The 71,633-nt window shown below is 47.3% G+C and overlaps 2 protein-coding genes and 1 long non-coding RNA gene across 3 annotated transcripts; 2 read left to right on the top strand and 1 right to left on the bottom strand.

Moving 5' to 3' along the window:
- Nucleotides 1-32,992: 32,992 nt before the first annotated feature.
- LOC103630684 (uncharacterized) lies at nucleotides 32,993-35,427 on the top strand. Its single transcript, XR_555189.3, has 4 exons — nucleotides 32,993-33,118; nucleotides 33,202-33,242; nucleotides 34,619-34,686; nucleotides 35,001-35,427. It is a non-coding gene; the product is annotated as an uncharacterized lncRNA (long non-coding RNA).
- A 6,491-nt stretch (nucleotides 35,428-41,918) lies between these two features.
- On the top strand, nucleotides 41,919-55,213 carry LOC100281683 (uncharacterized). Its single transcript, NM_001368077.1, has 10 exons — nucleotides 41,919-42,320; nucleotides 42,403-42,492; nucleotides 43,148-43,267; nucleotides 43,705-43,809; nucleotides 44,645-44,813; nucleotides 44,893-44,986; nucleotides 45,136-45,229; nucleotides 45,324-45,380; nucleotides 46,329-46,742; nucleotides 54,843-55,213. The coding sequence occupies exons 1-10, from the start codon at nucleotides 41,934-41,936 to the stop codon at nucleotides 54,999-55,001; spliced, it is 1,689 nt and encodes a 562-aa protein (NP_001355006.1). The 5' UTR covers nucleotides 41,919-41,933; the 3' UTR covers nucleotides 55,002-55,213.
- Nucleotides 55,214-57,996: 2,783 nt separating this feature from the next.
- On the bottom strand, nucleotides 57,997-61,093 carry LOC118472272 (uncharacterized). Its single transcript, XM_035960240.1, has 3 exons — nucleotides 61,073-61,093; nucleotides 60,547-60,709; nucleotides 57,997-58,028 (listed from the first exon to the last, which is right to left on the bottom strand). Exons 1-3 carry the CDS (start codon nucleotides 61,091-61,093, stop codon nucleotides 57,997-57,999), a joined length of 216 nt encoding a protein of 71 aa, XP_035816133.1.
- Nucleotides 61,094-71,633: the final 10,540 nt, after the last annotated feature.

Below are 71,633 nucleotides of genomic sequence, written 5' to 3'. Positions count from 1 at the left end.
CACTGGCATTCAAAGTGCCCTTACAAACGGAACTCCGGTTCTGTCCCCGTGGGTATGAGCGACCTCAAGCCTGCGGGACAGCGAACATCGGGAGGCTCGCCAGCGACCTCTGCAGCAGCAACCATGGTCCCGGGTGGACGCGGCCACCGGAGGGCTCTCGTTCGCGGTCCCGCTCAAGGGACGCGAACCAACCATCAAAGCCAAAGAGCGGGCCGCTCCCAAGCGCCCCGGCAGATCCTCGCTGCCGTCCTCACCGCGAATGCGAGGGAAAGGACGGAATGTTGCATCCTAGCTGGGCAGCAACAGTTCGCCTTCCCCGGCATGACTGGAGGACGTCTCCGTCGCAGCGCGGGAGGACGATTGCCACCACCAGAAGCTGGAAGAGGAGGTGGTCCGCCGACTCGCGCAGGAGGTAGAGCCCCGGCTCGCCTCGCTCCCCGCCCCAGCGAGGATGACGAACACCCCCGATGCTGAGGGCGGGATCACAGCCCGGTTTGCCTCTCCCCATCCAGGAGCTGGAGGTCACCGTCTTGGGTGACCACCAGCGGAGGGGAGCAACCGGGCTGTGTGATGAAAATCCTTGAAGCCGAACGATGGCTAAAAGGTACCAACTCCCACGGAGTTGCGTTCCTCCAACGATGAGGCGAAAAGACGGCGGATACCCCCATCCGGGGGCTGGGAAGGTGGAAAGACGCGACGCATAAGGGAGGAAGAAGACATGGTTGCCTTCCGAAAGGGGTCTCCCTCCTTTTAAAGGCAACTCTCCCTACGTGCGCCCCCAAACGCCACGGGCTGAGTCTCCTCCAACACGCTCCAAGGCCCTCCCCTGCGGCGCGGGGGCTGGGTCCCACATGTCATGCAAACCGGCTCAGAGCAGAAGAAGCCAAAGCGCCGCGCGTGGTGCACACAACCGCCCAGCGGTTACAAGCGACCCCCCACTTTTGCCCAGACCAACGGGCGGAAGGAGTGGGCAGCCATGCAGGCGGCATGCAATCGCGCCAAGTGGACACGCTTCTCCGACTCCCAACGCGCCAGCATAGAGGCCCCGGCCCACGCGTCACGCAACCGGCGCGCCGGATGCTGCATGCAGGCAATTGCACCGCCACTTGCTCCACCGTCGCGCCTCTTCGGTTGCGGAACCAATGCCGCGACTCGAAGCGACCCAGCGGCGCCAGCCTGGCGCGACGGTCAACGCGGCCGAAAGTGGGCCGGCAGTAATGACGGTGGCAGGCGGGCGGGAGCAGCGGTCACGTCGTCAGCCAGGCTCACGTCCCATCCAGGGGCAGCAAGAGAGCCTCCTCTCACGGCGTGAAGACGGCGCACCCATGATCCGTCCCTCGAACGGCTCGCGCACGCGCAACGGCCACCCCACCAACCACTCGCCCCGTCGCATTAACTCCGCAGTGGGACAGGCGGTGCTTCTGGCAGGAGAAGCGGGCGACGCTTCGCCGTAATAACCGCGCCAAAAAAAGGTACGCCACGTCGTTCGATTTCGTATCCTTTCCCTTTTTTCCTCTTTCTCTATCTCTTGCAACAGGGACCGGGAAAGGGGGATACCCCGAAAAGGATCCTTCCCTGTGAAGGAACCGGGCTCCGAGCCCCCCTACTGATCAGAGGTTCGAAGACTGGCCCTCCGAGGGGTTCAACAGTCGCCTCAGATCGCGTGGGCCCTACACCCACTACTGGTCAGAGGTTCGAAGGCCGGCCCCCCGAAGGGCTCCACGGCCGCCTCAGGCTACTCGGGCTCCGCGCCCATTACTGATCAGGGGTTCGAAGGCTGGCCCCCGAAGGGTTCACAGTCGCCTCAGACGCCGAGCGAGGGATGACCAGGGGTACGTTCGATACATAACCAAGGCTCGGGCTGCGCTCCCGAGGTACCCTAGGACATTTTCGAGACCAGCGGGAGCGATCTTGTAACGGAATCCCATCGGAGGGAGGCATCGAGCCCTCGGACCCTGTCGCCAGGGGACCGGGTCCGGCAGATCACCCGCAGGTACTTTTGGGCGTGCCTCTGGGCCCCTAGCCGACCCCAACGAACGGGGCACGGACGTCCACTCGGATTACCCGCTTGCAGCTCACCGGAGACACCATGTTCGGTGCCCATCGAGGGTAACATGGCGCCCTCCCCCCTCCTCCTTGCGGAAAGGCGACGTAGGGGTGTATGTAAAAAAGCCGAGTCTGTCCCTGATCGCCCTCTCGCCCTGTGCAGAGGCTCGGGGGCTGCTCTCGCAAACCCGGCTCCGGCCAAACCGTTGACAGCGTCAACATACCAGCCCGAGAACTTGGACCCCGACCGTGCACCCGGGCTACGGCCTGCTCGCATGAGGGAACAACCAGACCAGCCGAAGCATTACGCAAGGCATTAAGACCTCGAAGGAGTGAAACCACTCCTCCGAGGCCTCGGGGGCTACACCCGGCGGGTGCGCTCGCGCGCACCCACCGGAACAAAATGCAACCGAGAAAGGCTGGTCCCCTTGCAAAAAAGTGCGACGAAAGCCTCCAAGTGTCGGTGTTTTGGGTCTGACCGCACACCTGGGGTTGCCCCTCAAGGTGTTTTTAGGAGTAGGACGGTGTCAACGACTGTAGCAAAATGGTTCGTGTCGATCGCACGAGAGACAGTGGACAAGATTTACAGGTTCGGGCCGCTTAGAGATGCGTAACACCCTACGTCCTGGTGAATATGCGAATGTGGTTACAAAAAGCTTTCTGGGTTGAAGGCACAGAGAGTTTACGTGGGTGGCTAAGTAAGATAGGGTCGATCGTTCTGAAGGGGTGCCCCCTAGGCCTTATATACTCGACCGTGGGGCAATACACGTGGATATGATAACAACAAGTAACTAAAAGATAGTGAACCCCTCGAGTTTATCCTGCGTGATCCTCGCCGACTTATCCTCGCACGGCTCTGCTGCATGGGGGCTCCCGCGCGGGAAAGTCGGGTCTCTGTTGCAATCATTCGCTCGACGATGTGGGCCGTTCGGGTTTGCACCAATCCGGTCTCATGTCGTTCTCCCTCGCTGGTTGTTCCATCCCAGGCCCACGAAAGAATGACCTTACGAGTTATTGGGCCCTTGGGCCTTTCGTGAGGTCTTTTACTCCTTTAGTGGACCTAGGGGATATCTATCCCCCACAAGCCCCCGATCTTTGGGTTAATTTAGAGGTAATCAACCCGAAGATCCCAGGTCCAGCTTGCAGATGATTCGAAGAAAAATGACTTCCTGTTGTCTCCTTCTGCCTCGATCACTCGTTAACCGAAGCTTAGTTTCGTGCCCGTGCCTTAGAGGTCGGCATTTCAAGTTGTAAGATTCTGAACTTCATTGGGCGCACCGAAGGTGCACCCAATGGGTGTAGCCCCCTAGCTTCGAGTAGTTTTTAGAAAATAATCTACTCGAAGGTCTTCCTCAAAGATTATCTCCGTTGGTGCTCCTGCGTTTTGGTTGAGGGTTGGCCTTTTAATCTTGTCTCACGCCTTAGAAGTCGGCACTGTCTCGGTTTGAAATGATAATCCATGGGGTGCACCGGAGGTGCACCCAATGGGTGTAGCCCCCGACCTTCAAATGGATTTTTTAAGGATAATACATTCGAAGGTCTTCCTTTTGCTTGTAAAAATTGGCATGAAGCTATTCGCATTATGCTTTGGAGGTCAGCATTATGTCATCAATATTTTGCTGCAGAGGTCAGCATATATTTTGTCTTTAGCAGCCGAGTTTGCAATCCATTCATATCTTGCTAGGTGATGCAATTTATTTGCTTCTGCGACTTGATTGGACGTTTGATGGACGTTTTCTGTCTAGTCATTGCGTCGCTTCTGTCGGCCACAACTTGTACTTTGCTGGCTATATTTGGCTTTCCTCTGATCCTTACTAGTATCTCATTTTTGTCTTAAGGTATTCACTGCGTGCCCTGCACGGATGTGACCGTTTTGAAAAATATACTGATAATTCCTGGGCGTCCCCCCCCCAATGGGTGTGGGCAAGGGACGGCTTGGTGCGCTGAGTGTTTTAGCCGGCTGCTTCTGAGTAGTAATGTGATGGGACGGCTAGTGTAATCATATCCTTTGCGCTGTTGACTGGAGTCCCAATGGGTGTAGTGTTGCATGAAACGGCGTCAGCCGTCTGACGTGTCTTCATATGGGTGGGAGTGCTTATTGAATGCTTTGCGACTGTTCAATGACCGCGGTTGGAAGTGAGCGGTTGCCTTTCCCTTCTATAAATAACGCCCTTGCTCCTCTGGTTTTTTCACATCTCTTCGCTGTTCTTTACTGCATCCTTCTCCTTCCTTCCATCTGTTTTCGCCATGGGCAAGGGTCACAAACGCAAGCGTGAGCCGACTCCTCCGTCGGAGGATTTCGGCGACTCGGAATACTCGGAGGAGGAGTTCTCCTCCGAGTCCGAGGGTTCTCCGGCTCCCGTCTCTCCCCCGGCGTCGTCTGATGATTCAGACGACTCCCAGGGGATTGCCGCGGAGGTCTGGACGTACATCCGGGCCGTCGAGCGCTCTGGGCTCGAGGGCTCGGATGAGTCTGAGTTCTCCTCGGACGAGGAGGACTCGGACGGCGGCGGGGACGAAGATGACGACGACGACGACGGCGGCGACGACGACGACGATGGCGACGGCGACGGTGACGGCAGCAACGGCGGCGGGGGCAGCGGCGGCAAGGATAGTGAGAGCACCTAGAGGGGGGGTGAATAGGTGATCCTGTAAAAACTTAACTTATAGCCACAAAAACTTGTTAGAGGTTAGCACAATAATTGCCAAGTGGCTAAAGAGAAGATCTTGCACAATACGATAATCACAGAGAATTCAACACAGAGGAGACACGGTGATTTATCCCGTGGTTCGGCCAAGTACAAAACTTGCCTACTCCACGTTGTGGCGTCCCAACGGACGAGGGTTGCAATCAACCCCTCTCAAGCGGTCCAAAGACCCACTTGAATACCACAGTATTTTGCCTTGCTTATCTTTATCCCACTTGCGAGGAATCTCCACAAATTGGAGTCTCTCGCCCTTACACTTAAGATTCACAAAGAAGCACGGAGTAAGGGAGGGAAGCAACACACACAAATCCACAGCGAAACGCGCACACACACGGCCAAGATTCGAGCTCAAAGACTATCTCACAGTTTCTCACAAGAACAGAGCTCGAATCACTTAGAATCACAAACGGATGCGCAAAGACTGAGTGTGGATGATCAAGAATGCTCAAGAGTTGCTTGGTGCTCTCCTCCATGCGCCTAGGGGTCCCTTTTATAGCCCCGAGGCAGCTAGGAGCCGTTGAGAGCAAATCTGGAAGGCTGTTCTTGCCTTCTGTCGTCGGGCGCACCGGACAGTCCGGTGCACACCGGACACTGTCCGGTGCCCGATTCCTTTCCTTAAATGGCGAAGCCGACCGTTGCAGATGCGGGAGCCGTTGGCGCACCGGACATGTCCGGTGCACACCGGACAGTCCGGTGCCCCCTTCCGACCGTTGCCTTGGCCACGTGTCGCGCGCAGAATCCGCGGCCGACCGTTGGCCCTAGCCGACCGTTGGCTCACCGGACAGTCCGGTGCACACCGGACAGTCCGGTGAATTTTAGCCGTACGCCGTCAGCAAATTCCCGAGAGCGGCCTCTTCGGCCGAGATAGCCTGGCGCACCGGACACTGTCCGGTGCACCACCGGACACTGTCCGGTGCACCACCGGACAGTCCGGTGCCCCTGACCGAAACAGCCAGTTGGCTGTACATAGCCAACTTTCTTCTCTTCTTCTTCTTCCTGTTTCTAATACTTAGACAAGTATATTAGTACACAAAACCAATGTACTAAGACTTAGAAACATACCTTTGCTCTAGATTTGCACTTTGTTCATCCATGGGTATTGATTCACATTTAAGCACTTGTGTTGACACTCAATCACCAAAATACTTAGAAATAACCCAAGGGCACATTTCCCTTTCAATCTCCCCCTTTTTGGTGATTTATGCCAACACAACATAAAGCAACTAGAACAAGTGCAAAATCACTTCAAATAAAAACTCAAATTGGTTTTGATTCAATTTTGGCATATATGGATCATCCTTTGCCACCACTTGGTTTGTTTTTGCAAATCAAACTCAAATCTCTATTTCTATGTCAAACACACATGTTGAGGCATAAAGAGAGTCATTCCAAATGAGATTGATCAAAAATTTCAAAAACTCCCCCTATTTCCCATAATCAACACCTCTCCCCACAAGAAGCCGACTTTTGACAATAGAGATAATACGAGATAATAAAAGCCTTTTGACACAACAAAAAACTCTATTCTACTATTTTCAAAAATCTCTCAAGTGGTAGCTGATCCATTTATCACTTTGGCCTTTATTTTCTCCCCCTTTGGCATGAAGCACCAAAACGGGATCAATCTTGGCCTTTTAACCCCATTGCCTCACCAAAGTCTTCAATTAAGAGCAAATGGCAATAAGATTTCATGAGATGAACTTGGAATTAGTTACCCTCTCATCGGAGTGCAGTGGAAGTCTGTCATGGTCCAAGTCCACCTTTTCCCTTTCAATCCTCCTTTGAGACTAAATTATCAAACTTAAGCACATGGTTAGTCTCAAAGGGTCAAGTTGTAACACATCTCCCCCTAAACATGTGCATCACTTTGCAACGGACTTGTGAGGTCCAGGGAGTGTTTGTACAACTTGAGCACCATAATAAGCAACAAAATGCAAAAAGGAACATGATCAAAAGCATAAGTACATGTATGCTACAATTCAATCTAGGTTCCGCGAATCTATGACATTTAGCTCACTACGCAACCTGCAAAAGGTCTTCTCATCTAGAGGCTTAGTGAAGATATCGGCTAGCTGGTTCTCGGTGCTAACATGAAACACTTCGATATCTCCCTTTTGCTGGTGGTCTCTCAAAAAGTGATGCCGGATGTCTATGTGCTTTGTGCGGCTGTGCTCAACAGGATTCTCTGCCATGCGGATAGCACTCTCATTGTCACATAGGAGTGGGACTTTGCTCAGATTGTAGCCAAAGTCCCGGAGGGTTTGCCTCATCCAAAGTAGTTGCGCGCAACACTAACCTGCGGCAACGTACTCGGCCTCGGCGGTGGATAGGGCAACGGATGTTTGTTTCTTAGAGTTCCATGACACCAGGGACCTTCCTAAGAATTGGCACGTCCCCGATGTACTCTTCCTATCGACCTTACATCCAGCATAGTCGGAGTCTGAGTATCCAACTAAGTCAAAGGTAGACCCCTTTGGATACCAGAGCCCGAAGCAAGGCGTAGCAACCAAATATCTAAGAATTCGCTTCACCGCCACTAAGTGACACTCCTTAGGATCGGATTGAAATCTAGCACACATGCATATGCTAAGCATAATATCCGGTCTACTAGCACATAAGTAAAGCAAAGAACCTATCATTGACCGGTATGCTTTTTGATCAACGGACTTACCTCCTTTGTTGAGGTCGGTGTGTCCGTCGGTCCCCATCGGAGTCTTTGCGGGCTTGGCGTCCTTCATCCCAAACCGCTTTAGCAGATCTTGCGTGTACTTCGTTTGGGAGATGAAGGTGCCGTCCTTGAGTTGCTTCACTTGGAACCCAAGGAAGTAGTTCAACTCGCCCATCATCGACATCTCGAATTTCTGCGTCATCACCCTGCTAAACTCTTCACAAGACTTTTGGTTAGTAGAACCAAATATTATGTCATCGACATAAATTTGGCACACAAACAAATCACCATCACATGTCTTTGTAAAGAGAGTTGGATCGGCTTTCCCAACCTTGAAATCATTAGCAATTAGAAAGTCTCTAAGGCATTCATACCATGCTCTTGGGGCTTGCTTAAGTCCATAGAGCGCCTTAGAGAGCTTACACACGTGGTCGGGGTACCGTTCATCCTCGAAGCCAGGGGGTTGCTCCACGTACACCTCCTCCTTGATTGGCCCGTTGAGGAAAGCGCTCTTCACATCCATTTGGTACAACCTGAAAGAATGGTGAGCGGCATATGCTAGCAAGATACGAATGGACTCTAGCCTAGCCACAGGAGCGAAAGTCTCCTCAAAGTCCAAACCTGCGACTTGGGCATAACCTTTTGCCACAAGTCGAGCCTTGTTCCTCATCACCACCCCGTGCTCGTCCTGTTTGTTGCGGAATACCCACTTGGTTCCCACAACATTTTGCTTCGGACGAGGCACCAGTGTCCAAACTTCATTGCGCTTGAAGTTGTTAAGCTCCTCCTGCATGGCCAACACCCAGTCCGGATCTAGCAAGGCCTCCTCTACCCTGAAAGGCTCAATAGAAGAGACAAAGGAGTAATGCTCACAAAAATTAACTAATCGAGATCGAGTAGTTACTCCCTTGCTAATATCACCCAGAATTTGGTCAGCGGGATGATCCCTTTGAATCATCGCTCGAACTTGGGTTGGAGGTGCCGGTTGCGCTTCTTCCTCCATTACTTGATCATCTTGTGCTCCCCCTTGTTCAAGCGCCTCCACTTGAGGTACCTGTACGTCATCTTCGGTTGGGGGATGCACCATAGTTGAGGAAGAAGGTTGTTCATCTTTTTCCTGTGGCCGCACTTCTCCAATCGCCATGGTTCGTATAGCGGCCGCCGGAACATCTTCTTCATCTACATCATCACAAACAACTTGCTCTCTTGGAGAGCCATTAGTCTCATCAAATACGACGTCGCTAGAGACTTCAACTAAACCCGATGATTTGTTGAAGACTCTATACGCCTTTGTATTTGAGTCATAACCTAACAAAAACCCTTCTACAGCTTTGGGAGCAAACTTAGAATTTCTACCTTTCTTCACTAGAATGTAGCACTTGCTCCCAAATACACGAAAGTAAGATACATTGGGTTTGTTACCGGTTAGTAGCTCATACGAAGTCTTCTTGAGGAGGCGATGAAGATAGACCCTGTTGATGGCGTGGCAAGCCGTGTTCACGGCTTCCGACCAGAAACACTCGGGGGTCTTGAATTCTCCAAGCATTGTCCTCGCCATATCGATTAGCGTCCTGTTCTTCCTCTCTACCACACCATTTTGTTGTGGTGTGTAGGGAGCGGAGAACTCGTGCTTGATCCCTTCCTCCTCAAGAAATTCCTCCACTTGAAGGTTCTTGAATTCGGACCCGTTGTCGCTCCTTATCTTCTTCACCTTGAGCTCAAACTCATTTTGAGCTCTCCTGAGGAAGCGCTTGAGGGTCCCTTGGGTTTCAGACTTATCCTGCAAAAAGAACACCCAAGTGAAGCGGGAAAAGTCATCAACAATAACTAAACCATACTTACTCCCTCCTATGCTCAGATAGGCGACAGGTCCGAAGAGGTCCATATGCAGCAGCTCCAGGGGTCTTGAAGTGGTCATCACGTTCTTGCCGTGATGCGCTCCTCCCACTTGTTTACCTGCTTGACAAGCTGCACAAGGTCTATCTTTTTCGAAATGCACGTTAGTCAAACCTATCACGTGTTCTCCCTTTAGAAGCTTGTGAAGGTTCTTCATCCCCACATGTGCTAAGCGGCGATGCCACAGCCAGCCCATGCTAGTCTTAGCTATTAAGCATGCATCTAGACCGGCCTCTTCTTTTGCAAAATCAACTAAATAAAGTTTGCCGTCTAATACACCCTTAAAAGCTAATGAACCATCGCTTCTTCTAAAGACAGACACATCTACATTTGTAAATAGACAGTTATACCCCATATGACATAATTGACTAACAGATAGTAAATTATATCCAAGACTCTCTACTAAAAATACATTAGAGATAGAATGCTCATTAGAAATTGCAATTTTACCTAATCCTTTTACCTTGCCTTGATTCCCATCACCGAAAATAATTGAATCCTGGGAATCCTTATTCTTGACGTAGGAGGTGAACATCTTCTTCTCCCCCGTCATATGGTTTGTGCATCCGCTGTCGATAATCCAGCTTGATCCCCCGGATGCATAAACCTGCAAGGCAAATTTAGGCTTGGGACTTAGGTACCCAACTCTTGTTGGGTCCTACAAGGTTAGTGCAAATTTCCTTAGGGACCCAAATGCAAGTTTTGTCACCCTTGCATTTTGCCCCTAATTTCCTAGCAATTACCTTCTTACCCTTTCTACAAATGGCAAAGGGAGCATTGCAAGCATAATAAATGGTAGAAGGTTTGTTCACAACTTTTCTAGGAGCATGAGCAAAATTTCTCCTAGGCATATGCACAACATGAGAACTAGAAGCAGTCATAGCATAAGAATCATAAGCATGTGAATCAAAATCATTATAAGCATTTCTAGCATGTCTCCTATCATAGTACAAGAAAGCATGGTTCCTTTTAGCACTACTAGCCATAGGGGCCTTCCCTTTCTCCTTGACGAAGATGGAAGCTGTAACACCCTGAATTTGGGGGTATAAAATTTCTTTTCTAATATCCACCAAATTCAGGTGTTACTCTCTCAGTTCTTCGCTTTCCTTTCTCTTTTCCCTAAAAATGGAGAATTATTTTGTTTTATATTAGCGTAAACCAAGTGGAATGAGCCCTAGAGGCACTTTGGTTGTTGCATTCATGCCGTTGCATGGTGTTTCTAAGTGCAAAATGTGTTTGAAACATGTTAACATATCTTATAGAAGCGCTCGGTAAATTTTCATATTTTTCGGAATATTTTTCTATTTTCCAGAAACCAAAATCTATTTATTTGTGGAACTTAAAAATGTTTTTAGAAATTCTAATTATGTTTTTTGAGTTCATTAGGTCCCAAAACATTTATAGGAATTTTTCTGGAATTTTTGAAAGTATCTATAATATTTTGAGCACAAAATATGGATTTCTAGGCTTTTTCGAATTTTAAAAATAGTAAAATCCGAATTTTAACTGAATTTTTATCTCATCCAAACCCTAGGTATAAATATATGTCCGGCTTCATCTCGTCGAGCCCGTTCCAGAACACGAGACGTTTTCCCCAAATCCAATCCCTAGCTCCCGGTATTGCTCGCCGAAGTTCGGGGCGGTTCCAACTCCGGCGACAACTCCGGCGAGCAATTACTCCCAATCCGTGCATCGTCTGCGGAATCCGAGGGTACCACTGCGTTCGTCTCGTCGAAGGCTTCGTCGCAGCGCGTTCGGTTCATCGATTGGATCCCCGAATCTCCGGCAATCGACGGATTTCTCCTCGGCTCCGGCGAGGGTCTTCTTCCCCGGTGAGAAACCTCCATTGTTGCACCTAGGGTTTCTTCGTTTCTTCGTTTTCCCGTCCGTGCAGAGCCTCTCCCACTCTTCCCTCACCTTCCCCGGTGGCGGCGCCCCTCCCCCCTCCGTTTCCCCTCCTCGACGGCGCCCCTTTCTCCCTCCCCGGCGGCGGCGGCGGTGGCCGGCGGTGGCGCCCGCGTCCCGTGCTCCCGCGCCCACGCGCACCCCTCCCCGGCGGTTGTGGCCGCGCCCCGCGCGCCCGGTGCGGCCGCGCCCGCCCCCGGCCGGCCCGGCCTCGTCCTCCCCTGCGCAGCCCCCTCCCCTTCCTCTCTTCTCTCTTCCATGGATGGGAGGAAGAAGATGAAGAGAGGAAGAAGATGGCAATTCTGTAAATCTAGTCCGCGCGAATTACAGTATGGTTTAAAACATTCATAACTTTTGCGTTTTAAACCCGATTCGATCCATTCAAGTTGCGTTAGATTCGTATTAAAATTATCTTAATTTAGAAATATTTATCCTAATTTTTGCACATTTTATTTAATTTAGTTAAACGTTTGTTTAACCAGTGACTACTAGAACGACGTTTCAATTTAAAAAACCTAATTTAGGAATTCGATTTGCGCATTTATAATTAGTCACCAATATGATTAACCTTAACTGAAATGTTATTTATTAATAATTATTTAGTTTAATTACGTTGTTTATTTATTAGTTTCGCATGTCGGTCCGCGTGTGCTGCGGTGCTGTTTCGCGCACGTCGTCGCGTGTCGTTTGCGAGTGTCGCGCGTGTTGTTCGCACGCGTTGTAGTGTGCCGTTCGCGTGTGTCGCGCGCCTTGCCGCGTGCCGTTCGCGCGTATCGCGCGTTGTCCACGCGCTAAGTCGTTTGTGTCCACGCGTTGCGCACATCGTGTTTGCACGTCGTGCGTCGTTAATTCGTCTCGCTTAGAATCGCTCGTATTCATTAAGTTACTTGCTTAACTGTCAACTATTAAAATAGTAAGTTAGTCAAAACTAAGTAGTAGTATTAATTTACATTTGATTAATATCAATTAATATAATTATGTTGAATTAGATGTTCTAATTAGTACTTGTTTAACGTAAACGTACTAACCCCTCGACCATAGCTTCGTCTATCATGGTTCTTTTTCTCGCGTAACCGTAGAAGCGCTCTCTATTTTATATTGCTCGCTTTTATAACATTTTATCTTGTATGGTGTAATGTTCTTATGCATATATATGTTTGTTTGCTTGTGTCTGTTTGTCTTCGCTTCGCGTTGCGATTGGATCGCGTTTCGTTTCCGAACTTCGAGGAATCGACGGTCAAGCTTCGGCGACCAAGTGATCTAGCTCTTTGGGTTCCACGAAGTTGAAGACTCTGAGCATCTGTTTTGGTGAAGGCAAGTGTCCTCTGACCCATTATGTCCTATTTACTTATAATTCACTGTCCCGCATACAATGATCAACCTAAGGATTGACTAGCTTTCTATTTACTTATCCTTGTTTACCCTTTTGGGTTATCATGGTTAGCTTTATGCTATTGCTTTACTTTAATCAATGAACATGATGTGAATATTATGATACGATGATGTTATCCCAATGATGATATTATGATACTCTAGGGGGCTCGGGCCTTTTCCCTGAGTACCTCTCCGTAAGGACCTGTTCGTGGAGTGACCACCCGAGATAACAGTGCAACCATGAGGGTGAAATGGGATGCCCTTAGCTAATTAATTAGAGGAACTAGAGGTGTAGTTGCTTCGCCGTCGTGCCGTCAATGGGGTCCAGGCACAGTGCTTGCTCTGCCGAGGCTGAGTGCCGAGGTTCTTTTGTTTTGCTTTTGTTAGTCACCCTCCTGCGGGGAGAGGTACTGTGTTTATCAAACTGGAGAAACCTAACGGGTGGCTATGACCTCTAGGGAATCTTTGTAAAAGCTACATAGTGATACCCGGCCGGACCACCTAGGAAGTGATCAATGGGGAGTCATGATCCCCGGGCAAAACGGGAATCACGGCTCATGGGTAAAGTGTGCGACCTCTGCAGAGGGTAATGAAACTGATATATCAGCCGTGCTCACGGTTAAGAGCGGCCTTGGGATCCTCTTTGATTAGAGATACAGATGGTTCAATATACAATGGTTCTATTTATGGTCTTGGCTCGATGATGATAATGAGGTTCCTCGAGGAGGAAATGGTTCACGGGTTGGCTATTACTAAAACTTGGCTTCCACTAATAATAAATATCTGACCAACTAAAAGCAACTACTTGAGCTTAACCCCACATAAAGCTAGTCCACTACAGCCAAACGGGACATTTGCTGAATACGTTGATGTGTACTCACCCTTGCTTTCACAAAACACCAGGTTGCCTTTGGTGTAATCTATGCTCAGGTAAAGAAGTCGTCGAGGCGGATCTCCAGGAGTTCTAGGACTTCGATGAGTTCGAGGATTAGGCTAGCGACCTCCCCCAGTCAGCTGCCTGTGGTGGGTTGTTTACGTTGGCTACGTTTCGATTCTGTGTACTTTGATTTATATTATGTAAATGGCTCTAGTCTGTAATATTATTACTTACTCTTTATTGTAATTCGAAGCATTGTGCTATGATGAGTCATTTATGTAATCGCTGTGTACGTGAATTACTGATCCTGGCACGTACATGGTTCGCATTCGGTTTACCTTCAAAACCGGGTGTGACAGAAGCCTTATGGCTTGTTAAGTTCTTGGCTTCTCTCTTGAAGCCAAGACCATCCTTAATTGAGGGGTGTCTACCCACTGTGTAGGCATCCCTTGCAAATTTTATTTTATCAACTTCACTCTTGCTAGTCTTAAGTTGAGCATTAAGACTAGCCACTTCATCATTTAGTTTTGAAATTGAAACTAAGTGTTCACTACAAGCATTAACATCAAAATCCTTACACCTAGTGCAAATTGTAATATTTTCAACATACGAGTTACTTGCTACTTCTAGTTTAGCAGTTAAATCGTTAATTTCACTTTTTAAAGAAGAAATGGTTTCATTACAAGTAGAAAGTTCACAAGAAAGTATTCCATTTCTTTTAACTTCTAGAGCAAGTGAATTTTGTGCACTAACAAATTTATCATGTTCTTCATATAAAAGGTCTTCTTGTTTCTCTAAGATTCTATCCTTTTCATTTAAGGCATCGATCAACTCATTAATCTTAGCTATCTTAGTTCTATCCAATCCCTTGAATAAACTAGAGTAATCAATTTCATCCTCACTAGATTCATCATTACTAGAAGAATCATAAGTATTAGCATTACGAGTGATTACCTTCTTTTCCCTTGCCATGAGGCAAGTGTGATGCTCGTTGGGGAAGAGAGCCGATTTGTTGAAGGCAGTGGCGGCGAGTCCTTCGTCGTCGGAGTCGGACGAAGAGCAATCCGAATCCCACTCCTTTCCAAGGTGTGCTTCGCCTTTGGCCTTCTTGTAAACCTTCTTGTTCTCTCTCTTCCCATTTTTCCCTTGCTCCTGGTCACTATCATTTTCGGGACAGTTAGCAATAAAATGACCAAGCTTACCGCATTTGAAGCATGATCGCTTTCCCTTGGTCTTGGCCTTGCTTGGCTGTCCCTTTCGACCTTTTAGCGCCGTCTTGAATCTCTTGATGATGAGAGCCATCTCTTCATCATTGAGCCCGGCCGCCTCAACTTGCGCCACCTTGCTAGGTAGCGACTCCTTGCTCCTCGTTGCCTTTAGAGCAATGGGTTGAGGCTCGTGGAGTGGACCGTTCAATGCGTCGTCGACGTATCTTGCCTCCTTGATCATCATCCGCCCGCTCACGAATTTTCCAAGTACTTCCTCGGGCGTCATCATCGTGTACCTGGGATTCTCACGAATATTGTTCACGAGATGAGGATCAAGAACGGTAAAGGACCTGAGCATTAGGCGGACGACGTCGTGATCCGTCCAACGCGTGCTTCCGTAGCTCCTTATTTTGTTGATAAGGGTCTTGAGCCGGTTGTAAGTTTGAGTTGGCTCCTCTCCCCTTATCATGGCGAATCGTCCAAGCTCGCCCTCCACCAACTCCATCTTGGTGAGTATGGTGATGTCGTTCCCCTCGTGAGAGATCTTGAGGGTGTCCCATATCTGCTTGGCATTGTCCAAGCCGCTCACCTTATTGTACTCTTCCCTGCACAAAGACGCTAAGAGAACAGTAGTAGCTTGTGCATTTCTATGAATTTGTTCATTTATAAGCATAGGGCTATCCGAGCTATCAAATTTCATTCCATTCTCCACAATCTCCCATATGCTTGGATGGAGAGAGAATAAGTGACTACGCATTTTGTGACTCCAAAATCCGTAGTCCTCCCCATCGAAGTGTGGAGGTTTGCCAAGAGGAATGGAAAGCAAGTGCGAATTCGAACTATGTTGAATACGAGAATAATCAAATGAAAAGTTTGAATTGACCGTCTTTTTGTAGTCGTTGTCATCATCCTTTTGGGAAGAAGTAGACTCATCACTATCGTCGTAGTAGATGATCTCCTTGATGCGCCTTGTCTTCTTCTTCTTTCCTTCCTTTCGTCTATGTCCCGAGCCGGAGTCGATAGGCTTGTCGTCCTTTGGCTCGTTGACGAAGGATTCCTTCTCTTTGTCGTTGATCACGATTCCCTTCCCCTTAGGATCCATCTCTTCGGGCGGTAAGTCCCTTTGTGAAGAGAACGGCTCTGATACCAATTGAGAGCACCTAGAGGGGGGGTGAATAGGTGATCCTGTAAAAACTTAACTTATAGCCACAAAAACTTGTTAGAGGTTAGCACAATAATTGCCAAGTGGCTAAAGAGAAGATCTTGCACAATACGATAATCACAGAGAATTCAACACAGAGGAGACACGGTGATTTATCCCGTGGTTCGGCCAAGTACAAAACTTGCCTACTCCACGTTGTGGCGTCCCAACGGACGAGGGTTGCAATCAACCCCTCTCAAGCGGTCCAAAGACCCACTTGAATACCACAGTATTTTGCCTTGCTTATCTTTATCCCACTTGCGAGGAATCTCCACAAATTGGAGTCTCTCGCCCTTACACTTAAGATTCACAAAGAAGCACGGAGTAAGGGAGGGAAGCAACACACACAAATCCACAGCGAAACGCGCACACACACGGCCAAGATTCGAGCTCAAAGACTATCTCACAGTTTCTCACAAGAACAGAGCTCGAATCACTTAGAATCACAAACGGATGCGCAAAGACTGAGTGTGGATGATCAAGAATGCTCAAGAGTTGCTTGGTGCTCTCCTCCATGCGCCTAGGGGTCCCTTTTATAGCCCCGAGGCAGCTAGGAGCCGTTGAGAGCAAATCTGGAAGGCTGTTCTTGCCTTCTGTCGTCGGGCGCACCGGACAGTCCGGTGCACACCGGACACTGTCCGGTGCCCGATTCCTTTCCTTAAATGGCGAAGCCGACCGTTGCAGATGCGGGAGCCGTTGGCGCACCGGACATGTCCGGTGCACACCGGACAGTCCGGTGCCCCCTTCCGACCGTTGCCTTGGCCACGTGTCGCGCGCAGAATCCGCGGCCGACCGTTGGCCCTAGCCGACCGTTGGCTCACCGGACAGTCCGGTGCACACCGGACAGTCCGGTGAATTTTAGCCGTACGCCGTCAGCAAATTCCCGAGAGCGGCCTCTTCAGCCGAGATAGCCTGGCGCACCGGACACTGTCCGGTGCACCACCGGACAGTCCGGTGCACCTGACCGAAACAGCCAGTTGGCTGTACATAGCCAACTTTCTTCTCTTCTTCTTCTTCCTGTTTCTAATACTTAGACAAGTATATTAGTACACAAAACCAATGTACTAAGACTTAGAAACATACCTTTGCTCTAGATTTGCACTTTGTTCATCCATGGGTATTGATTCACATTTAAGCACTTGTGTTGACACTCAATCACCAAAATACTTAGAAATGGCCCAAGGGCACATTTCCCTTTCAGATAGCACCAGAGGCGGCAGCAGCACGGGCAGCACCAGGGGCGGCGGCGGCAAGGGCAGCAGCAGCAAGGCCAGTGGCTAAACGCCACTGGTCTTTAGATATTAGTATAGTGTAGTTAGAATAATGTAGTAGTAATGTAGAGTAGTGTAGTGTAGTTTAGTAGTAGTAGTAATGTAGAGTAGTGTAGTGTAGTTTAGTAGTAGTAGTAATGTAGAGTAGTAGTAGGGAAGCACCAACTCGCAAAGAGTTGGTTTGTAAGCTTATTATCTTCCCTTTAATGAAAGAATGACGTTGATCTCTTCTGAATGACTCATTGAGTTTGTTTATAAGTCTAATTCCTTCAAAGCAGTGAATGGAATACTTAGGAGTCATACTGATGCTTCCTGAGGTGGCTGCCGAGTAATTTTATAGACGGTGTCAGCGTTTTTTTTAGAGGTTGCACCGAGCGACTGATCATTATGTCGGCGTTTTAGAGGCAACGCCGAGTGATTGGAGGGCGACATCGGCATTTTAGAAGTAATGCCGAGTGGCTGAACTTGAAAATGGCATTTTAGAGGCAATGCCGAGTGACTGGAGGGCGGCGTCGGCATTTTAGAAGTAATGCCGAGCGACTGAACCGGAAAACAGCATTTTAGTGGCAACGCCGAGTGACTGGAGGACGACGTCGGCATTTTAGAGGTAATGCCGAGCGACTGAACCTGAAAACAGACTTTTAGAGGCCACGCCGAGTGATTGGAGGACGACGTCGGCATTTTAGAAGTAATGCCGAGCGACTGAACCTGAAAACAGCATTTTAGAGGCAACGCCGAGTGACTGGAGGACGACGTCGGCATTTTAGAAGTAATGCCGAGTGATAGCAGGCCGTGCGAGCCACCTTTGAAGAAGATGTCCGAGTGATGAGGTGGTGCGTCGGTTTTTTTGAAATATCCGCCGGATGACCATGTGGCATGCTGGAGTTTTGGAAATAACCGCCGGGTGATGACTGGACACTTTTTGAAACGGTATCTGGCCCGAGAATATCCATAAGAGCCGCGCTTTTAGCCGCCTTTGCTTTCCGTGCCCTAGTTTTTGCATTCCTGCACCCGAATCCTCTCTGCTGCTCGCCTCCACTCTGCCTGCTAGTAGAATCGATATGGCGCCCAAGAGAAAAACCGCGAATTCATCTGCTGCGGTGATCCCACCAATCGACCCCAACAGCCACCTGCCTTTCGCAGGTAATCATATGTCCATAATTTCTGAAGCTGAGCTCCTTCACCTTGTTTCTATCGGGGTTCTTCCTCCGCGGGAACTCTGTTCTTGGCGGATTTGCCACGGGACCACTGTTCCGACATAGGATACCCATGAATCTGTAGTTTATGCCCCTTTTCTTCTCCGCGGCCTTGGCCTTCCCATCTCTCCCTTTTTCCGAGGCCTTCTTGATTTCTACCACATAAACCTGACCCATCTGAACCCTAACTCAATTCTACAAATCTCCATTTTCGTTCACTTGTGCGAAGCCTTCCTTGGCGTGCTGCCGCATTTCGGTTTGTGGAAATATCTGTATCATTGCCGCCCTGGGATGGCTGGAGGACAGCATTAGTTGGTTGGAGGTGCCAGTTTGGAGATGCGCCGCGGGCGGAAGACTGAGTACCTTGAGATTCCTCTTAAGGATAGTATCAAGGGATGGCGCCTAGAGTGGTTCATAGTTGACAATTATGGAAATTCTCTCCCTTCCCGGTCGGGAAGACAGCCAGACGTTCGCACTCCAAGTTGGACCGAGTCTCCCACGGACGAGGAGGTAGCTGAGGCAAGTGTATTGCTAGCTGAAGTTGGACTGCTGAAAGAGAGAGGTCTAACTGCTGAAGTTGTGGTCACTGACTTTGTTTTCAAGAACATTCAGCCACTGAAAGACAGGGCCTACCCAGCTTATCTGTATCGGGGGCTAGCCGACTCAACTCGGGTTGCCAACAGGAGAATCCCTTCAGCAGACTTGGTGAGCCGTCTAGAAGTGATCCTTAGGGGCAAGGTGTCCAATGTTGGTGCTCCAGTGGCATACTCGGCCTGGAACCTGCCTCCTCCCAAAGCCTTCACCCTATTTGTATCAAATCCACCTGTTACTGATGGCAGTCTGGGCCTTAGAGTGCGACCCTCTGCTGAAGAAGTAAATGTTTTGGTTGCTTCGCTTGGGGAGATTCCTGCTGATGAACGAGAGGTCCATTTCGAGGTGCCCTTGAACCCTAGTGATGCAGATATAAATGCCATGCTTGATCTGCTAGCTGAGGATTCTTCCGACGCTGCTCCTGCTGGTACGTTGGCAGTGGTGCCTCTCCCAGAAGTTGATACAATTTTGGATGTTCAGAAACCTGTCAGCACTCGCCCGAGGCGCCCTAACTGAACCAATCAGCCTGAGCCTTCTGCTGATGAGCAGAAGAAGAAGAGAAGACGCCTCTGGCGAGTATCCAGTTTTGATGAAGATGCTGGTACCTCAGTTCCTGCCGCTGAAGAAGTGCCTGCGACTGGACCTATTGACGCTGATCCCAATGGGTGTGCCCAGACTGCTACTGATCCCAATGGGGGTGCTGCTTGCGTTGTCACTGTGGAGGATGAGGAGGAAGAGGATGAAGTTCCTTTGTCTCGGAAAAACAGTCGGCAGCTCATCGCTGGCGGTGAGAGTAGTGGAGTTCCTTCTCCTGCTCTGTCTGCCCTCATTGGTCTGCAAGAACTGTCTCTGGCCAATTTCGATCAAACTCTTGAGGATATGGTCCCAGAAGACTTGCTATCAGAGCCAGTGGGTGATGATGCAACAGAGGCTTGTGCTGTCGTGTCTGATGCTGGGTTGAGGTCATCCCGCGCCTCGTCGACCTTAGAGCGCGATCTCGAGGGTCGGGAGACTGACTTGGATCGTCCTGGTCCCATGGAAGTAGTTGAGGGCTCGTCAACCTTAGAAGTGGTTACTGCAGAGAGCCTGGACCTCAAGAACGGTGATGGCACATGCCCAGCCCCCGAGGATGTCGCCGGGGATGACTTAGCTCGGGTGAAAAGTATAAGCCACTGCCCAGCCCCCGAGGGTGCTGCCGGGGATGGTCCGGCTCAAGTGGGCGGCGCCAACTATGACCCAGCCCCCGGGGGTGCCCGAGCAGGGTCTCCTTCCTGTACTTCCATGGACGTTCACGCAGGATCTCCTCCACACTCTGGCTGCATGGTGGTAGCCCAAACTTTGGGTCAGGAGGTCGCTTTAGAGGGCAGCGTCCCTGCCAACCGAGTGCTGGGCTCTGTTGAAGGCGTTGAGCTGATTTCTGTTGGTTCATTGCAAGCTGCTCCGGGTGGCGGTCTTACATCTGCCTATCAGCTGATTTCTCCTGACTTGGGAATACCTTCGTTCTTTTCCAACCTCCAGGTACTGTGATGCGTTTTAGCTTGATTTTTACGTTGTATGAACTTCTGTCATTATACTCACTTGTTCTCCTTATCAGGCTTTGGTGGATGGAATGGCTAGCCAGCTAAGATTGCAGGGTGCTTCCGTCCCAGAAGTGGCCTCGTCTCTTGCGTGCTGGAGCCCAGTGTCACTCCAGCGCCGTGTATCCGAATTGGAGACAACCAACGCTGGTTAGTGCCCCTTTTTTTTCTTTCTCTTTGCCTTGGTTGTGGACTATTTTACCTTTTGACCTCGTTTTGTTTGATTACCTCTTGCTAGGAGTGACTCGGCAAATTGCAATTCTTGAGGAAAGACATTTCCGAGATCAGGCTGAAATGGCTCGATGGTGCGCTGACTTCGAGGAGAAGTACTTTCAGAGCCAAACTGAGTTGAATCAGGTCTCTGCTGCCTTGGATGATGCCAATGCCCTGAGTTCTTCTCTCCATGCTCGGCTCGACTCTGAAAAGGTGACTTACAAGACTGTGCCTTGCCTTGCTGTGTTCCTATCACTTGTTTAGTTTCTGAAGGGGTTGATTTTTGTTTGCAGGAAGAAAAGCGTATCCTTGCTGCTTCTCGTGACAATCTTGACAAATTGTATCGTGATTCCAGTAACTCGCTAACCATCTTGGAGAGGAGTCATCGCTTCACAATGGAGGAGTTGGACAATCAGCGTGGTAAGCTGCAGGAATCTTCAGATGAGGTGACTCGCCTCAAGCAATTGATATCAGCAAAGGATGCTACTACCAAAGAACTTCGAACTTCCAAGAAATCCATCGCCCAGGAGTTAGAGACCGCTCGACTGGCTGCTAAAGTTGCCGAGGAGACTGCTGTTACTCTCAAAGCCTAGCGCGACAAAGCCATGGACAAGGCTATTCGGGCGGGACGAATCTTGATGAGGAGACCCGGCGTGGTTGTTCCTGAGGACATAAGGGCTGACGTGATCGCTGCCCCTGATTCCTCGAGTCGCCCTTCTTCGTCGGTCGCTCCTGAGAAAGACATTGCCAAATAGAAAACATTTTGCGTGCTTTGAGCGCGCAGTTAGTATGATCAAGTTGGAGGACCTCAGTTTAGTGTTCGGATGATATAACTGCCCTTTTATTGTATCAGAATTCATTAGTTCGTAATTTCGTAGTAATGAAACGACACACGATGATTATGAGATTTGTTTGCGGGATATAGAAGTCATCCCCTTAATTGCATGGGCATGAGCATGTTGCGCTGGCTTTTAGTCGCCACTGACTTTAGCCGATTAATCCGTTAGCAGGGCATAGTGGTCACCCCGAGTTAAGTAAGCGTGAGCATGTTGCACCGCCTTAAGTTGTCGCCGACTTAAGTCGATTGCTCCGTTAGCAGGGCATAGTGGTCACCCCGAGTTAAGTAAGCGTGAGCATGTTGCACCGCCTTAAGTCGTCGCCGACTTAAGTCGATTGCTCCGTTAGCAGGGCATAGTGGTCACCCCGAGTTAAGTAAGCGTGAGCATGTTGCACCGCCTTAAGTCGTCGCCGACTTAAGTCGATTGCTCCGTTAGCAGGGCATAGTGGTCACCCCGAGTTAAGTAAGCGTGAGCATGTTGCACCGCCTTAAGTTGTCACCGACTTAAGTCGATTGCTCCGTTAGCAGGGCATAGTGGTCACCCCGAGTTAAGTAAGCGTGAGCATGTTGCACCGCCTTAAGTCGTCGCCGACTTAAGTCGATTGCTCCGTTAGCAGGGCATAGTGGTCACCCCGAGTTAAGTAAGCGTGAGCATGTTGCACCGCCTTAAGTCGTCGCCAACTTAAGTCGATTGCTCCGTTAGCAGGGCATAGTGGTCACCCCGAGTTAAGTAAGAATGCAAGTCAATCGTAAACGAGCCGAGTATCTTTGAAATCTCTCTTTATTGATGACGTATTTCCATCTTACAGAATACATGGTCGCCCCAGCTGTTTTGAAATACAGCTAGGGGTAAAACTTTCTGAGGTGCTCTATGTTCCAGGAGTTCCCAACTTCTGTGCCATCCATCTGGGTGAGGCGATACGATCCGGGTCGAGTGGCTTCTGCTATTATGAAAGGTCCTTCCCATAAGGGTGATAATTTGTGTCGTCCCTCCCCCGTTAGAATTCGGCGGAGGACGAGATCCCCTACTGAGAAGAATTGTTGCCGCACGGCCTTGTCGTGATAGCGTCTTAGAGTCTGCTGGTACCGTGCTGATTGGATCACTGCATTTAGCCGTTCCTCCTCGAGTACATCAATATCCTCTAGTCGGGTGGCCTCAGCTTCTGCTATACTGTCGAAGATCAGCCTTGGCGCCCCAAACTTGAGATCAGCAGGTAGCACTGCCTCCGACCCATAGACCATGAAGAAAGGGGTGTTCCCATGCAGGGCTCGGCTAGGTTGGGTTCTTAGGCTCCAAACAACATAAGGCAATTCCCTTATCCATTTTCCTGCGAATTTTTCATTCTTATCGAAGACTTTTTTCCTGAGTGCTTCCAATATCATTCCGTTGGCTCGCTCAACCTGCCCGTTGGCTCTCGGATGTGCTACAGATGCGTACTTGATCTGAATGCTCTTTTGCTCGCAGAAATCGAAGAATTCTGAACTGGTGAAGTTGGATCATAAGTCAGTGATGATGTTGTTTGGTATCCCGAATCTGAATATTATGTCCTGTATGAATTCCACGACTTTAGCAGAGGTTAAAGAAGCAATGGGCTTGAACTCTATCCATTTAGTGAATTTGTCAATCGCCACCAATATATGAGTATATCCCCCTTGAGCTTTCTTGAAAGGTCCAATCATATCCAGTCCCCAGCATGCGAAAGGCCAGGTTACTGGTATGGTCTGTAGTTGCTGTGCGGGCATGTGTTGTTGCTTTGACAAGTATTGGCAAGCTTCACACCTCTGAACTAACTCGGCTGCATCATTCTTTGCTGTTGGCCAATAGAATCCTGACCTGAAGACCTTCCCAACTAGTGTTCTGGAGGCTGCATGTATTCCACATTGCCCAGCATGGACCTCCTCCAGAAGTTGCTTCCCAGTGGACGGGAGAATGCACTTCATGAGAACACCTGACGCACCCCTTCTGTATAATATCTCCCCAATGAGTGTGTAGTGAGCCGATTGTCTGGCAATGCGCTCTGCCGAGTTCTTGTCATCTGGTTCTTCTTCATTCTTTATATACTTAATGATCGGCTTTCTCCAGTCGTCAGAGTCTGACTCAGGTTGATTTATGATGTTGCACTCTTCTGTTTGATCCATTGAGATACTCGACTGTAGAATTTCTTGTATGAAGATACCAGGTGGGACCTGAGTTCGACTGGATCCGAGCTTGGATAGTACATCGGCTGCTGTGTTACGATCCCTTTCCACATGATGAAATTCCAGACCCTCGAACTTGTCTTCCAGTTTTCGGACGGCGGCGCAATATTTTCCCATTGAATCACTTGAGCAATCCCACTCTTTGTTTATCTGGCTGATAACTACCAGAGAATCTCCGTATACCATCAATCTCTTGACGCCCAGTGATATGGCAATGTTTAATCCATGGATCAGGGCTTCATACTCGGCTGCATTGTTGGAGGCCGGGGATAGTAACTGGAGGGCGTACTTGAGGTGTTCGCCTCCAGGTGCAGTGAAGAGAATCCCTGCTCCTGCTCCCTGCAGCTTCAGCGAGCCATCAAAATACATTCGCCATACTTCTGCAGTCTCTGGATTATCTGGTACTTGATGTTCGGTCCATTCTGATACGAAATCAACCAGTGCTTGGGTTTTGATGGCGGTGCGAGGTCGGAACTCGATGTCATGGGATCCCAACTCGCAAGCCCACTTGGCTATTCGGCCAATGGCTTCCTTGTTGTGAAGAATGTCCCCTATTGGAAAACCAGTAACTACTATGACTTTGTGGTCGTCAAAGTAGTGACGCAGCTTGCGGGCAGTTAGAAGTACTGCGTATAATAGCTTCTGAACTTGAGGATACTTTTTCTTTGAGGGGCCTAGAACTTCACTGATGAAGTAAACAGGATGTTGTACCGGGTAGGCATGTCCTCCTTCTACTCGCTCGACTACCAACGCGGTGCTTACCACGTGAGTCGTGCAAGAGATGTATAATAGCAAATCTTCAGCCGGTTGAGTTGATGTAGCTCGCCGGGGTGGTTTCAGTACTGGTGGTGTTGTCAAGAATTTTTTCAATGCATCTAGAGCTTCTTGTGCTTCTGAAGTCCATTGAAACTTATCCACCTTCTTGAGCAGTTTGTAAAACGGCAAGCCTTTCTCCCCCAGCCTGGATATAAATCTGCTTAGGGCCGCCATACATCCAGTGAGTCGCTGAACCTTCTTTTGTGATCGAGGAGCTTCCATTTTCATGATGGCTTCAATCTTATCTGGATTAGCTTCAATTCCCCGGTGGCTGACGATAAACCCGAGCAACTTTTCGGCTGGTACCCCGAAAACACATTTTTCGGGATTGAGCTTCCATCTATATCGTCTCAGGCTATTGAAAACCAGTTGCAAGTCTTCGATGAAGTTTTCCGAATTCTCTGTTTTGATTACCACATCATCTACGTAGGCCTCCACACGCTTGCCCCAGTGATCGGCTAAGCATGTTTGAATGGCTCTCTGATAAGTCGCTCCAGCGTTTTTGAGGCCGAACGGCATGGAGGTATAACAGAAAGCACCAAACGGAGTAATGAACGCCGTTTTTTCCTCATCTTCTTTTGCCAGACTAATCTGGTGATACCCGGAATAGCAATCTAAGAAAGACAACACAGAACATCTAGCGGTGGAATCCACCACCTGATCTATCCTCGGGAGCCCGAAGGGATCCTTCGGACAGTGTTTGTTGAGATCGGTATAGTCGACGCACATGCGCCAATCCACTTTATTCTTTTTGAGTACAAGAACAGGATTGGCTAACCACTCAGGGTGTAATACTTCTCTAATAAATCCAGCCGCGACCAGGCGAGCTAATTCGGCACGAATAGCCTCTCTCTTGTCGGGCGTGAAGCGACGTAGCTTTTGTCGAATCGGCCTCGCCTGGGGGTAGACTTTCAGTTTGTGCTCGGCCAGTTCTCTTGGGACTCCCGGCATATCCGCAGGTTGCCATGCGAATACGTCTCGGTTATCTTGCAGAAACTGGACGAGCGCGCTTTCCTATTTGTCGTCCAAGCTGGAGCTGATGATGGCCGTCTTGCACTCGTCAGCGAACCCCAGGTTGATTCTTTTGGTTTCTTCAGTCGGCCGCATAGAGGTCGCGGCCTGAGCTTCATTCGCCGGTACCGTGAGGTCCTCCTCAGGCTTAGAGTTCGCCGGTGTAGAAGGAACCGTCGACGGCTTGGTGGTGAGGGCTGCTTGAATGGCCACTCGGAAACACTCTGCGGCGCCTTGGAAGTCGGCGCACACAGTTATGATTCCTCGCGGTCCTGGCATCTTCAGTATCATATATGTGTAGTGTGGAATGGCCATGAACTTGGCCAACCCCGGCCTTCCGATGATGGCGTTGTACCCGCAGTCGAAGTTCGCCACTTCAAACCTCAGGAACTCGGTTCTGTAGTTCTCCGGAGTTCCAAAGGTGACCGGCATGTAAATGTGGCCCAGCGGGTATTCCCCTTCAGTCGGCACGATGCCGAAGAAAGGGGTGTCTGACTTGTGAAGCTCTTTGAGGTGAGCTCCCAAGCCTTGGAGTGTCCGGGGGAAGGTGACGTTGATGCTGCTCCCCCCGTCCACTAGCACCTTCTTCACCCGGCTCTCTCGGATCACCGGATCGACGAGGAGTGGGTATTTGCCGGGGTGGTCGAAGTTGAGCCATTGATCTTCCCGAGTGAAAGTGATCGGATGTTCTGACCACCGGTATGGGGCGGGAGGACCGGTGGTCGCCACCAGTATCTGGCGGTCGTTGAGCTTTTGTTGTCTTTTGTTCTCCTGCGACCCATGTCCGCCGAAGATGACGTTGACCTCCCTGTCAACGCGCGGAAAAGCTCCTCCCTCTCCCTCCTCCTGCCGATGAGGTTGTCGTGGTTCGTCTGGTCCTCCTCTCGGCGGAGGAGGAGGTAGAGGTTGGAAGGGTCGGCCATGCCCGACGGAGTGCTTGAAGTCCCGGCAGTGGCGAAGAGTGTGGCGCATGTCCTTGTGGTATGGGCACTGGGCGTCGAGGATGTCGTCCAGCGTGCGTTCGCCTCCGCGAGGCCCTCCTCGGGCGCGAGAGGCAGGTGGTCCGGCGGCGTGTACTTCTTCGCGGGGTCTTTTCTCCCAGCGTTTGTCGGTCGGCTGGTTCGTGTCGCGTCGTGGTGCTGTCGGTACGGGCTTCGCTCCTCCGATGAGGTCCTGAGCTCGCTCGTCGGCGATGATGTAGAGGTCGGCTTCCCGGAACAGCTCCTCGGAGGTATTCGGCGCCTTCTGTAGTATGGCTCGGACAAAAGCCGAGTCGTTTGATCCTCTATAGAAATCCTCGATCACGGCCGCCTCCGTGACCTCGGGGATGCGATTTCTCATGGTCTGAACCTTTTGAGGTACGACCGGAGAGCCTCATCCCCTCGGCGCTTGATGGATTTGAGGTCCCATGGTTGCGCCGGTTTGTCGGAGAGGGACTGGAAGTTGGCGGTGAAGCGTCGGCTGAAGTCTCCCCAGTCGTCGATGCAGTGTCGGGGTAAGTGTCGTAGCCACTGCAGCGCATGTTGCCCAAGGACGATGGGCAAATACGCGGTCATAACGTCCTCAGATGCCCCGGCAGCTCGAGCAGCGGTGGTGTAGACGGCCAGCCAACCCCCTGGATCCTGCTTAGGTTCATATTTGTCAACGTTGGATACCTTGAAGTTTGGAGGCCACTGAATGGCCCTAAGGCGCGGAGTAAGGGCGGACACTCCGCACGTGTCCTCCTATCGTCGGGGACGATGACTGTCCCGGGGAGGGAAGTGGTGGTTGTGGTTCCTCGACCGTCCCCGGGTGGTACCGCCAGTTGAAGCTGTTGCCGACTCAGTCCTGGTGGCCTGGCTTTGAGTCGGGATGCCATGATCCCTGTCATACTCCTCCCGACGGCGAATCTCATTCTCATGCCGCCGTTCGCGCGAAGCATTGATGGAGCTTCGCGCGTCCCGGCGGCTGTTGATGGCGTGTCGCAGATCGTTCGGCGGATGAGCAAGTGGTAGGAGATGGTTGGCTGCTTGGGTGAACAAGCGTCGGTAGCCCTCAGCGTCGGGAGTCCGTGGAAGTCCATCTGCTATCCGAGCTAGTACCCCTCCGACTTCGCTTGGCGTGTTCATAGCTCGGGCGAAGTCGGGATTCAGGTTGCGTCCGAAGAGTGGATTGTCCCGGCGTTGCCTTGCATCTTGCTCGGCTTGTTCCTGAGCTCGCCGGCGATCACGTTGTCGAGAGTTCCTTCACTCTCTGAAGACGCGTTCTTCCGGAGTTTCTCCTATCTCTGAGACCTCGTCTCGCGAGACAGGCTGCTCCGGATCTCGCTCTCCGGCTGCGTGATGTCGTCGAACGTTCCTGCGCCGGTTCCTCCGTCGGCGGGATTCTCGTTGAGGTGGTTCTTCTCCGGGTGTGGTTGGTTCGTCGTCGGAGACGGCAGGCGACTCTACTCTCCCGATGAAGAGGACGTCGGGGTAGAATGGCGTTGCTGTCGTGGCGGCGTTCCTTCCGTTCTCCTTTGAGGTCGGAGGAACAGGAGGAACGACTTGCTTCTCCCCAGTCTTCTTCTTCCTCGCAATCCGTGTCCATTCTGTTGTCGGAGAGGTAGACAGTGGAGTCCTCCGGTTCAGCGGGCCCTCGGCTCCTGACCTTCCGGAGGCGATCTTTTTCCGAAGAGCAGGAGGTTGCGTTTTTTCGGCATTTTCGGGGTTCGTTGGAGGAGACTTCTTTTCCGGTGGATCCGCGATACGGCGTAGAATTCCCTCTTCATCCGCTACAGACAAGATCGTCCCGAAGCGGAACACGGATCCGGGACGCATGGTGATCTTGCTGTAGAAGGTGACGGCCATTGAGCTAGCTTGGATCGTCGACACCCCCCCTACCTGGCGCGCCAGCTGTCGGTGTTTTGGGTCCGACCGCACACCTGGGGTTGCCCCTCAAGGTGTTTTTAGGAGTAGGACGGTGTCAACGACTGTAGCAAAATGGTTCGTGCCGATCGCACGAGAGACAGTGGACAAGATTTACAGGTTCGGGCCGCTTAGAGATGCGTAACACCCTACGTCCTGGTGAATATGCGAATGTGGTTACAAAAAGCTTTCTGGGTTGAAGGCACAGAGAGTTTACGTGGGTGGCTAAGTAAGATAGGGTCGATCGTTCTGAAGGGGTGCCCCCTAGGCCTTATATACTCGACCGTGGGGCAATACACGTGGATATGATAACAACAAGTAACTAAAAGATAGTGAACCCCTCGAGTTTATCCTGCGTGATCCTCGCCGACTTATCCTCGCACGGCTCTGCTGCATGGGGGCTCCCGCGCGGGAAAGTCGGGTCTCTGTTGCAATCATTCGCTCGACGATGTGGGCCGTTCGGGTTTGCACCAATCCGGCCTCATGTCGTTCTCCCTCGCTGGTTGTTCCATCCCAGGCCCACGAAAGAATGACCTTACGAGTTATTGGGCCCTTGGGCCTTTCGTGAGGTCTTTTACTCCTTTAGTGGACCTAGGGGATATCTATCCCCCACACCAAGCGAGTGCTAACACTCCCTTCGAGGCTCGGGGGCTACTGTTGGGGACCATAATTAGGGGTACCCTCAAGACGCCTAATTCTCAGCTGGTAACCCCCATCAGCATAAAGCTGCAGAGGCCTGATGGGTGCGATTAAGTCAGGGATCAGTCCGTACGAGCGACTCGATCACGCCTCGCCCGAGCCTAACCTCGGGCAAGGGCAGCCGACCCCGAGGGGTTTCCGTCTCGCCCGAGCCCCCCCTTTTTAACGGCGGACACATCTCCGGCTCGCCCGAGGCCTTGCCTTCGCTAAGAAGCAACCCTGACTAAATCGCCGCACCAACCGACCAAGTTGCAGGAACATTTAACGCGAAGGCCCTGTCAAAGGCGCCATAAGGAACTCCGCTCCGCCCGACCCGGGGCTCGGACTCGGGCTAAGCCCCGGAAGACGGGGAACTCCGCTCCGCCCGACCCAGGGCTCGGACTCGGGCTAAGCCCCGGAAGACGGCGAACTCCGCTCCGCCCGACCCAGGGCTCGGACTCGGGCTAAGCCCCGGAAGACGGCGAACTCCGCTCCGCCCGACCCAGGGCTCGGACTCGGGCTAAGCCCCGGAAGACGGCGAACTCCGCTCCGCCCGACCCAGGGCTCGGACTCGGGCTAAGCCCCGGAAGACGGCGAACTCCGCTCCGCCCGACCCAGGGCTCGGACTCGGGCTAAGCCCCGGAAGACGGCGAACTCCGCTCCGCCCGACCTAGGGCTCGGACTCGGGCTAAGCCCCGGAAGACGACGAACCCCACTCCGCCCGACCCAGGGCTCGGACTTGGGCTAAGCCCCAGAAGACGACGAACTCCGTTTCGCCCGACCCCATGGCTCGGACTCCGCCCTGGCCTCTGCCGAACGACCTTCGCCTCGCCCGACCCAGGAGCTCGGGCTCGGCCTCGGCCACGGAAGACAGACTCGACCTCGGCTTCGGAGGAGCCACCACGTCGCCCGACCTAGGGCACAGGCCCGCCACGTCAACAGGAAGCGCCATCATCACCCTACCCCGAGCCGACTCGGGCCGCAGAGAACAAGACCGGTGTCCCATCTGGCCAGCTTCGCCGGATAGGCAATGATGGCGCCCCGCTAGCCCTGTGACGACGGTGGCTCTCAGCTCCCTTACGGAAGCAGGGGGACGTCAGCAAGGATTCAACCGCTCCGACAGCTGTCCCTCCACCAGGCTCCGTTGCTCCTCCGACAGCCACGACATCACGCCAGCTGGGTGCCAAGATCTCTCCGGCTGCCACATTGGCATGTACTTAGGGCGCTAGCTCTCCCTCCGCTAGACACGTAGCACTCTGCTACACCCCCATTGTACACCTGGATCCTCTCCTTACGCCTATAAAAGGAAGGACCAGGGCCTTCTTAGAGAAGGTTGGCCGCGCTGGGACGAGGACGGGGCAGGCGCTCTCTTGGGGCCGCTCGCTTCCCTCACCCGCGTGGACGCTTGTAACCCCCTACTGCAAGCGCACCCGACCTGGGCGCGGGACGAACACGAAGGCCGCGGGATTTCCACCTCTCTCACGCCCGTCTCCGGCCGCCTCGCTTCCCCCCTTCGCGCTCGCCCACGCGCTCGACCCATCTGGGCTGGGGCACGCGGCACACTCACTCGTCGGCTCAGGGACCCCCCGGTCCCGAAACGCCGACAATTACCGTTAGTACTCGAGTATGAATCATTACCGTTGTCGTTTATGTTACATTTTGTGAGTCAAACATCACTATAAAGGTTGCCCTAAGATCGGTAAAGTACCTATAATACAACTAAATCTCATTGAAAGACATAACTAACATCATATTAGAGAGAAAATGGATTTATTGTGTATTTTGTTGGTTGGAAGTTGAAATCCTCAATCGGTCGTAGATTTATTCCAATAAAAAAAGTCCTAGATGCTTTATCCACATCGAAAATAGATCCAAACCTAATTTGAAAACCAAATTGGTTTGGGCTTAGTAGAAACCCCGAAGCTAGTTTAGAACCTAGGTAAGCCGATTTTCACGGGCGGTCGGGTTAAAAATAGAGGAGTCGACTTAGTCAGTTCTAGGTGGTAGAATCGATGTGTTTGTTATATAATCTAGATAGATTATAATCCAAACAAACACCTCCTTAACCAGCTTGCAAACAGTTTAGACATTTTAGTCTGGGTAGTCTGGGCAGGCGTCATTTCCCGATCTTTGCTTGTTTCTCCAACATTTGTTGCACCAAATTTCCTCGACACTTCTTTGATGCTAAACACTTGTTGGTGTTGCCTAGTTCTTATATTAGCACATTTTTGCGCGTAACCACGTGCTCCTCTACTTTTAGGTAACACATCATGATTTTTTTGAATCTTGTATTTTTTCTGTGTATTTGAACTAATTCTTGTGAACTTCCTATACCATCCATGTGAAATTTATGCATTTCAAAGGAGTCATAAATGTTGCAATGAACACGAAAACATAAAAAAATCTAAACAACAACAATGCCACAATAACCAGCTATTCAATATCTAACTATGATGTATACATTGACCATATTTGTTCTAGGGGTGACACATTTATCGACTATTATCTGGATAGCAGTATAGACTTGTTAAACACTTGAAAAAATCCAAATATTTTATTGATTGCTATTGAGAGATTATCACCTTACATTGTCTCCATCATATATGGATTTCAAATATCGCTTTGACCACTTTATACGGACCTTTTTAACCTTATGACCCCTTGCGTGGAGTCTCTATGTGAAAATTTACCATAAATAGTTGGAATGTTCTCGTTCCACAAAAACGACTGGATGCGAGTGCTCTCTCGGACGCGAGCACTCTCATCCCTCTCCTACCCTCTACACACATATAGCTCTCCAAACCAACAGAGAGCGGAGCGGCTCCACTATATTCTACTATTCAATCAAATAAAAATGGAGCAGCTCTGTTCTATTTGCCAAACACGGGATAGAACGACTCTATTATCAAAACTGGAATGAAGCCTCTTTATTCTAGTCAGGGCTGGGCCAGAGAAATTTGAGGCCCTGTGCCAAATCTAAAACAGTGTAATGTATGTTTTTATTAAAAACCAGTAATAACAATCTGCAAGTTACAGTAATATATATTGCAATAAAATATGTAAAGAAACATTTCTATTTTATTTAAATAACATCGTTCTTTTGGTGGGTTTTAAAGAAAATTTGTACAATATACTTATATTCGATCTTCTCCAAAGATTCACTCTCGAATGCTATTGTGCCTAAATAATACGTCTTTTTTATCATAGTAGAACACAAATATGAATTTAGTAGCTTTAATTTAGAGAACTTCATTCACACGGACAGATATGTTAATATTCTATGAATATTTATTCTTTAGTGAAGCGCTCGGTAGTTTCGCTTCAGTGCAGCGGTATGGTAAGAAGAAAAATATATGCTATATATTAACATGTGTAGAAGATCATAAAACTAGAATATATATCTACTAAGTTTTAAGACCCTCAATTTTTGGAGGCCCTGTGCGAGCGCACGGCTCGCACGTGCCTTGGCCTGGCCCTGATTTTAGTTGACTCTGCAACCAAATACACCTTGGTTTACCATGCTAGAGAGGTAAAGAATTAACTCATAGAGAGCACTTAGTTACTAAAATGTTCAGTCCCAACAATGCACAAACATATTTGCTAAACATTTCTTCTTATTAAGCCGATGCGGCTTCCTCCACGTTCACATGGTCCACGTCGGGTACAAAATCTTAGCCGCACGTACACACGGTGCTTCACATCGTCGCCGTACGTGTGCCTGGCGGCAGCTTCTGTTCCTCCACGCACATATGTCCCATTGAAAAAAGGAAACAAAGCGACACCACCTAGAAGGCACTCGGTCTGCCCGCTTCATTCTCTCTCCCAAGCGATAAGGCTCATCTCATTCTCTCTTCCCAGGCGATAAGGCTCAAGTGGGTCAACAAAAAAAGGAAGGAAAGACCAAACGATAAGGCTGGAGGCTTATCTAGAAAGGTCCCTAGCGCCCTGCGACGACGCTTGGTAAATAGATCCTTTTCTAAAGTACACTTCGATTTTCTCAGTTTGTTGCTCAGTGCGGGTGTCGCGGTCCCCGTTTTTTCCAGGATCACAACGTTGTTGGACGAATGCGCATCTACCTTCGCAGGTGCACACCTCTTGCCATTGTCGTTTTCTCACAGCTAATCAAATCATTTCCATGGTTCCCTTCGCTTTTCCATGTTCCTAAATGACTATATTGGCAGGATGCCTTATGTTTCCAGTTTTTGCAGTGGATGTAATGCGTGCTTTTTGTTCCCCTTTTTCCTTCCATCTGTACTGGACAGCACAGATGCTTGTTCCCCTTTTTCCTTCCATCTGTACTGGACAGCACAGATGCTTTTTTAACTCCTTTTTTGGCTGCACCACACACCCTAAATGTGCCTCCTTGCAACGATTCCGAAAAAATGATGTGGACTTTCCTTTGATACGCTTCTATGTTCTTTTGCTCCACCTGTAAAATGAGTCTACAGTGCTGTATTCCTATCAAGGAATGGGTCGTGCGGTCTTCCCAAGAAAAAGCCATGGTTAGGGATACAATAATATTCTAAAGAATTGTAGACTTCTACCTATCTTTCCTTTTCCCCCCCTTCTGTGTGAAATCTTCGTTTTGGATAAGATGTATTATCTTCTTAGAGTTTTTCTTATTCAACTTTTAGATTCAGACAACATGAATAATTACCTTTTATAGGCCTTTAATACGTGCTTCCTAAGCTTCTGACTTACGTTAACAAATCTGTAAAAAGGCAAAATTGCTTACAATTCAGGTGATTTGTATTACTATTACCAGTTTATTATTCCCTATATATATGCAATTGTGCCGTATTTTCATGGTTGAACTTTGCTTCTATAGTTGTTTCGCATCTGGCCTTGACGTGTACATCCATAGAAATTGGAAGTTCTGGCAACAAAATCATATACGTAGATATTGTCTTGGTTGTAACTGCCTATACAAATATTAATTTCTTTCTCCTTTCACGTTGTTGTTACCTATTTTGTATGTCCCATATATTGATTTATGTGTAATATGTGTTTTGTTCATTTAATCTTATAGCACACAAATGCTATTTTCAATTACGTTCATTATATGTAAGCATTATGTTATAAGTGACAGCATTGCTTATCACTCAGATGCTATTTGCATTTACATTCTTTATCTATAAGCATTATGTTAGATGCGTATATTTTCAATTACGTTCATTATATGTAAGCATTATGTTATAAGTGACAGCATTGCTTATCACTCAGATGCTATTTGCATTTACATTCTTTATCTATAAGCATTATGTTAGATGCGTACATGTTAGCCCTCCATTACTGTCTACACTTATGTGGTTGTATTCTAATTAGTATTCTCTTTTTTTGCCCCGGTTTTAACTCTGTTTTGATATTGGTCTTCTACTATTGCATCTGTTTACGTGAATGTATTATCATTTTATTTACTCTCCATCTTTTAATTTTGATGCTACGACCTTGCAATTGTAGTTATCTGGAATTTGGAGTTACAGTCCACGTTCGCATGAATTGGAACTTTCAACTGCCAAAACATACAAGTAAGTACTATATAGATTCTTAATAATAACTACGTAAATATTACTTTCTTCGGTAATGTTGCTGCTACCTTTTTGGTTCGTCCTATATATTGATCTATGTCTACTTTGTGTGTGCTTGCCTGATGTTATATTATCCATATTGTACTTGCATTTGCGTTAGTAGTTTTAATAAGGATTATGTTTTATACATGCCTCATTTGCCGTATGTATTGATTTTATGTATGTGTTTATCTAATATTATACCATCCAAAGCCTACTTGCATTTGCCTTCATAATTCTAATAAGGATTATGTTCTTCGACCTTATAATTGTAGTTATCTGGATTTTGGAGTTATAGTCCACGTTCTAAAAAATTGGAACTTTCAACTGCCAAAACATACAAGTAAGTACTATATCGATTCTTAATAACAACTGCCATTTCTCCAGAGGTAAATCAGACACACTGTGTTTGTTACTCCAGTTTTTTTGGCGAACTATTTAAATGCACATATTTCTACACTAATACATTGATTTACACGGCAACAGAATAGTCCTCAAACTGAAGACAATCTTCAAAATGAAGACCAGAACATACTGGCTTTTGAATCACCACCAAAAAGGTACTAAACTAAAATGGATAGAAAGATGATCTATTGACATCTCAAATTCATCATTCTACATTTCTTTTTTGGACCAGGGCTAGGCGTATGTAACACCCGGTTTTAAGGGACAAAGCCGGGTGCATCTCATACATGCGCCAAAGAAGACAACATATATAATCACAGAGTGTATAGAGATAAATGTCACAATAATCAGAGTACTTATTACATAGCGGAAGTCTTACAAAATAAAAGATAAATATAGCAGGATCTAAAATCCATCCTTGGCGCCAGAAAGTCAACTGGGAGACGCCACCTAGATCGAATCGAACTCCTCACTAAGCGGCTCCACTTGAACCACCTGTTCTTCTCCTGTGGGGGGGTGTGAGACAGCAAGAGTGAGCTCACATACGTTCATCGCTCAACAAGTTGTGGGGAATAATGTGCATGAACTCGCCAAAGGTGAGAGCTCATGAAGTGTAAGGCTTATCAAAGAAAATGGTTAAAGCTGAGCATTGCTTTTAATGTTGGTCAAACTTTTATTAGCAATTACTAGGTGTAAGTAAATACCAAACCTTAATAAAAGTAATAGAACAAAATTAATAAAGAATCCCATGCAAATGCAAATGACAAATTGAATTTAGGTTCCATAAATTAATCATGTGAGGGTCCGAGCCGCTCATGACCGTGAGCACGGCTAGTATACTAGTTTTACACTCTGCAGAGGTTGCGCATCTTTACCCACAAGCCGTGTTACCCATCTGCCAAGGGGTCATGAGTCCCATACACCTCTACCGAGGAGGCGAGGCAGGGTAACACTACGAGGCCTTTACAAAGTTCCACTAGCTTCAGAAATCCCGCTACAGTTTATAGGAAGCTCCAATGCAGGAATCCCTTGCAGGACCGCCATCGCAGCAAAATCCTCCCGAGGGCCTCCCTACACTGACCACTCCCCTACTGCCCTTGCCCCTTTCGGGTAAGGAAGACCTCCACTAGCTTTCCTAGTTAATCAGCCAAGGGTGTCCCATTAAACCCTTGTGGTAGCACTGTTTTCCCGGATGGTCGCTCCATGTTCCAATTAACATAATGATCTTATCATGAACATAAATAACATAACAAAATAATTGGAACATGGATGTAATGAAATATTATCCCAAAACCATATAGAGCAATAGCATGACTACCCAATGATTCAGGGGTAAACAAGGTAAAAGGATAAACAGTCTAGGGTGACATATTGGGTCCCATCAAAATTAAACCTATGCATGAATAAGTGATAATAAAGAACATTATTGGGTAACAAAAGTGAATCAAGGGCACAACTTGCCTGGCACTTGAGATTCCAGGTACCAACTTGCTCTTCTGATGACACGTGTCCTCACGCTAGTCGTAGCATTACAAACAAACAGTGTATAGGCAAAAATTAACATTACACCAAACATAAGGATAAACTGCATAATAATAATCTATGCGTCGCTACGAGATCGTGGGAACAAGAACCACTAAATTCGGAGCTACGGTTAAGGAGTTATGATTTTATAGAGGATTTATGTGATTAAACTATTAAACTATATCATAAATTGGTTAATACCAATCATATAAGAGGTTATTCTATAAATAGTTATCTCAACTTTAATTTAAGTTATAAATTGATCATAGATCATATTCTAGTAGATAATGATGAACACATTAACAAGACTAACCAACATAAATTAAATAAAAATATATTTATGAGAGAATGAGACATGGTATAATCAATGTTTCTATTGCGTAGTAAATACTTATACGAAGCTAACACAACTGGAACGGGTTAAATCGGAATTAAAACGAAGAAGTTATGAATTTCTAATGATTTTATGTGTTTTGTACAAGATTAAATAGGATATAAATTTTAATGTGACTTTCATGTCAAAACAATGGTACTAAATTATAAACAATAATATTACAAAATTATAGCAATTGGAATGGACTAATTTGGACATTATATGAATTTTCTATGGATTAAATGAGTTTCTGCAATTATTTTTAAACCCAAAATCAATTTCTAAAATTCCTTTTCCTTATTTTTTTATCTCCTGGACTGCGCGCACTAATAGCAGAGAGTACATGGGCCTTCGTGTAAATCTTGCCAAGACCCAGAGTTGCACTGCGGGTTTATTCATAAAAAGGGCAGGGACTCTTATGCAAAACGTGGTGGCCGAAGGGGTATCCAAGAATATCAGACGTCAGATTAGAAATCAACGACGCCGATTAGATCGACCACATAAACGGATCGCTACTTGATCCCGACGGTCCGATACGCAATCTACGTTCCAAATTCCCCATGTCCAGATCCCTATGATTCCCACGATATCCAACTAACGGCCACGATTCAATGGCCGCCAATGGGTAACCTGCTGCTAATCTCAGTCGTCGACTACGGATCAAACGGCGCGCGGCTATCTTCCCCACTTCACCGGCCACGCGCGGCAGCGTCCAAGCACAGCCGGCGGCGCACGACTAGGACTCACGATTTCTCTGCTCCCCCGCTCGAACTCCGATAGGCTACGTGCTGCACCCAGCGGAGAAGATGGCGAAACTGACGGAAGGGCTCACACCTAGATCCCGGGCGTGGAGATCCCGACCCACGCAGAGTTGCGGCACCGCGGCGGCGAACATTACAGGAAAACGTCCAAACCCGGCCGAGGGCCTCAAACAACCATTCGAGCGGTGCTACGCATCCCAGGGATTACTACGAATCAAAAGGGAGAGTCGTTACCAGCGAGGCAGCGATTATGCTGCAGGAGCATGCCCCCACGAAGCAGGGCGAAGTTGCGGCGACCCATGACTTCGGCGAGGAATCAACCCAACTCCGGCCACCGGCGTCGCCCGTGTAAGTGCTGAGGACGTGCGGAGTGCTCCGGTGAACACGCCGAACAGCACTCCAAGGACTATCCCGCGACATCGCGTGATGTGGCCGACGGCGGCCACCTGACACTCCCTCTCTGTCTATCCCCTGGAACACGATTAGCGCCCAGAGCACGGGGCATCGATGGCGGCTTCGCTCAGCTCGCGATGAGGTTCTGCACAACGACAACTACGGTGCTTGGTTATGGCGTTGGGGAGGTGAGCGGCAGTGGTTGCGAAACCAAGTTTATACGCAGGCGAGAGACCGATGTGAAGGGGATCTGGGGACCCGGGCGCCGCGCGGTTCTGTTCTAGGCTTGCGGCGAGACGGATGGAGGAGATGACGCCCGGTCTTGTGTATCGACGGCGCACCCGGCCAGGTTCTATAGGGCCAGAGATCGCGGCTGCCACGAGCTTCGGATCCCAACCACCGATCCGGAATTCCAGGCGCCCCACACGGCGGCCGGTTCGGCGTGACGAGTCCGCGGGGAAGAAGAGGTCTCCGCTAGGGGAAAAGGTCGGCAGGCACACCACGCATCCAAGTGGTTACAACAAGGCGAGCGAATTCACCGGTGGAATCTGGGTCCTGCGGTGCGGTCTGTTGCAGCGAGCAGAGGATTTGGGGAAGAGGATGAAACCGACGTTAGGGTCCCATGCTGTCAGCGAGTCAGAGCCGTGGACAGGGAAGCCAGCTGAGCGGGCCCACGTGGCGGTGACCGAACATCAGTGCGCAGGCAGGCGAGTGAGCAGGCGAGGGAGTGGGCCGGAAGGTGGGAGGAGCTCGGCCCAAACCGAGGCTGTTCTTTTTTTTGTTTTTATTCTCTTTTCCCTTTTTTTCTTTTCTATTTGTTTTTATTTGAATATCTTTCATTAATTTCAAATCTAGCATTTGCATTCAAATTTGATTCGCAAAATGCCAACCAACTATATCGCACAATTTAAAAGTACTGTTTATGAAGATATATATACATTTTCTCTTATATTTCATACTCTTTCTCGATTTTCAGTACTCACGTTTAATTTCGAGATTTCTGAATTTACTATTTTATCTCTTCATATATTTATTTTATTGTTATTATTATTATTTTCTTATACACATTTTGGGCCTTACAAATCCTACCCCCCTTAACAGAAATCTCGTCCTCGAGATTTTGTAAGGAAAGGGTGTATACTCATATTGTATCAACACATGTGCACAAAAAAAATCTCAGCATGATGCATAATTTATTAGCAACACATGGGTCAATTAGACCTTATTATTCCTTTTTTTATAGTCAATACTAGGTGATGTGGAGACCATAGGTATCCAGCTACTTATTATGTAGGATGTAAGCCGAACAGGTTGAGGTAAGAAAGGTTATGGTAAGGAAAAGACTTCATCCGAACTGTTTAAGTCTTGAGTCATCTTGAGATTCGCTTTGATTATAATGTCCTTCCTTGCCGGTGTCGATCTTTTCTTCTCCAGTCTTTGTCTCACTGATTTGAGGTGTGTGTTTTATCGGAGTTGGGGAATATGGTTAAGATAGTTATGGATGAGATGGACTATATGACTACATGATGTAGGTCAAAATATTGTTTGATGCTAGGCGAGTATAAAGAGGACTTGGGGAAAAGTTAGGTAACAGAAACATTTATTCTAGATGGTGGATCATGATTCATCCGAAGATATTTTTTTTACTTGTATCCTTCATTTTCGAGGTTAACCTTCTTGTTGGGCTTGATTTAGTAGAAACAGATCTTCAGATGAGGTAGGGTATAGGTTAGATTGGATATAACTAGATTAGACTGGATAAGATCTACCTAATTTATTTTGGAATAGATCATGTGTGTTACACTATTATGATATAAGCAAAGTGGTTGGGATAAGTATGATTATTAGGACAAGATAAGTCTCTAAGAATAAGATATAATCTTTTCGAGATAAGATGAATCAATTAAGGTAAGAAAGAATCTTTTAAGATCAGATAGGTCAATTAAGATATGAGAGAATCTTTTAAGATAAGATGGATCATTTAAGATAAGATAGATTCCTTTAGGTTAAGAGGGATCCAATATAGTAAGAGTGAGTCTTTTGAGATAAGAGGGATCCATTAAGGTATGGAAGAATCTTTTAAGGTAAGAAGGATCCATTTAAATTAGATATACTTTAATGGAGGATAATCTAAATTGTTTAGTTATCTCATAAATTTTATTTATTTACATTTATACCTATATGTATATGCAGATGTAATCATGGACGTTACTCCACAACTTATCACACTCAATCAAAAATCCAAATCAAACAAATATCACAAGAACAAACACTCAAGCGTATAGATACATATAAAAATAGTTTTGTTTTTGGTCCTAAGAGTAGGTCTCCTATTCCTAAAGGTCACTTTAGGCACAAGATTTCAAAAGTGTGAAATCCACATTTTTCTTTAGAAGGAAAAGGTAAGAATGATCAGAGTATAGCGAAAATAGATGAGAAAAGATTAAGATAAGTTCATAAAATAATTAGAGTAGCAAAGGTAAGGTTAATCAGAGTAGAACAGTAGAAGGTGAAACAGGATCAAGAAGAGATAAGTATAGAATGAATCAGAGTAAGGTAAGTAAGTATTGGTTGTCCAGTTCTATTTAGGTTTCGTCCTACAGTCAACATTCCTCTGATACCACTTCTGTAACACCCGGTTTTAAGGGACAAAGCCGGGTGCATCTCATACATGCGCCAAAGAAGACAATATATATAATCACAGAGTGTATAGAGATAAATGTCACAATAATCAGAGTACTTATTACATAGCGGAAGTCTTACAAAATAAAAGATAAATATAGCAGGATCTAAAATCTATCCTTGGCGCCAGAAAGTCAACTGGGAGACGCCACCTTTTGTTGATGCATCCTACTATATATGTTTCATATATGAAGTCTCATGTACTCCTAAAAATATATGTATATATGAGTACTACTAAACAAGAACTGTTTGAAGCTTGCTACACCCTATGGTGACAATTTACTATGTAATGCTTTTACAGTCGTCCGTATCGCTCTATATACATGTGTAATAGTATAATAATGTCCCTTCTATATGATTTAGATAGAAATAAGTATTAAATTTCCATAACAAGAACGCGCGCGCTGGCGCGTGCCATTTGCTAGTTTCTTACTGTCCCGCCACCCTTATCTTTAGTGAGTACTGAGTACAATTCCAGTTTATCTTTTAACGACATATTAGTAGTCTAGTGGATGTACTGATGTACCAGTATCAAGGGAAATTATCATGCATACATAGATCGTGCTAAAAGCAATTACCTGAGTTGCAATCATGAAGTAACAACGGCAGTCATTTTTTCTCCACCAAGCAAGCACGACCGAGAATAATTGATTTTTCTAACCTCTTTGTTTTCTTATTTTGATATATAAGCAATTGGAGCAACTCATCCTTGATTTCTGGACGGAAGAAGATGATTATGAATTGACCGTGTCTTGTCCGGGAGTCTGAGAGTGAGACACTCGGAGCAGATCCTAGCCACGGAAGCAATCGATGCTTCCCCACCACGTTAATCTTCCCGTAACCACAAATTATGGCCTCCTCGTCTTTTTTATTTTTATTTCAGAAACAACCAAAACTCCTCCTTTGTCACATGCATTTTGAGTCACTGACATGTGGACCCTCAGCTACGTGTCAAACTCATATATTCCACACGTTTGAACAAAATTATCTCTCGAACGATAATTCAAACTCGGAATATATAGCGGGAGCCGCATTTTTCAACCAGGAAAAGGTCGGGAAAAAAATCCGAAATGGCCGCTAGTGGCCTCGGTCTCTCCACCTCCTTCCTCCCCGGCCACGACACCCTCCTCCGGCGCCGGCGCCGGCGGCCGGCGGGCCACGCCGCCGCGTCGTTCCGGCCGGTGACGGCGGAGCTCGGCGGCGTCGCGACGGAGCTGGGCCGCCAGCTGGTGGAGGCGGTGGGCGTGGGGCTCCCCTGCACCGTCATGCAGTGCGGCGACGTCATCTACCGCAGCACGCTCCCCCGGAACGACGGGCTCACCATCACGGCCCCCGGCCTCACGCTCGCGCTCGCTACCGTGTCGTACCTCTGGTCCACGCCAGGCGTCGCGCCGGGGTTCTTCGACATGTTCGTCCTCGCCTTCGCCGAACGCCTCTTCCGCCCTACCTTCCGCAAGGTGTGTTCGCGCTTCAGATTCTGAATCCTATGTCCTCTGTCGCCACCGTTTGTGCTGATATGGTGCTTGGGCTGTTGGACAGGATGACTTGGTATTTGGGAAGAAGCTCGGGGAGGGCGCATTCGGGGTCGTGTGTAAGGCTTCACTGGCGAACCCCGAAGCGGCGAAGAAGGTAAGGCTAATGTCGCACGCATCCTCATGTAAAGGCTTCGATTCTGTACAATTTCGTCTGCTAATCGTCAGTCCATACGTTCTGCTTGGGTTTACTACTTTACTGATCCCTCCGTTAGTTAGAGCTTCCCGAGAAGTCAAACGTATTCAACTTTGAACAAATATATACAAGAAAATAGTAACGTTTATGATACATAATATCATTTGTTAGATCTTTGAATGTAATTTGGTAATAAAATTATTTGAAGATATAAAAGTTGCTAATATTTTCCATAAATGGTCAAACTTAAGAAAGTTTGACCAACATGCTTCCTATAACGATGAACAAGGGACAGAGGGAGTGCACAACAAAGTGGGTGGCAAGGTAAAGCCAGATGATATGCACTTGTGCATTTTGATTATTGAGTGTGCTGTTCAAACCTCAGGAAAAGAGGAAAATGAATTGTTCTCCTGAGAGAAGTTAGAAAAAAGGATGTACATTCAATATTGTGACCACACAAGCTAATGCTGTGGTTGTTGTTATTATATGTGGATCAGTTTCATACTAGTTTATTGACAATGTTGGATTTGGAGACTTCAGGATATCTATAACACTGGCAATTTGTGTCAACAAGTCATACCAATGGACGTCTAAAACCTTTTGTTCATCTTTGAAGCAAGGGGATTTGGTCGTGAAGAAGGCAACAGAGTATGGTGCAGTGGAGATTTGGATGAATGAACGTGTCAGGAGGGCATGCGCTAGTAGCTGTGCGGATTTTATTTATGGCTTTTGCGAGGTATACTCATAGTCACAGTTTATTTGTGTTTGTTTGTTTATGTATGTGTGTGTGTGGGGTGGGTGCGAAAGGGCCTCTAGCTGAGTTGGTTAGGTGGTCTGAGTAGTACTTCTCAGGTCCTGGGTTCGACTTCCCGTGTAAGCGAATTTCAGGTTGTGGTTAAAAAATCCCCTCGTCTGTCCCACGCCAAAGCACAGGTCTAAGGCTCAGCCCCGGTCGTGGTCGTTCTCACATGGGCTTCGATGCCGCTGTGTATGGGTGGGGCAGGGGTTCGGGGGTTTTCTCGACCTGTGTGAGAAGTCGAGTTTTTTGTGTGGGGTGGGTGGGGGGGGGGGGGGTTCACCCAGTCCCTTTTCCTTAAGGATAACTTCAAAATGGTCTTAGCTTTCTTTACTATAATTTGGTTGATTACTAAGGCATCACATGTTGCCTTTCAGACAAAAGCAAAAGGTAAGGGAGCTGAAGAATATTGGCTTATTTGGCGTTTTGAAGGTGAGGATACACTTTATGATCTCATGCAAAGCAAGGAATTCCCTTACAATGTAAGTTCCGCATCCACCTTGAAAAAGTCTTGAGTCGGTTCCTTTGGTTGCTTAAACTTCAGCTGAACCACATTTTTTTCATGTTTATTGTGAATGGCTGAAACAACTATTCACGTGCCTGAACATTGATTTGTGGCCTTTGTCAGGTTTCAACTCTAGGCTACCTCAAATTGCTTGGGGCTAAAAGGCTTTGTTTGTTGTTTGTTGTTTATTGTGTTACTTGTTTGTTTCAATGCGCTGCAGTTAATTTAGCTGATGATTACCACCTTGCCGCTGAAATCTTCTCAGCTGTACTTTCTGCGTACCTTGCAATTGTGTTCACTTGCTTAGCGGTACTAGAATGACCAAGTCCATTAATAAGTTCTAGTAAACTATATGTGTGACCTGTTGTGTTTGTTTGGAACTATGCTTGTTTAGCTTTTGCTATGCACCTAGCTATACACTATGTTTAGATACATGGTAAAAACTAGAATCTTAAAAAAGCCAAAACGACTTGCAATTTGGAACAGAGGGAGTATGATCCTTTAGCTTATTATACATAGGCTCAATTTCTAATCCACCGTTAGAGAGAGTAGTCAGGCATGCTTTTTTCCTTTTCTTCTTTTATTGAGAATATTCAGGTATGTCTAATTGTCATCCTTTTGTTAAGTTAGCATTGTCGTTGTATGGTAAATTGCAATCTTCCATACTTATGTATTGCTGAGGGGTCAACTTAAACCTTCCATGTGATGCATTCTAACTTTTGAGTCAACCGAGAAGCCATACGAAATTTACAGTGGCATGGAGTAGCTGTTATATACTTAACAGCTGTGTCTCAATTGTTTTCGCCAACTAGGTGGAGACAAAAATTCTTGGCGGTATCCAAGACTTGCCAAAGGGAATAGCGAGAGAGAATAAGATCATTCAAACGGTGATGAGACAACTCTTATTTGCTCTTGACGGACTTCATTCGACAGGAATTGTTCACAGAGATATAAAACCTCAAAATGTGATATTTTCAGAGGGTAATAAAATAATCTCAGTCTGTTTGCAATTTTATGCTAAAATATTTTGCATTAATTTTCAAATGTTTCTTTATGGTAGGATCACGAACCTTCAAAATTATTGATCTTGGAGCAGCAGCTGACTTACGTGTAGGAATTAACTATATTCCTAAAGAGTTCCTTTTGGATCCAAGGTACTGATGGCCACCTTCATTATCAATACGTGCATAGCATGGAAACATTAAAGAAAATTCTCCAGTAGTCAAACATTTTACCCTGCAAAGCTGTTTGTGCTAATAGTTTCACTAGAAAAGGTTGTTGAAGCTATAAAAATACCTGGCAGGTATGCTGCTCCAGAACAATATATTATGAGCACACAAACCCCGTCTGCTCCTTCTGTTCCAGTTGCAACAACTTTGTCTCCAGTCCTGTGGCAGGTTTCCTTCGCACTGATTTTCATGTCTCTGAGATATTTGTTCCATTGTTAAGGATAATTACTCAAACTTATACAGTGATATTTTTCATTGACAGCTGAACCTTCCTGACAGATTCGACATATATAGCTTGGGTCTCATATTCTTACAGATGGTGAGTGATTACAGGGAATAGCATATTAGCATATATTTGTAGGTATCTGCAAAACAGATTGAGGCACAATTACATATTAAAAATTAGTAGAGGCACAGTTATGTATTAAAGATCAGTATAGGCATACATTGAATGCTAGGTGCAGTGGCTCTGGTATATCTTATAGAGCACACGACTAGGAAATCTGAAAAGGTCTAAAACTGGTATTTCCAATCTCCATAGGCTGTGATGATTGTTCTTTTTTATAGTTCGAATCCCATCATAGTGCTGATCTTCCCTCTACACTACACTGCTGCTTGGATAGGCTCTTCTACTATGTCCGCATCTTCCAAACACCATCCAGTTTTTGGCTAGCATGTGCTTGTAGTGACTATTGTATTAGTTATTACTGACTTGCAGGATGGATGTATTTGCTTAGTTAAAAAAAAGATAGTTGTGTTTGCTCATCTGATCATTATGATTTATGAGCACACATATTTATTAACGTATATGATTATCTTTATATTTTATTGAAACGAGAACTATTTTTCGCGACATTACATAAGGTTTTGCAACATCCTATATTACCTTCAATTGTGTTTTACTTTCTTGATTTCTTCATCCAACCTCCTTTTCTAGCTCTTCCAACCTACACTTTGTCCTCGTCTTCTTAATATATGTGGAATATTCTCTGCATACATCTCCACACTCTGGTTCAGCCAACATCACCTGTGTATATCGTGGACTGAAACCAGACTTGGGCAGTATACACTGTCATTTGAATCCAGATTGTTTTTTACCGTGGTGTTGTAAGACGCAGGTTTCCAATAAAATCAGCTGAGCAACTTGTTGTTTTGTTTTGTCTCTTCCCAGTTCCAGACATACCGTGGCAGCACATTTCTGTGGAATTCCATTAGACATCTTTTAGTTGCTATAATATCTTTAACGAGACATTGTTTTCTTTTGTAGGCATTCCCTTCACTACGAACTGATAGCAACCTCATACAATTTAATCGCCAACTGAAAAGATGTGATTATGACTTACAAGCTTGGAGGAATCTGGTGGAGCCACGAGCGAGTGCTGAGCTCCGGAGGGGCTTTGACATCATGGATTTAGACGGTGGTATCGGATGGGAACTCCTCACCTCGATGGTCCGGTACAAAGCACGGCAGAGGACCAGTGCTAAGGCCGCATTGGCACACCCGTACTTCAACCGTGAAGGGCTCCTTGGCCTCTCCGTCATGCAAAACGTACGGCTGCAACTGTTCCGCGCAACCCAGAAGGACTACAGTGAAGCAGCGCGGTGGGTTATCGGCCTCATGGCAAGGTCAGGAACTGAAGATGTGGGAGGCTTTACAGAAGCACAGCTTCAAGAGCTTAGGGTACGTATGGCAAGCCTCTGCATACTAACTAGCAGTTTATAACACACGATGACTTTAAAATACACACTGGACTTGTTGCTTGGTTCCAGCAATTCTTAGACAAACAAGCTGAAGCTTTTCCTTCCAAATCACTAAATTACATTTTTTTTTAACAAGGGGCGAAGCCCCCTATTTCATTAGGAAATAGGAAAGTGTTCATTACACTGACTACCAGCACGACCAAAAGGTCCGACTGAAACACTACTAGGCCCGACTTCTACCAAGACACCTTACACACCCTAGATAAGCAAGGAGGCCTAGAATAGAAACAAAGTTCGACCTGCGACCTGCTAATAGAGTAATAGGAACATAAGCATTTCTTATTACATCAGCTTAAGCCTTCTCAAGGCAGCCAGGCGCAACAAAAGAAACTAGCGCAACCAAAACCAAAAGTGCAGACGACTTCATAAGCCTGAAACCACAACCCAGATCAACCAGAAATATGTCTGTCCCTCGGACACCACCCATACGCCCGGCCAAACACTTCACTTGCTATCTTTCTGATTAACTTGCTTCCTTTGACCACCATCCTTTTTTCCTTCTCTCTCTGCCGAATAGCCCAGGAGTCCAACCATAAGCAACAAAGAAAAATGACATTAGATAGATCAAGCATAATTTTATCACCGAAGCACCAATCATTTCTTGTTCGCCAAATTGCCCAGAACACCGCACGCAGCCAAACAGGATCAGATTGGATATTTTATCCTTGGGTTTACTTAGCCAACCATCACACAGATTGCTGATACTTCTTGGAATTTCTCCCAAATTTAAGGCCACTTGGATCACTCTCCACACATATTTCGCGATGGGACAGTGAAAGAATAAATGATTAATAGATTCATCACCACCACAGAAACAACAATCTTGAGAACCCTTCCAATTTCTTTTTTTCAAATTATCTTTTGTAAGAATTTTGTTTCTCACAACCAACCAGATAAAAACCTTGATTTTCTGTGGAAGCTTGGATTTCCACAAGAACTTGTAAGGAACAGAAACTTGATCAATAAGACAGGCAACTCTGCGGGATGAGCCCCTCGTCTCCCACCCCGCGTCCAGCCCCCAGCTCCTCGTCTCCCACGCTCAACCCCTCGTCTCCCACGCCCAACTCCTCGTCTCCCCTCCCCAGCCCAGCCACCTCCACCCAGGACGCCAACGGCCACCACCACCACCCCATCTCGCCGGACTTCATCACGAAACCGGCGACCACCTTCCCAAACCTCCCATCCCTTCCACCCTCTGGCTCTTCTGTGCACACAGTGCACACCGTTTTGGCTCCCCAGGGTGGGCGGGCAAAGTCTCAGAGGTGGAAGGACGCCAGCCCTGCCCCTTCGAGTTCCGGCGGCTCTGGGACGGTATCCCGATCCTATAAGGATGTTGTGCTCGTCCTTGGTGGGAGACCAGAACCTTCCCTATCGAGTGTGGACACTTCTTCTTCTCCACTGAAGGTTGCTCACCGTTTCATACCGGCTGGGAGGGCGGGCTGCAGGCGTCCAACAGGGCAGACTGGATCGCTAGTGCTCCCTTCTCAACCTGAAGGTGATTAGCAGGAGGTGGTGCATAGGAGAGCTAGACGTGCTGCATCTGATCCTCGTCGATGGTCCCCAAAGGATCTCCGAGGTAGATGCTTCAACTGTCTGTCTCCCTCCCACTTCGTTGCTGCCTGTAGACGACCTACACGCTGTTTGGTGTGCCACGGTCTCGGCCACCGGGCTTCTGCGTGCTCGTACCAGAAGAATACGGAGAAGACAGCGAGGTCGCACCGTGCGCGTCAAAGTCCCCGCGTACCGGTGTGGCAGCGCTTAACAAGGATGCAAGGATCTAGTTCTCAAGGAGGTGATTTCCAGATGTCCAGGCGCAAGGAATCAGTGTGGAAGCGAATCTCTCCGTTGCAGTCGGCCACCGGGGACGAATATCATTCACCCCTGCTGTTGGCGTCGGGCTCCGGGGAGGCTGTTCCACCAGTTCATCGCAGAAAGAGGAAGAGACGTCGAGCGAAGCGTTGTCAGGGGGCGGCAATGCAACAGTTATCACCAACTTCTGTTTCTTCCGACGATGCTGTTGCTCTGACAGCTTTGGAGGAGACTACAACGGTAGAGCAGAAATATGATCAGCAAGGCAGGCCTAAGTTCTCTCCTTTATGTGTGCTGGAATTCTCGGCGGAGATGGCGCGTGAGGATGCAGCTTTGCGGAAGGCTCTGTTTGTCACAATAGTTGGTACTAGGCCAGAGGTCCTAGGGGCTGAGATCATCAATGAAGTTGCTCGAAGTTTTAACATCGATGGGGGTTCTATGTCCATTCACCAGGCAATGCCCGAGGATTTCATTCTGTTCTTGCCGGATGAACGAACAGCTTCAAGGGTATTCAATGATGGAAGTATTTTCAGAGGACCACAATTTGACCTTGTGTTTAAGAGGTGGACGCGTTGTGCAAATGCGTCTGCGACATCGCTCCCGACCTTGATTGATGTGGAGATCAGGGGCATTCCGGCCCATGCATGGTCTCGTTCTACAGCAGAATTTCTGCTGCGAGATTCGTGCATCATTTCCGAGCTGCACCCAGCAACAGCATTGAAGACTGACCTATCGTCCTTCATGTTGAAGGCGTGGTGTCTGGATCCGAGGAATCTACATCGTGACATGACTCTCATCATTTCGGAGCCAGGGCCTGCGGCAGGAGAAAAGCGTTGTTTATCCTACAAGATCAGCCTGAAGGTCACCCCTGTCGATGCCTCGGAAAAAGCTATTGTTATTCCCACTCCGCTGAGCGACAATGACCCCCCTGATGGTGACGGTGATTCCTTCTTCCCTGGGTCGCCACAGAGACGTTCAATGCACAGTGCTGGTGGGCGACGCTCAGTCCACTCTCGTTTGGGCCCGCAACTGCCTTCTCGACGTATGGAAGGAGGTCAACGGGAAGCCGGAGAACCATCCTTGAAGATGCACAGCTCTGTGGAGTCTGCTTTGGGGACAACATCTGATCCGTGCATGCGCAGGAATTGTTTGCTGGGCGGATCCAGCCTGGGACTGCTTGCTGGGGCTACTGAACAGACTGCTGGACTGGTTTCCAAGGAAACAATTATGCTGGACAGTGTATGGGATGGCAGACTCGAAGAGACTCAATCTGAGGAGGGGCAGCTGGAGCAGGACAGTTTACGGGATGGCAGACTTGAAGAAACTCACTCTGAGGATGGACAGCTGGAGCAGGTCGCATTACTTTCCCCCCAACAATCTGCTGGTCCGCTGAAATCTAATGGGCCTCTACAGCAGGATGAGGGCACCCTGGGTCCGGTGACCCACTCTGACGTAGGGCCGCTGGGGCAGGTCACATTAATTTCCCCCCAACATTCTGTTGGGCCGCTGGAAACTGATAGGCCTGTCTCGCCCCAGCGTCAGAGCTGCAGAATGCATCCAAATGTCTACGGGACATCACTTAAAGTTTATAGTAGAAGAAGACAACGTGTTTCAGTTGGACAGGTTGACGCGCCAGAGGACGTATCTCCTTCCAAACAGCAGTTCTTTGAGATGGTGTCCAAGAAAATTGGTTGTTTACTTCCTACTCCAAAAGCTAAGAAGAGGAGAGAACCTGCCATCCCTTCGCAGGGACTCCGTCGTAGTCGACGGGTGGCTGGTCTAGGCGCTGAGCACATTCCACAGATCCCCAGGGCCAAGATTTTGGTGATGAAGACTATCCATAATACTTCAGACAAGAATCAGCTCAACAGTGAGGATCTGGAGACTTATGCCAAGCTGTTCTGCCATCCTCTTTCCTATTCACAGATTCAAGCCCTTGCAGCACTTTTCGGTTGGGCAGTCCCAGATGACTTGGGTGGAGCGGCCACCATGGTCTGCTAATTTGATGAATGTGTGTTGTCTTGTAAGTGTTTACTTATGGATCCTTCCATGATTCTGTTCTGGAATGTCCGCGGATTAAACTCCGCCGCGAGGCAAGATTCTGTAAGGAGTCTAGTAGAGTCGGTCCGTGCAGACATAATTTGTTTACAAGAAACCAAGATGCAGAGCTGTAGCCGTCGTCTTGTTCTCTCGTTATTGGGTCCTGACTTCGACAACAATTTCGTGACTCTTAATTCTGTTGGTGCTAGCGGTGGTGTACTGCTGGCCTGGAGATCTAAATTGGGAGCTATTGTTGACTCCCGGGTTGATGTCTTCAGTGTCTCTGTCAAATTCTGTCCAACGATTGGTGATGAGTGGTGGTTGACCTGTGTGTACGGGCCCCAGGGTAATGATAGGAAGCTCATGTTCATGCAAGAATTGCGCCTTATTAGAGCTAATTGTGCTGGACCTTGGATTGTTGGTGGAGACTTCAACTTGATTTATAGAGATGAAGACAAAAATAATCCTAATCTCAACCGATTCATGATGGGGAGATTCAGGAGATGTATTCAGGATTTAGGAATCAAAGACATTGATCTGCATGGAAGGAAATTCACCTGGTCAGGGGCACATGATGTGTTGGTACGACTAGACAGAGTCTTCTGTTCCGTTGAGTGGGAGCAGAAATTCCCAGATTTCTTACTCCAATGTTCCGCTTCCGAGGGCTCTGATCATTGTCCTCTCCTTCTTGGATTGAAGGATAATCTTCGGGGCAAGAGGAGATTCCACTTTGAGTCCTTCTGGACAAGATTTGAGGGCTTTCATGATGCAGTTTCTAATGCTTGGCACTCTGTACAGATTAATGCTTGCCCTCTTAAATCTCTCTCCCTCAAGTTCAAGGCTACAGCCAAGGGGCTACAACGATGGAATGACAAAAAAGTGGGCAACTTCAAGTTACAGCTCGAGTTAGCTAGAGAAGTGATGCTGCAGCTAGAATCAGCAAGGGATGGTAGACCTCTCTCTGATCTCGAACGCTGGCTGCTACAGCAATTAAAGAAACATTGCTTGTTCCTTGCTTCCCTGCTCAGGACGGTGGCTAGGACCAGATCTCGGCTGTCTTGGCTCAAGGACGGCGACGCCAACACCAAGTTATTTCATGCTTGCTCAAGATTTCGCAAGAGGAAGAACTTTATTACTGCAATTCGGGATGGAGATCAGCTGTTCACCTCCCATGATGGGAAGGCTGAGGTTTTCTGGGATTTCTATATGAATCTAATTGGAAGTGAAGTGCAGAGAAACCAAACTATCAACCTTGATGCCTTGGGACTGCAGCAACATGACCTTCAGGCTCTTGAGTTTTTAATTACTGAGGAGGAGATCTTGAACACTATCAAGCAGCTCCCCGCGGACAAGGCTCCTGGCCCCGATGGGTTCACCGGGCAGTTTTATAAAAGCTGCTGGCCTATTATAAAAAATGACATTATGGCAGCTGTTTCAACTATTTGGGGGAGAGATTTCAGGAATTTCAGATTCCTTAACACAGCTTTCATTACGCTGCTTCCAAAACATAATGATGCTATTGCTGCCAAGGATTTCAGACCCATTAGTTTGATCCACAGTTTCGCCAAGTTGGTGACTAAGGTTCTTGCAAATAGGTTGAGGTGTCATATGGAAGGGCTGATCTCTAAAGCACAAAGCGCCTTCATCAAAGGTCGCTTCATACAAGACAATTTTATGCTTGTCCAGCAGACGGCAAGATTTCTCCATGCTAAAAATCAGCCCAGAATTCTTTTGAAGCTGGACATTTCCAAGGCCTTCGACTCGGTCTCTTGGCCTTTCCTTCTTGAGGTTCTGGAAAAATTAGGCTTTGGCCCAGTGTGGAGGGATGTGATAAGTGGTTTTCTTGTGACCTCTTCCACCCAGATCCTGCTCAATGGGGTGCCTGGAAGGTTCATTTCGCATAGAAGGGGCCTGCGGCAAGGTGACCCCTTGTCTCCGCTGCTTTTTATAATTGTTATGGATGTCCTCACTTTGCTGTTTATCAAGGCTGAGGAGCATGGGTTGCTGCAGCCCATTTCTTCTAATTCTTTTCAGCACCGGATCTCGCTCTATGCAGACGACGTGGCTCTCTTCCTAAAACCAGAGCCTAGGGACTTAAACACTGCTGTGAGGATTTTGGATCTGTTTGGGGATGCTTCAGGATTGAGAACTAATATGGCAAAGAGCAGGATTGTACCCATTCGTTGCACACATGCTGATTTGAATTTGGTCCAGCAGCACCTTCCCTGCAGATTTGAGACTTTTCCAATTAAATACTTGGGTCTCCCTCTCTCCCTGAAGAAGTTATCCAAAGCTCAGCTTCAGCCTCTTATTGACAAGGTAGCTGATCTCTTACCGGCTTGGAAAGCTGACCTGATGACCCGTGCTGGCAGAGCTACCCAGGTGCAATTTGTGCTCACTGCTACTGTTATTTATCAAATGATGGCTCTGGATTTGCCTAAGTGGGCTATTAAAGCAATTGATAAAATCCGTCGTGGGTTCTTGTGGCGAGGGCGTAAAGAGGCTAATGGTGGTCATTGTATGGTGGCCTGGGGCAAGGTCACACGCCCAAAAGAGTTAGGGGGGCTTGGTATTTCTGATCTCCAATGCTTAAATAGGGCCCTTCGTGTTAGATGGATTTGGCTCCAAAAAACTGATTCTTCCAAACCTTGGACTGATTTACCATTCCATTCAAACCGGTTCTTGGATAGCTTGTGCTCTTTGGCAATGGCCTCCTTAGTGGGTGATGGGCAGTCCACTCTTTTTTGGCATGACAGATGGATCCTGGGTCAGAGGATTGCAGACTTGGCCCCTCATGTTTTTAGTTTGGTTCCTAAAAGGCTGGTGAAGCGAAGGACAGTGGCTGATGCTCTGTGTAGCTCATCATGGATTGGGGATTTAAGGGGAGTGGTATCTTGGGAGGTCATTGCTGACTTCATTTTGTTGGCAGATGTTGTGGCTGATGTTGATCTTCAACCGGGAGCTCCAGATAAACATTATTGGAGGTTCTCTTCCAATGGTATCTATTCGGCCAAATCTGCTTATGAGATAATGTTCTGTGGTTCTACCTCCATGGCGGGCTTTGAGAGAGTGTGGAGCACCTGGGCGCCGCCAAAGTGTCAGTTTTTCCTTTGGCTGGTCCTACATAATAAATGTTGGACGGCTGACCGGCTCGCTAAGAGGGGTCTTCCCCATCCTAGTTCTTGCCCCTTATGTGACCAGGAAGGAGAGTCTATTCATCACTTGCTTGTTTCTTGTGTCCTCGCGAGGCAATTTTGGTATCTTCTCCTCCAGCGGGTCGGCCTGTCCGCACTCTCCCCCGGGATGGAAGATATCAACTTTGAAGCTTGGTGGAGTAGATCGGCTGAGGTTACTCCTAAGGACCTTAGAGATGGCCTTAACTCTTTGGTGGTTCTTGGGGCTTGGACTATCTGGAGGCACCGTAATGACTGTGTTTTCAATGGTGCTCAGCCTTCTATAGCTAGATTGCTTACCTCAGCTAGTGATGAGTTCAATATGTGGTGTTTTGCGGGGGCCAAAGGTTTGACCCGTCTTTCGGACCTAGCTTTTGTGTTCAACCCCGGTTAGAAGGGGGTTATTATTACTAGTGTTGTTTGTGTGTGTGTTTGTGGGAGTGGTGTTTAGGTCATTATAATTATTATCATCCTTCTTTTAATGAAATGATACGCAGCTCTCCTGCGTGTTCGAGAAAAAAAAACTTTCTTTTTATACAAAGAATTCACAGAAAAGCCTTTTTTATCAAGACCCCAAACAATCCTGTCATCTTGATCCGTCAGAGAAAAAATATTACAACAGCTCAACATTTCCTCAAACAACACACTCAAATTACCAATAATCCTTCTCCTAAACGAGAGAACATCAAAATTGGACTCCAAGACCTTATTAACAGAAATGTCTTTGTCATAAGCCAAGTCAAATAAGATAGGAAATTGGACAGCCAAAGGCAGATAACCTGTCCAGTTACAAATCACTAAATTACATAGAACACACAAAGATTGGAAATGCCAAGAACTGTTGAAGCAGTTAGAAGACAGCAGCGTTTTGTTTCGTTTTCGTTTTCTCCATGCTCTGACTCCATTGATAAATCATAAACGTATATGATTTGTCAGGAGAAGGCCGAAGTTTCACCACTTGTGTGTGTCTGTGTGTGTTTTCTATGTGTTTCGTGTAGGAAATAAAACCAAAGAAAAGCAGCACCCAGCGGAACGCGCTTGCCTCCGTGCTGCGCCTGCAGAGGAAGATCATGAGAACGATCAAGGAGAGCATGGACGAGCTCAACAGCCAGCGCAAAAGCATCTGGTGGAGCCGGTGGATACCCAGGGAGGAGTAGGCCGGCCGCAGGCGCACATGTACATCGTCCACTTCTGTATGAAACGTCACCTATTAGCACTGGTGAATTGGTGATAGTATAATACACTATCCTACTTACTGCTTTGTACATGCTGACGACTGGTGAGTAAAATTCATCTGAAAAAAAAATCGGAGTAACGCGATGTATAGCTGTAAATATTTTGCATTGAAGCATCATGATTTTTGAGATCAGCTCTCTGCTTGAATATCCAATCACCGAAGCTTTCTGCACTGGAACTCTGGAAGAGCCTTCCACGTGGGATAGTACAAGATTCCATGACAGGTCATCATCTGTGCCGTGGCGCCATGATTGGGACAGCGATCTTTTGAACCGTAGCAAAACACTGCAGCTCGTGATGGGCTGATGAATAGTTTACTGCATGGCGCAGTTGGACACTTGGGAGTACCACTACCACAGTACAGCTCGTGAATGAAGTTTACTGTATCCCCCTCTTCGCTTTCTGTTGTTGCGTTGCAAATACCCAAGTGGGCCTTCGTGGACCACGCACGGTCTTCCTCTTTCCATTTTGCCCAGGGAGCCAGCGACTGACTTGACTGGGAGCCGCATTTGCGTATCTGGGGTTGTTTGGTCACCAAACAGTGGTGAACCTAAAAATTAAAGACAAACTAGATGAGATTATACTGGGATCCTCCAAGCATGTGTATGTGCCTTGTGCTACGCTGCTTATTTGCTTCTGCGTACGATGCTTGACTTATGCCCTGTTTGTTTCAGATTATAATCTCTCTAGATTATATAATCCAGCGCAAATAATCCAATAGTTAAACAAACACATAGATTATGGGTTCAGATTATATAATCTAAACTCCAGATTATGATAATCTCATAATCTCCTCAAGACTAGCTTATTTGAGATTATTTTAGCAAAAGACCCACTACCCATGGTAATGTAAATAGAAATTACAATATATGCCATCCTTCTTTTCTCACCTCATCTAAACAATAAGGGTATTGTTGTCTTTGTGAATAATCTACATTTATATAATCCAAACTACCAAACAACTACATATAGATTATAATATATCTAGATTATAATCTAGATTATATAATTTAGATTATAATCCAGATTATATAATCTATAAGCTGAAACAAACAGGCCCTTATTCTATCTGTTACAGTCAGCGAGGTAGACTAGGCCACCGCCTACGGTGTCTAAGTGGTTAGTCCGCTAATGATGGTGATCACGAGTATTAATTGTAGTTAATTATAAGATTAATTACACACATAAAGACTACAAGATGAGACGGAATTATTAAACATAATTAAATCTATATTTAACACTTATAATTGATATTCAAACTTTTGTGTGACATGCACTAAACTTTAGTTAGGTAACCAAACACCCCGTGAGTGGCGTTAGGCTGATTCCAACCATTCCTCATCTAATTGTACTTTCTATTCATTTTAAATACCTTTCTCTTTCGTTCATCTCCTTATTTCACCTCTGTCTAACTGCCCCCCTCTTCACCTTTCCCTTTACACTTTAACTAGGGTATTTGACTTTTACTAGTAGAATATTGCTAATGCTAATGCTACTCTCCAGGGGAGGGAGAGGAGTCGGCGGCGGCGGCGACGCGAGGGAGAGGCCAATGATGGCAGGGTCGCGGTGGATGAGGGATGTAGGGTGTTACTGTGCATATGAGGGATAAGGAAGGGATGATGGTCCAAATAACATTAGCAATTGGACTTGAGTGAGAAACATAGAGGAGGATTATCTAGCGATCTAAATCGTTGGTTTTAAGGGTGTGTTATGTGTTGGTGCATTTTGTTTGGTGAATTTAGGAGAGGTTATGGGTGTGAGATTATTTGGTTGTGGTGGGTTTTATAAAGTTAAAACTGGTGGATTATATATGAGTATAGATACACCAGGTTTTTAGTTTTTAAATTTATTTAATATATGTATTATCATAATACATATTATTATTTAGTAATTAACTTTAAAAACAATTAATTTTACAGTTAATAGTACTAATTAGCGAAAATGAGAGATTAGACCTCCCCATATAGAGGGGCAAATTCCTCTCTCACCCAATAGAGGGAGAGAGAGGGGGATTGTTGGAGCACGAAGGGGGAGCAAAGGACACCAAATATCACGAGTGGTGATACAACCTTAAGATATTTACACTTATCAATTTCATATTTTATTTTAAACTTCACTATGTAAACAATTCATATTACTATATACATAATATGTTGGTCAACTTAATAGGTGTTATCAGTCCGATGGATCACATTAAAGACATGTGGCTGTGAACCACATCCTATGCTAGTGTGGGTGTGACTATCTCCAGCGTTGTCTTCTATATATATTTTTACAATACTTTCATAAAATATTCTCTCCTACACATCGTATTTATGTTCAACAGTGTCCCGTCCTTCCGTCTAGGATTTCATCCAAAGAAACTTGGATTTCATCCAAAGAAACTTTGAACCTAACTAGATCAGGCGGCGCCTCTTCCGGCGCCCTATCCAGCACTGGGAAAAAAATGAATACACAGTTATACACGCTATAATTAAATTAAATGGAGGATGACTAAATCTCAAACAAAATTGTTTAGTTCAGAGAAAAAGAAAATAGATACTCAACAGAACATAGAACATAGGTAGCTCGAAAATAATTCGCATTACAGTTGTAGCACCGCACTTAAACGTGCACCATAGCATGACGTTGAGGCTTGTTTCAGCTGGAAACTGGTCCAGAATAAGATTACATGGTCCAAGTTTACGGCTAGTCGATACAGTGGGGGATAAGCAACCAAACCAGAGCTATTTACAAGATACCTAGAGCCAACTCTTGGCCGACACAATCCAGACAGCTAGACACAAACATTACGCAACTACAAGTGCAGAGCCATTCTATCTACTAAAGCCAGCTGAACAACCCATCCACAAAAGCGATAAATAGAGGTGACCAAGATGTTCATCCACAAAAGGCAAGACATCATCTGTGACGTGTTCAGACTGCAGGTTTGTCAAGGCTACAAACAAATATAAGAATGTGAGTATAAAGTTCCATAAATATTATGCGTTGGGTCTACTACGAGCTTGCCTTGTCAAACTACAGACTACTCGCTACTGATTATAAGCTTAATAAGGCTTGGAAGCGATTTGCTGGTGTACAGGTACAAGAATTTTTTTGACTCGTTTTGCTGAACTTTCTCCGTGGATATACATATTAATAGTCTGTTTAGCGTTTTTCATTGTATTGTAAAAGCAAAATTAGGATTGCTATTCTGAAGGAATATCCCGGTATGCTAGTATGCTAAACATGTTGGTCTTGTTTACACTAAAAGCAATGGGCAGTTCCATTACCAACCCAGCTTTCCTACAAATATGGCGTTTGGCCTAGAAAACATCAGATGATACATGTCCACTATGTTGCAGGGTTTCTGGATTGTTTTTACTTAAGGCTGGAACGACAGGAATGGAAGCATACGAGTTACTGTTGGCCCAGCATACGACAGGAATGGAAGCAACAACAGGAATGGAAGCATACGAGTCACTGTAGCCCATTGCTAATTTAGATGTTGCCCATCACAACTGGACAACGTTTTTTCAGAGGCAAAAGAAAAGCGAGCAAGGAAGGCCACAATTAAATCTAAGACCTATTTGATAACAGTGGCATTCAGACTTTGTTGTAAACAACAAGAAGGCACAGAGAGGCAGAGGATGTACCTAGAATCAGCAATGCCAGAAGCCAAGTCATGGCCATCACCAGTTTTATCAGCTGGGCCTCCCAATATCTTCCTCGCAACCTGCCTGGTAGCTGAGGACCCACTTTTTGATAGTGGCGTTGGCGACCTTGCACGCTACATCGAAGTGCATAGTTTGTAAGGCAACTTGAGTTGGTGGCAACAACAAATTTATTTAGTGTTCGAAAGCATGGGTTACCTTATCCTTGCTGTAGTTTATGGTGCTCTGTGGTGTCTGAGAAGAGGTACCTCCAGTTGGGACAGAGTCTGCTGATGTAGACTTGGATGCAGCCCGCGTAGACGAAATTGATGAAGGTTGGGATCCACTGGGTGAAATTGGAACCTGACCTCCATCACCAATCTTGGCGACAACCGTGTTAACCTAGAAACACACATTGCCTAAAGCAATGGTGCTGTCTGTGAAGCTTACGTTGAATGTGTACACCTTTTCCATCAGCTTAGTTATTTCATCAGGAATAAATCCGGCTGGATTATCCGCGATCAAGATGTCAAGTGGTTTCTTAACAATGTGTTGTGCCATACGTCCAAATATTATGAAATCAGTCTAGCCTATCTCATCGCCTGCTGTGATGAGCAACCTGTACCTGCGCATAAAGTAGCAGTCACAGATGTATGATTAAGGAGTCAGCAGGCATAGATGTACCAGACCAAGAAACATCACATACCTTGGATTAGGCGGACCAACATGGCCACAACTAGAGTCCGAGCATTTATAGGCATCACCATGAGGCTTTGTTTTCTTGAGGCGCTTTCTACAGGACTCGTACCACCATAGTTGATCAATCTTAAGAATGGTAACTGTTACCAACCACTCAACTTTCTAAAAAACAGTTAAATGAGGCAGTACAGGGGTTAGCATTGTTCTCTTAGGCACATAAGAAGAGTGTATAAAAAGATGTAGTCGATTAGTATGAAAGGAACCACCTCATGCTTGAATGAATGCAGGTGTTTGATTTCAGATACTTTCTTATGCTCAGCGGTAGAAATCCTCGGCACACTCTGCGTCGAACCAGCAGCAGACATAATTGGGCTCCTTTTATGATGCAAGCTAAAAAGGAGACAAGGGAACTGGACATATAAAGGGTAGACTTATATTTTTTGGCGCTCAAGGGAAGCGGGTGACGTGTTTATGGTACCTGGCTGCAAGGCTTGTTGCCTCTGGAACCTGCGGATTCACGTACCATTTGCAAGACGATCCACCTGTCAGCGAAGTGGTACCTGAAAGGTTTGGAACCTTGGGTAAACATAGAGTCTTAATAGAAGTGTAAATAGCAAGGTTAGACAAACATACCAGCATAGGATCTAGCAATAGTACCAACAAAGATAATAATCTGGACTGAGTCCTGGCCGGCAATACTAATCTGATCAGCCGGGAAGGAGGTTGCCTGCTCACCCCACAGCACAACCTCAAGGGGAGTACAGCTACAAACACGATTAAAACGAGTCACAAGTATAACCTCATGGGTAAAACAACTTGCTGCATAGGTAAGTAACTAACCTCTCATTTTGTATAGTGATGGATCTCTTTGCTGTTTGAGTCTGGCGCATCTTTGTACGAATGGTTGCGACATCTGAGATCATGGTGACTGCGCCAATGACATCTATTTTACATAACAATATAGAGTGACGAGAGAGCATTTGGTACAACTGTGTAAAATGCAGGATGGATTCATGCTATGTACCTATGAAATACTCCTTAATGTCCACAAGGGTTGTAAGCTGGTCAAAGGGAGTGAGGGAATAAACAATCTCTGGAAAAGCCGGTGGCACTTCAATAAGCTCCTCGATTGTTGTCCATTTTGTGAAACCGATCATGATATCGTTGTCAACAGGCTTGTACATCCTATTTGCTTTCTTGATCTGAAAGTAGGAGACGTTGTAGACATTGCCCTCCTTTATCATGGGCTTGAAAACGACAGCGAGTGGAGGGTATATTTGAGCATGAGCACTGCCACCCTACACAAAATAAAAGAAATGCCTTTGTCACTATACAATTTTGGCATAATTTTCAGTGATATCATGTGTTTCAATATTATAAGTGAGGTAACCATTATGTCTGAGAGGGACTGAAGCCAGACTGATTGTCGTAATACGAAGCTAAATGGAGGGAGTAGCATTTATTTAGAATGTGGTTACATATTTATTGGACCATGTTAACATTTTCAAGAAGATGTTGCTGCCATATTCCGAGTAGCATACAAGGACAAGTCTGGAATAATTTTGTGGGGTGTAGTTAATGCACCAGAACTAATAAGTCTGTGGAAATGTTGCCTTAATTCAAATCTAGATCAATGTCCATGTAGTAAGAAGATTGCGTACCTCCTCATCGATGAGAACCATATCAGCGTGGAGGAGCTTGGACTCATCCTGAGGATCATAAAATTCCCACATACGGGAGACACGGACACACAACCGGTCACTGCAATTCCCAATCATAAGGCTACCAATCAGAACCTCAGCCATCTGCAAAGTAAAGGCAAAAGAGGGACAAGAACATTTGTCCAATGAGTATGTGTTGAGAGTAAGAGATGAAGTAAGCATGCTGAATGTTAGAACAAACACCTTAGTACAAAAGAGGTACCATCGATGAGCGGTGCACGCATAGAAAATTTCAAAACCAAATAAATGGAAGGGGGCAACAGTATGATACATAAATGTATCTACAATATGCACATTTGTACACAAATGAATCCGTAATAGGTGAGATGCGCTACGACGATGCTGCTAGCGCAGCATCTAAGACCTTGTGGTAACCAACATTTCGAGTACAGGAGCCACAGGAACCATCATCATTTTCGATCACAATTCTAAGCCCCTCCCTGGATGTCGCACGCGAAACAGCAACATAGAACTGGCCATGTGTAAATACTGGTTTCTTTAGGTAAAGGCCAACAGTGGAAAGCGTTTGTCCTTAGCTTTTATTTATTGTCATGGCATAGCAGTTGCGTAGTGGGAATTGGGTCCTCTGCAAAGTGAAAGGCCATTTTACATTTGTTGTGTTCAGCGCAATACGTGGAATGAATACCTCATCGCCAATCCTGGATCATGTGAGTATTATGCATCGCAGAACACGCTGACCTAGCTGGGAAATAAGCAGCCTTGTCCCATTACAGAGGCCCATAGTTTGGTTCAGATTGCGAAGCAGCATCACCATCGCACCCTCTTTAAGCACAAGTTTGTGGCAAGGAAAATTGGGTGCATTTATGGAATTGAGGAATTCGGTTGGGTAAAGCACATAAAAATCTGGAATGTGTTCTGCTGATTTTGAAATTGTGTCACAGCTAATGCACTCGACGCCACTGCCAGGTACCATCGAAACAATACGCTCATTGATGTCATCAACAGTTGAATTATTAGGACAAATGATAGCCCGCACAGCTAGGTAATCATAGTTTCTGTTATTTGCAATAAAATTCGGGTACACTTCAGTTATAAGTGCGAGGATCTTGTCACCGTCAACATGAATCAATAGATCGGGAGGGATCGTGATCCACGAAGGCTCGGCCTCATCGCCCATCTTCTCAACAGGAACAGTACCATCTCCGATGGACATACCCATTTGCTAAATTCAGCAAGAGCAGCACGCTTTTCCGTCGGTAGGCATGGGTTGGCAAGACGCATGTTCGTGTGTAGGCTCAAGAAGCTAACATGGCACCAAAGCCTAGAGTTGGTAATGCAAGCATTAACAATCGCATATCGTGGTCCCTTATGAACAACTGGTAGAATCTGACGAAAATCGCCGCCCAAGACAACGACCTTGCCACCAAACGGGATAATCGCGTTTGCAGGTTCGTCCTCTAAGAGGATATCGCGCATGGTTCTGTCTAAGGCCTCAAAGCAATGTCGATGTGTCATTGGCGCTTCATTCCATACAATCAATGAGGACACCTGTATGAGTTCAGCAAGCATGGTCCCTCGCCTAATAGTACACATGGCTGTTTCGTTCATGTCGAAAGGTATCTTGAAACGTGAATGTGCGGTTCGTCCTTTAGGCATTAGCAAAGAAGCAACAACTGAGGAAGCAACAGGAAGTACTATCTTTCCTTTCGATCTGATGTTCGCAATCAGAGTATTCCATAGGAAGGTTTTCCCTGTGCCGCCATGGCCAGAGACAAAGAAAAATCCGGGTAAGGAAGATAGAACTCTACCGATAATGGTATCATAGACATGTCTGTGATCGGTATTTAGCTGGGACAGAAGAGATTGGGCTTGCATGGACAATACCAACGGTTCAACGTCAAGTTCATCATTAAGCAACCTATTTTCGTACATGGGATCATTTCGTGCAGACAGTTTGGGCAAGTTGAAGTCATCAATATTCCCTCCGCTGTCAGAAACAGCTGTGTTAGCTTCTTTATCAGCAGCGGCATAAGTTGTTCCGGTGGCACAACGTAGCGCGGATTAGCCAGTGCGCGGGTGAGTGAGCGGTGAATGTCATCCGTGAAATATAGCCAGTACTTATCAAATAAAGCACGAACATTGCCAACCGAGCAATGGAGGGCAACTATTACAAAGAGTTGGCGTAGCTGGTGTGATGAGGCAGAGACGATGGCCTCGTCAAAGAGAAGGCTCCATTCGCTATCGCTCTCAAGAAGTCCCCTCGCCTCACATGCCTCGCGAAAGGTACCATAGACTGTGCCACTTAATGTCCTTAGATCAACATAACTCGTTGCACCTTTAACTATCATCAATAGCATGCGCAAGTAGTACAGTTCACCGGTCGTTGGATGAACGTAGTACATCTGTCCAATTTTGTGACAAGGGGTTCTTTTCCGCCACAGTCGATTTGAAGAGTGCCAAGACCACTCAGTAAGGAAATCACAGTATGTTAGGTGTCGGTATCCAGGATTTCTTGCATTGGTGTTAAACCACTCAGTTAGCATGGAACTTTTTGCTGCGGGGGACTCTAGGAGAGACGCTAAGGTAGTACCTGGTTCATACCGAACATAGTTATTGTTGGGCAAATGGACAACAAGACATTCAACTGCAGGTATTCTAAAATGAATGTCGAACTCAAAAATACACCAGATGGCTTCACATATGGATAGGTATCTTGCATCAATATACTCTTGAATTTCATTGCGAGGAGCTACCTGAGGTTCAGGTGACGCGTTGGCTGTCTTTGCTGTCACCTCAAAATATATCTTCGCTCGATCACTTCCTTTAGTAACGTACTTAAACAAGTATTTAATCATGTTTGATTTGTTACACCACTCAACGTTGATATGTGCACAGTATTTTTTGAGCAACACCATGTTATAAGGAACAACGCTCCTGTTATCTAGCTTAACCCCATTCTTAACAATGTATCTATCATCATCGCGTCTCTTATATATCATGAATCCAAAATCGTCAATGATAGTCTTAGCCTGGAAGGACTTAGGGTAGTTTTTTGAGCATTTTTCATTCTTCATACAGGGGCATCTTTTGTTGTGTTGACCGCATGGGCCGTGCATCATGAATTCGTCAACCAATGCATATCCCAATGGGTCAGTCCTAAAATCAGGTACCTCAGCATAGATAAATCCATCAATAGTGGAGGCATCAAAGTTGGAGGAGCGGTTTGCCAGCCAAACAAGGCAATGGATGTGGGGGTAGGCCACGTTTCCGGAACTCCATAGTATATAGCGCTGCAGAAATGTTTGGTAAACACGAGGTTTTCAAATGGAAAGTGATAGGTTGAGGGAAGAACACCTAAAGGGCCACAAACGCCAGCATACCTGCAAGTACAGGGCCAAACGTCTTTCCCTCCCAGATATCAGTTATGAACTCATCGACTTTCATGTGGAAGACACGAACAATCACGTCGGAGCGATCACATGGCTGTTGCCCGGTTTCAAAACGAATGGCGTCCGCTATTTCTTTCCACTTAGTGTTGCACATGAAGGTCACAAACAAGTCAGGAGGGCCAAAGACTCTACATATTGCCATAGCATCTTGGTAGTTCATCACATGATACCTTCTACCACCAGTAAACGACGAAGGCACAATCATCCTGCTTCCAACGAAATCAGCACTAACCAAACCCTTATCAATGGCATCAGACACACCTTGCACTGTTTCGTATCGCAAATCTTTCTGGTGGTCGGCTATAAATTGCAATCTAGAGGCTTCGACTGTGGAATACGCATCGACACCAATCTGATCGCTGAACCTACCATAGCAAGTGTATGGGTTTGCATCACACAACCTATAGTGTGTGTGGTATCTAACAAACTCAAGCATCGTCGTGTATCTACATTTTGTTCTTTCGTTGACGTCATCATCTGCATACCTAATGCCAAGATGGAATCCATGTTCACCATAGGGAAAAAGGAGTGGGTACTGTAGAGCCATATAACACAGATGCAAATGTGAAACACGTTTAAAACCATGGTTCTTAGCATGAACAAGGACATCGTACGCGTACTGAGCAGATGAGTAATCACCAACAATTATGGCAGCTATCTCACCGCTCGAAGGCAAATTATACTGGACATCGTGTCTAGTATTGCAGCCCAATAAACGTAACGTTATCTCGCTATTGTATGTTTGTTCTATGCGTTCACGAGCACAACGAAAGGCCTTCACAAGCTTGTTATGCGCGTCAAGCATCTCCATCAGGGACTGTGTAACAGTGGAGTCTAGGCAAGCAGCACCGGCATCGTCGCTCTAAAAAACGTGGAGCCTACTTTGTAGCTCAGCATCAGGATCATGTATGTAAAGCTGAGCAAACTTGGGCTGTGAACCTGGACGAGGCAGCAACGTTCCAATTTGACGATGAACCACACTGTTAATTCGGAAAACATACGGTGCAGTACCGTTGTTTATAGCCTTGTTGACGGCAGCACCCAAGGAGGTGAAAGCGAAAAGTGAGTTGTAATATCGTATCTGGCGCAAAAACCGTTTTGAGCGAGCGTCGCCATCAAACCTCAGAAGAGTTCGCAGAGGTTCAGGTGGTTTTTTGTAAGGTCCCAACCTGATCCGCCCACCCTTACAACAAAGGTTGTAGACAATCCTCCGCTGAGTTACAGCAGAAGCACTCTTGACACGCTCCTGGAACCAAAAGAAGGCGCCGCAAAAAGGGCATTCGTGCGTCAGGCCACCATAATAAGAAAGGAATGGATTGTTGTGTAGCATCCCAAAAATTCAAATCTTGAAATTTTCTCAAACTCGCTCTAAATTCAAAATGAATTTCAAATTTCATTTCAAAATGTTTGTTTGCGAGTTGATATCAACAAATAAAATATAGTGGTCTATATTCTCTCCAAAATCCTCCTCAAAATATCCTACAAATATTTCCCCAGTGACCCCCCTCAAATTCTTTCCAGAAATACTTCCCAGATATTTCCCCAGTGATCCCCTCTGATTCTTTCCAGAAATACTGCCCAGATATTTCCCTAGTGATCCCCTCAATTTCTTTCTAGAAATATTGCCCAAATATTCCACCGATATATCTCCAAATATTTTCCTCCTGAGAAATACCTTCAGAATCATTTTTTGAAGTCCCTACAAATATTTTCTTCATAACTTTCCTCATACTCATACGTATACGTACGCCTCCGGTGTCATACATTGAGCTGTACAAGCTAATCTCACTCATATAAGACAAATCTATGCTAATCTCCCACTAATCCTCTCATCCTCCCACTAATCCTCTCATCCCTCCCATAATTCCACCACCATGGCTATAAATAGAGGGGCAAGGGCCTCCTCTCATCCCACCCCAAGCCATTTCATGGCAACTCTCTCCACTCCCCCCCACACGTCCACTCCACCTCCCACACAAGCACACACTAGCACAAGGATCGTTCGGTCGTTCTTCGATCGTTCGTCCCCCTGTTCTTAGTTTGTTCGTTCGTTCGTCCGATCGTTCATGGTTCGTTCGTCCGATCGTTCGATCATTCGTCCGTTCGTTCGTCCAAATAATCTTTTTTGCCTGTCGTTATGCTGCAGAAATTCCGATCGTTCGTTCGTTCGTTCATCGTTCGTTCATAGTTCCTATTCATCGTTCATCATTCGTTCATAGTTCCTATTCATCGTTCATCGTCCCTATTCATCGTTCTTCCAGATAATCTTTATCCTGTCGTTATGCTGTCGAAATTCTGATCGTTCGTTCGTCCGTTCATTCATAGTTCATATTCATCGTTCATCGTTCGTTCATCGTCACCATTCATCGTTCGTTCATACGAACTATTCACCGTTACTATTCATCGTTACTATTCACTGATACTATTCATCGTTGTTCCTATTCATTATTACTATTCATCGATGAAATCTATGGTACCTTTTTCTGTCGTCACTATTCATCGTTAGTATTCATCGATCATCCGATCACCCCAAATTTCAACTACTCATCCATCATGCTGTCCAGTCCACCTAAGACCAGCCAGACCCATATTCCAGTCATACGAACTCCGGTGACTGTGATTGTCACACCCGGTTTTAGAAGGCAAACCGAATGCGAACCATGTACGTGCCAGGATCAGTTATTCACGTACACAACAGTTACATAACATGGACATCATCACACAGTGCTCAAATAGTATTAAAAAAGGAAATAATAGTCGATTACACCATACGTCTGAGACGTCCATATAGCCCTTACAATAAATCAAAGTGCGGAAAAGAAACGTAGATAACCGCGGCCTTCATAAGCAGCCGACTGGGGGTTGCCGCTAACCCACGCCTAGAACTCATCGTAGTCTTGGAACTCCTGGAGATCTCCTTCCTCGGCTTCATCTTCTCCTGAGCAGTGGTTGCAATGCTGACAACCTGGGGAGGGGTTTGGTGTGTAGAGCAAGGGTGAGTACACATCAACATACTCAGCAAGTATCCTGTTTGGCTGTAGTGGACTAGCTTTATGTGGGGGTAAGTCAAGCAGTTGCTTTTAGTTGGTCAGATTATTATTTACTAATAGAAAGCCAAGTTTTAGCATTAACCCAAGTTATTAGCCCGATGTACCCTTTCTAAATGGAAAGAATACCACTTACCAGCACCATAGTCATAACTAAAACCATCGATCTCATAGCCACCTGTACCAAAGTATCTCTGATCAAGTACCACTAATCACTGGAGCTCCCTTGGTCGCTCATAACCGCGAGCACGGCTGATATATCAGTTTTCAAACACTCTGCAGAGGTTGTGCACTTTACCCACAAGTCGTGATTCCCTTTCTGCCCGGAGATCATGACTCTCCATTGATCACTACCAAGGTGACCCAGCAGGGCATCACTACGTAGCCTTTACAAAGATTCCCCGGGGTTGTAGCCACCCGTTAGGTTTCCTAAATGCACCGCACTCCTCCCCAAGGGGCGAACCCAAACTTGGCAGAGCGAGCCGCATACACCGAGCCCCATTGACGACACGACGGCTAAGTGATCTACACCCTGGATCCTCTAATTATTCAGCTAAGGGCATCCCATTCCACCCTCATGGTTGCACTGTTTTCCCGGGCGGTCATCCATAGAACAGGTCCTTACGGAGAGGCACTCGAGAAACCGCTCGAGCCCCCTTGAAGACCACAAGTATAACATCATAATAAGAGAGGGGAAAACAGCGTATCATGGATAATCTCATCATGTTCATTGATTAGAGTTTGAGCAATAGCATAAAGCTAAACAATAATAATCCAACCCACATAGGTAAACAAGGACATGGATAACAAAGCTAGTCAATCCTTAGGCATAAATGTGTAAAGCGGGAGGTGAATTAAAGAATGAACGGGACAGAGATAGGTCAAGGGACACTTGCCTCCACCAACCGACTGCTGCTCAGGGGCTTCTCCTGCGAGTTCCTCGGGCTCTTCAACCGGATCGTTCTCTATGCGATTGCAAGCATACATACATCCATCCATTCAAATTAGGAAACAAACAATACACCATACAAGACAACAAATAAAGTAAATATGCATAGGATATCACATACGATAATGAATTTACCTTGGTTAGAAAGAAATGGGGAAGGGTCTCGCGAGAGTTAAAGCTTATGCCTGAGACGCACTATGGGTTGATGAATAACTAGACGTCACATGTTCTAGTTCCAATTGGTTCTAACAAAAGAATTAGCTACATGCACTAATGTAAACGTGACCACTTTTAGTAGATTAACATTGAATAAGATAGACGATTAGTTATACAAATTAACTAACGTAACCAATTTCCAAATTGAGACTTCTATCTTATTAATATAAACACGTGATTAACGCGCATAGGACACGGGGGGGGGGGGGGGGGTAGACGGGGCGTCTGGGGGGGTAGACGGGGACACGACGGGTCGTGCCGAGGCACTGCGCACTACGCGAGCACGCGCGCGAAGCCGCACGCACACGCCATGAACTAACCACGCGCACGTCAGGGCCGTACGCTAGCCGAGCTCAAAGCCGCGCGTCATAGGCACGCTAGGCCGAGCTCAAGGCCACGCCGGGGCCGTCACGACGCGAGCAAGGCACGGCGGGGCAAGCGGGCAAGCACGGACGGGCGAGGACACGGCCGGGCGAGCCAGGGCGCGGGGTGGCCGAGCTCGCCGGGGCGGCGCGGGGCTCGCCGGGGGCGATGCGGCCGAGGGCGGCCAAGCCGGGGATGGGGCCGAGGGGCGCGGGCTCGCCGGACGGGGCGGGGGCTCGCCAGAGCGGCCGGGCGCGGGCTCGCCGGAGGCGAGGCGGGGCGGCGCGGGGCAGCCGAGCCGGGGGCGGGGACGAGCGGCGCGGGGAGGGGGCTGGGCGGGCGCGACCGGGCGCGGGACGGGGCGGGGACTCGCCGGAGCGGCCGAGCCGAACGGCCGGGGGCGGGGCCGAGCGGGCGAGGCGGCCGAGCCAGGGGCGGGGAACGCCGGCGCTAGGCCGAGGCGGGCGGCCGGGGTGGCCGGGCCGGGGCGGGGGCCGAGCCGAGCGGCGGGGGGGCGCCGGGGTGGCCGGGGTCGGGGAAGAGGCGGCGCGGGCGGGGCCGAGCCGGGCGGCGGGGGCACGGGCGGGGCCGAGCGGCGGGGGGGCGCCGGGGTGGCCGGGGTCGGGGAAGAGGCGGCGCGGGCGGGGCCGAGCCGGGCGGCGGGGCGCGGGCGGGGCCGAGCGGCGGGGGGCGCGGGCGGCCGAGCCGGGCGGCGGGGCGCGGGCGGCCGGGGTGGCCGAGGGACGGGGGAGGAGAGGGAGGGGAGGAGGGAGGAGGAGGGGGGACCTCACCAGAGGGGGACGGCGCGGCGGCGGCGCCGGGGAGGGGTGGCGGCGGCGCTAGGGCAGGGGAGAGGCGGCGGCGGCGCTAGGGTTAGGGTGAGGGTGAGGGAGAGAGAGAGAGAGGGAGTTTTTTGGAAAAAGAAAAAAAGAGAGGGGGTGAACGGTTGGGCCGACTGGGCCCAAAGTGGGGGGGAGAGGGGGCGCGCGGCTGGGCCAGCGCGGGGCCCACGCGGGAGGGGGGGGAGGGGGCGGCTGGGCCGCCAGCTGGGCCGGCCGAAGGGGGGGCGGCTGGGCCGAATAGGGGAGAAGGGGGGAAGAGAAAGGAAAAAAAGAAAAGGCTTTTTCTTTTTTCTAATTTCTAATTTCCTCTATATGAAAGCATTCACATTTTTAATCAATCAAAAAGTATGCATGGTTCGGCATGGTGCATCACACAAAATAAAGTGTTTTAAGGTTTTGCTTTACACGGGGTCTAAAGCCAAAACCCGCTGCGACTTTGGAAAAGATCAAGGCTTAGCGAGAAGAAAAGGGAAAAAGGAAAGAGTAACGCCTGAATTTGGTGAGAGAAAATAAGAAAAAATTCTACCCCCAAATTCAGGGCGTTACAAACCTATCCCCCTTAAAAGAATCTCGCCCTCGAGATTCAGGGTTGGCTAGCAAAGAGCTCAGGGTATTTAGCCATCAGATCATCTTCACGCTCCCAGGTTGCTTCTTCCTCAGAGTGGTGATTCCATTTGACTTTGCACATTCTGATGGTCTTCCTTCGGGTGACTCTGTCTGCAACCTCAAGGATTTGCACTGGCTTCTCAACGTAGGTCAAGTCCTCCTGGACTTCAAGACCTTCCACTGGCAACTGCTCTTCTGGCACACGCAAGCACTTCTTCAACTGAGACACATGAAAGACATCATGCACAGCAGACAAATTCTCTGGCAGACTGAGCTGATAGGCCACTTCTCCATGCCTTGAGAGAATTTGGTACGGACCAATGTAGCGGGGTGCTAGCTTGCCTTTGACTCCGAACCTCTTGACTCCTCTGATCGGTGACACTTTCAGATAGACAAAGTCCCCGACTTCGAAACTCAGCTCTCTTCTTCTTGTGTCTGCATAGCTTCGCTGCCTCGATTGCGCTATCTTCAGATTCTCTCGGACCATCTTGATGTTCTCTTCGGCTTCAAGCAAAATGTCTGGTCCAAACACCTGCTTTTCTCCAGGCTGATCCCATTGCAACGGAGTTCTGCAACTCCTTCCATAGAGCGCCTGAAATGGTGACATCTTCAAACTGGCCTGGATGGTAGTGAATCTCCAACTCATAATCTTTGATCAACTCTAACCATCTTCGTTGCCTCATGTTCAACTCTGACTGAGTGAATATGTACTTCAGACTCTTGTGGTATGTGTAAACATCGCATTTCTGTCCATACAGATAGTGCCTCCATGTCTTCAGTGCGTGAACCACTGCTGCCAATTCTAAATCATGGATTGGGTAGTTCTTCTCATGAACCTTCAACTGTCGGGACGAGTAGGCCACAACTCTTCCCTCTTGCATCAACACACATCCCAAACCTGTGTAACAAGCATCACAATACACCGAGAAGGGCTTGTGCACATCAGGCAAGACTAGGACAGGCGCTGTTGTCAACTTCTCTTTCAGCGCTTCAAAGGCCTCCTGGCATTTCTGTGTCCACTTGAACTCAACTTTGTTGCCTAGCAACGCTATCATTGGTTTCGCAATC

Source organism: Zea mays, chromosome 6, assembly GCF_902167145.1.
Source record: "Zea mays cultivar B73 chromosome 6, Zm-B73-REFERENCE-NAM-5.0, whole genome shotgun sequence".
Lineage (NCBI taxonomy): Eukaryota > Viridiplantae > Streptophyta > Magnoliopsida > Poales > Poaceae > Zea > Zea mays.
This window is presented reverse-complemented; position numbering and strand designations above follow the sequence as displayed.

What these genes read in the sequence shown, in the direction of transcription:
- LOC100281683 (NM_001368077.1), top strand. Translation starts at nt 41,934, where the DNA reads ATGGCCGCTAGTGGCCTCGGTCTCTCCACCTCCTTCCTCCCCGGCCAC. An exon ending in TGTCTCCAGTCCTGTGGCAG is followed by an intron (nt 45,230 to 45,323) that starts GTTTCCTTCGCA and finishes TTTCATTGACAG; the next exon opens with CTGAACCTTCCTGACAGATT. An exon ending in CACAGCTTCAAGAGCTTAGG is followed by an intron (nt 46,743 to 54,842) that starts GTACGTATGGCA and finishes TGTTTCGTGTAG; the next exon opens with GAAATAAAACCAAAGAAAAG.
- LOC118472272 (XM_035960240.1), bottom strand. Translation starts at nt 61,093, where the DNA reads ATGGTTCTCATCGATGAGGAG. An exon ending in TGGTTCTCATCGATGAGGAG is followed by an intron (nt 60,710 to 61,072) that starts GTACGCAATCTT and finishes TATTTTGTGTAG; the next exon opens with GGTGGCAGTGCTCATGCTCA. An exon ending in GATCGGTTTCACAAAATGGA is followed by an intron (nt 58,029 to 60,546) that starts CAACAATCGAGG and finishes ACATTCTTATAT; the next exon opens with TTGTTTGTAGCCTTGACAAA.